We start from the raw sequence: 72,089 nt of genomic DNA, 5'->3' as shown, positions 1-72,089 counted from the left end.
AAGACTGATTCTCTGCTGACATGAAGCCAGATTGTCTGTTACGGGACCTTTCTCCTCTGCCTGGGTTCTGGGCCTAAATTTATGAAAATTGACTCTTACAGTGGTGGGTGACGTGAAGCCTGATTCTCTGCTATGATATGAAGACTGATTCTCTGCTGACATGAAGCCAGATTGTCTGTTACGGGACCTTTCTCCTCTGCCTGGGTTCTGGGCCTAAATTTATGAAAATTGACTCTTACAGTGGTGGGTGACGTGAAGCCTGATTCTCTGCTATGATATGAAGACTGATTCTCTGCTGACATGAAGCCAGATTGTCTGTTACGGGACCTTTCTCCTCTGCCTGGGTTCTGGGCCTAAATTTATGAAAATTGACTCTTACAGTGGTGGGTGACGTGAAGCCTGATTCTCTGCTATGATATGAAGACTGATTCTCTGCTGACATGAAGCCAGATTGTCTGTTACGGGACCTTTCTCCTCTGCCTGGGTTCTGGGCCTAAATTTATGAAAATTGACTCTTACAGTGGTGGGTGACGTGAAGCCTGATTCTCTGCTATGATATGAAGACTGATTCTCTGCTGACATGAAGCCAGATTGTCTGTTACGGGACCTTTCTCCTCTGCCTGGGTTCTGGGCCTAAATTTATGAAAATTGACTCTTACAGTGGTGGGTGACGTGAAGCCTGATTCTCTGCTATGATATGAAGACTGATTCTCTGCTGACATGAAGCCAGATTCTCTGTTACGGGACCTCTCTCCTCTGCCTGGGTGCTGGGCCTAAATTTATGACAATGGACTGTTGCAGTGGTGGCTGACGTGAAGCCTGATTCTCTGCTATGACATGCAGACTGATTCTCTGCTGACATGAAGCCAGATCCTCTGTTACGGGACCTCTCTCCTCTGCCTGTGTGTGTGCTGGGCCTAAATATATGCCAATGGACTGTTGCAGTGGTGGCTGACGTGAAGCCTCATTCTCTGCTATGACATGCAGACTAATTCTCTGCTGACATGAAGACAGATTCTCTGTTACGGGACCTCCCTCCTCTGCCTGGGTGCTGGGCCTAAATATATGCCAATGGACTGTTGCAGTGGTGGCTGACGTGAAGCCTGATTCTCTGCTATGACATGCAGACTAATTCTCTGCTGACATGAAGCCAGATTGTCTGTTACGGGACCTCTCTCCTCTGCCTGGGTGCTGGGCCTAAATTTATGACAATGGACTGTTGCAGTGGTGGCTGACGTGAAGCCTGATTCTCTGCTATGACATGCAGACTGATTCTCTGCTGACATGAAGCCAGATCCTCTGTTACGGGACCTCTCTCCTCTGCCTGTGTGTGTGCTGGGCCTAAATATATGCCAATGGACTGTTGCAGTGGTGGCTGACGTGAAGCCTGATTCTCTGCTATGACATGCAGACTGATTCTCTGCTGACATGAAGCCAGATCCTCTGTTACGGGACCTCTCTCCTCTGCCTGTGTGTGTGCTGGGCCTAAATATATGCCAATGGACTGTTGCAGTGGTGGCTGACGTGAAGCCTCATTCTCTGCTATGACATGCAGACTGATTCTCTGCTGACATGAAGCCAGATTCTCTGTTACGGGACCTCTCTCCTCTGCCTGTGTGTGTGCTGGGCCTAAATATATGCCAATGGACTGTTGCAGTGGTGGCTGACGTGAAGCCTCATTCTCTGCTATGACATGCAGACTAATTCTCTGCTGACATGAAGACAGATTCTCTGTTACGGGACCTCTCTCCTCTGCCTGTGTGTGTGCTGGGCCTAAATATATGCCAATGGACTGTTGCAGTGGTGGCTGACGTGAAGCCTAATTCTCTGCTATGACATGCAGACTAATTCTCTGCTGACATGAAGACAGATTCTCTGTTACGGGACCTCCCTCCTCTGCCTGGGTGCTGGGCCTAAATATATGCCAATGGACTGTTGCAGTGGTGGCTGACGTGAAGCCTCATTCTCTGCTATGACATGCAGACTAATTCTCTGCTGACATGAAGACAGATTCTCTGTTACGGGACCTCTCTCCTCTGCCTGGGTGCCGGGGCCTAAATATCTGAGAATGGACTGTTCCAGTGGTGGGTGACGGGAAGCCAGATTCTCTGCTATGGAACCTCTCTCCAATTGATTTTGGTTAATTTTTATTTATTTAATTTTTATTTTAATTCATTTCCCTATCCACATTTGTTTGCAGGGGATTTACCTACATGTTGCTGCCTTTTGCAGCCCTCTAGCTCTTTCCTGGGCTGTTTTACAGCCTTTTTAGTGCCGAAAAGTTCGGGTCCCCATTGACTTCAATGGGGTTCGGGTTCGGGACGAAGTTCGGATCGGGTTCGGATCCCGAACCCGAACATTTCCGGGATGTTCGGCCGAACTTCTCGAACCCGAACATCCAGGTGTTCGCTCAACTCTACTCCCTGCTGTAGATAAGTGTATTTCCCACGGTAATAGATACAGTAATTATAGCTCCCCTTTAGGATATACGTATAGACCACATCACAATACATACATGTAGCTCACTGTGCAGCAGACATTACATTCGTCAGTTGCTATCTAAGATATAAGATATCTTTATCTCTTTTATAAATATGAAAAAAGTAAAAAGGGCAAGTTTCTTTTGTTCAGTCTCTCAGATTTGGTCATATGTACCTTTAATGCTCTAATACAACGATGCTCACAGGATCACATTACTTGGTGTATTAGCCTACTCATTAGATGAACTTTGACTGAATCTCCCTGCACAGTGTCATGAATATCCACAATAGGATTACAATGGTATTGCGGAGGAATAAAAAAAAATGCAATACAACATAGCAAAGCCCCTTTGCTAACAAAAGATCCCATCCATCTTGCTGGTCCAGGCAGACTCGTGAATATTTCATACGGTTCTGTGTCTGAGTAAGAAGTGCTGAATGTGAGGTGTGAGGCTGGGGGCAGGGAGCGCATGGCACGATGCTGATGCAGCACTCCGTGTAGCCCGTGCTTTTCAGGGTCTAATTAATGTTACCTTATTCAGGCTGTAGGACTTTACACGGTGAAGGATGGGAGGGGGGTCTTGTTGAGGGACATGGTGTTGGGGAGGGGGTTCTTCTAGAAACCTCTACATTACAGCAGTGAGAGGCCTCCAGAGAATGAGGTCCTGCGAGACTCAGCTATACACCACTGCACCGTTACCTGCATGTGAAAAGATTGAGAAGATTCCTTGCTTTCAAATTACACAGAGACTCTATGATTTTCTGACATTTCTTCTATTTCAAAAATACTTCTTAAGCACATGTTGTTTCCGATGAGAAATGGATCTCTGCAGTGCAGAACATTCCAACCTGACTTGCGCTGCAGACTATTCTCTCAGCGATGGATCGATAGCTTTAAAGGGATGCCAACTATTACAACGCCATCATTCTTTTAGCTGCTAGAAACCTGCAGACTACAATTCCATCAAACCATTAGCTGCTAGGGAAACCTGACGATTATCTGGCTGTTAACCGTAAGGCTGCTTGAGAGCCTTTTTATGTGGGTCTAGCGGAAGAAATGTGTGAAATATGGTATTAAATAAGAAGGAATCCCCATTGGCCTTACTCAGCCTGAAACTATTTCCTGCAAGCTCACCAGGCCTGATACAAAAACATCTCAGAATCAGTTGATAATTGGTTAAAGGGGTATTCCAACCTAGAAATAAACAATAAAAGCTAATAGGAAATGTAGTTGCCCTCACTGTTTGTCAGTCTGCAGCATTTTCTGCCTGATTCTGACACTGTCAGGACTATGGAAGTCCTCCAGAGAAAACAGGGTTTAGTCTGATGGGTGGGCCTCAACCAAGAAGGTGGGACAAAATGTGCTGCTCAGCCTCGGCATGGACATTGCCAAGGAATTGTATAAAAAGAAAAAGAAATACCACATCATGTAAAAATATATCATTTATTTATTTAAGGACACACAGCCAAAATTATTAAAGGGAACCCGTGACCTCCAAAAAACATCCCAAGCCGGCAGCAGTACCTGAGAGTAGTCAGCAGCGTGTTTGTAGCAATCCTTTTCTTCCTGCAGGCAGATGAAGCAAAAGCTGTAAAAACGTTCTTTTATCCCCTGCCGGCGCGCTTCTCTAGTCAGGCTTAAAGTCACGGAGACAGCGGCCTTCTTGCTTCAAGTCACGGTAACCACGCCCCCTTCCCTGCCCCTTCGCTGTGACTGACAGCCGGTAGTTCAGCAAAGCCAGCCGAACTCACTGCATAAGCACTGTCAATCACAGCGAAGGGGGTGTGGTTACCGTGACTTGAAGCAAGGAGGCTGCTGTCTCCGTGACTTCAACCTGACTAGAGAAGCGCGTCCAAGACTTGATTGTCCAGTCCTGCCCTTGGATTGGCCAGCAGTGTTTATGTGAGTCAATCTGAGGGTAGCATTAATTGCCTTGGGCTACCACATGCATATGCAGTGAGCTGCAGGGGCGTGCGCGAGCATGTGGCAGGATACAGGGGTGGACACAGACAGCAGAGGGCCCCCGTGCAAAGAATGTGCCTGGGCCGCGCCCCCCCCCCCCCCCCTCCAAGCCAAATTCTCAATATAACCTATTCCGTCCTAACATTACTTATACCAATACAAAACATATAGGGTAAGGCTACTTTCACACCTGCAGCACTACGCTCCGGCCATCTAATTCGGCAGAGAATGCATGGAATTGGCCGAACACAAACTCAGGCATGCAGCGGTTTGTGTCCCGCTGATTCTCTGCATTTTTGCCGGATTGTGGCCGATCTCTGCCAGACCCCATTATAGTTAATGTGGCCGGAGGACATTCTGTCTGCATCCAGCAGTGCTGGAGTATTTCGGCAGGCTGTTCTCTGCCAGAATCACTAACTCAGATGGGAAGGTAGCCTAATACAGGTCCGCATACCTCTTACTTCCAGGGATGTCTTCATTGATGTAGATGTTCTCTGTCCTCATCTTCTTGTTTCAGACCAGACCGGCATGATGATTTCTTTCAGTTATCTCTTCTTTCTGCAGGGTTTGACAGACAAACATCTTAGTTTCCTAGTTTTCCATTATCCTCCTACCTAATCAACATCCCTCTAATACTGTGCATGCTGTGCTCCCTATACAAGTTACACACAGATGGTTCCCCTTAAATAATTACAGGCACACAGTGTCCTAAAAAATAACTGCGCCCAGGAAACAGTGTCCCTGACACTAATAGTGTAAACATAATGTTCCCCAAAAATAAGTGTGCTAAGCTGATACCGTGCCAGGGTGCCCCCACAGTAACAGTGCTCCCCAAAATCCCACCAATAGAAATAATTATCTACCAGGCAACACGTAGTAGTAATCATAATGTCCCCAGTGGTAATAATTCTCTTTATAATGTGTAACAGTAGAAAAATGCCCCCTTATATTGTGCACCAGTACATAAAAGTGCCCTGTTGTGTGGCAGTATAAAAAAATACCTTCTCTTAGTGCCCCCTGTAGAGTCAATGTCCCCATAATACCCTCATAATGTGTGCCAATGCCCCCTACTGTTTGCCCAAAAAACCCTCTTAGTGCCCCCAGTTAAGCCAAGGTCCCCATAGTGCCCTATAATTTGTGCCAGTATAAAATACTTCTATATTGTGTGCCTCCCCTTGTCCCCATGGTGCCTGACAATGTGCCAGTATAAAATGCCCCCATAATGAGTGCCAGTATATAAAATAGGGTCACCAGTAGATGCCCACATACTGCTCCCCCCTTCTCCATAGTGCCCATGTGTGCTAGCATATAAGATAGGGCCCCCATAGTGCTACGACCCCTCCATAGTGCCCCCCCCATGTCTGCCAATATATAAGATAGAGCCCCAAAAGATGCCCCCATAGTGCTCCTCTCCCCCCTTCTCCAATTTACACATTGTTAAACGTTACATTGCCCACATAGGCAACATACAGTGTGTATAGATAAACAGGTAGTCGTCATTGTTTAGTTGTAACTTACGGACGCAGGAACATGAGCTGTTCCCTAAACATATAGGGCCTTTTCATGGAAGGGTCCGACCCACTGCGGCCTTGATGAATCATCTCCTTCCTGAATTGGTCCCTGCAGGTCCGCCACCGGTTCTTAACTTCATCAACTTTGTAATAAAAACCCAAGAAAGGAACATTTATCAAACATTACAATACTACAGAGGACAGCGTATGACATGTGCTATGCTAGGGAGGACAACGTATGACATGTGCTATGCTAGGGAGGACAACATATGACATGTGCTATGCTAGGGAGGACAGCGTATGACATGTGCTATGCTAGGGAGGACAGGGTATGACATGTGCTATGCTAGGGAGGACAGCGTATGACATGTGCTATGCTAGAGAAGACAGCGTATGACGTGCTATGCTAGGGAGGACAACGTATGACATGTGCTATGCTAGGGAGGACAACGTATGACATGTGCTATGCTAGGGAGGACAGCGTATGACATGTGCTATGCTAGGGAGGACAGCGTATGACAAGTGCTATGCTAGGGAGGACAGCGTATGACATGTGCTATGCTAGGGAGGACAGCATATGACATGTGCTATGCTAGGGAAGACAGCGTATGACATGTGCTATGCTAGGGAGGACAACGTTTGACATGTGCTATGCTAGGGAGGACAGGGTATGACATGTGCTATGCTAGGGAGGACAGCGTAAGACATGTGCTATGCTAGAGAGGACAGTGTATGACATGCGCTATGCTAGGGAGGATAGCGTATGACATGTGCTGTGCTAGGGAGGACAGCTTATGACATGTGCTGTGCTAGGGAGGACAGCGTATGACATGTGCTGTGCTAGGGAGGACAGCGTATGACATGTGCTATGCTAGGGAGGACAGCTTATGACATGTGCTATGCTAGGGAGTACAGCTTATGACATGTGCTATGCTAGGGAGGACAGCGTATGACATGTGCTGTGCTAGGGAGGACAGCGTATGACATGTGCTGTGCTAGGGAGGACAGCGTATGACATGTGCTGTGCTAGGGAGGACAGCGTATGACATGTGCTATGTTAGGGAGGACAGCGTATGACATGTGCTGTGCTAGGGAGGACAGCGTATGACGTGTTGTGCTAGGGAGGACAGCGTATGACATGTGCTATGCTAGGGAGGACAGCTTATGACATGTGCTATGCTAGAGAGGACAGTGTATGACATGTGCTATGCTTGGGAGGACAGTGTATGACATGTGCTATGCTAGAGAGGACAGTGTATGACATGGGCTATGCTAGGGAGGACAATGTATGACATGTGCTATGCTAGGGAGGACAGCTAGGATCACACATGTATAGATTGGCCACTTAACCAACCTCTGACGTCTATGGCCGTTACTTTTCTCCCATGCAGCCAAAAATACCTCCTGGGCTACTTCATGTGGCAACCTTCTTAGAGTGGGTGTGATAGTCCCCCGACCTGCTGTCCCAAATGCAGGACCTCTCCTGCACGAGGACTACCAGCCTCTCCACATCCATTGATGAGTTTGTAGCTTTGGACATGTTTCAATTGCTCAAAGGGCTCTGCAAGGGCAGGAGACTCACCAAATACAACTTTCTCACTGCACTGACTGGAGACACATACTGTGAAACAAAACTTCCTGTCTTAAATCCCTTCACTGTTGCTAAGTTACTTGCGTTTAAAACGCAACGCAGTGCATCCGGATCCCCACACAGTCCCATTCACTTCTATGGGGCCTGCGTTGGTGAAAAACACAGAATATAGAACATGCTGCGATTTTCACGCAACGCAGAAGTGATGTGCGAAAAACAATGCTGTGTACACAGACCCATTGAAATGAATGGGTCAGGATTCGGTGCGGGTGCAATGCGTTCACGTCACGCATTGCACTCGCGTGGAAAACTTGCTCGTGTGAAAGGGGCCTTAGGCTCCAAGTTCCAGGTGCAACAACACCTCTATATCCTATAAACGTTCCCTGATGAAACCCTTCTAAACAATCAGGGCCATCTGAGACCAGCCATTTCCTCCAACACTCCTCGAAATGACTCACAACAGAGGGGTGTGCCAGGTTGAGGACTCCTATCTATTGCATCCATATGCCTTAGCATGACATATGTTAAGGGGTTGTCTACAGCACACACCTCCTTTAATTGAAGAAGTTCTAAATTAAAGGAGTATTCCCATCTCAGACAATGGGGGCATATCGCTAGGATATGCCCCCATTGTCTGATAGGTGCAGTTCCTACCTCTGTGACCTGCACCTACATCGAGAACGGAGCGGGGAAAGTGGTGGCTGGGGGATCAGGTTTTCCGGGGTCTGCCCACCGTCAAGCGCTCTTCCCATAGAAGTGAATGGGAGTGCATTGCGCAACCATTCATTTCTATGGGGTTGACGAAAATAACCGAGCCAGCACTCGGCTATTTTCGTCGGCCCATGGAAATGAATGAAGGGCGGCTGCAGATGCGCAGTACTTCCTCCACGACTTTCAGGGATCCGTTGTCGGTGTAGGTGAAGGTCCCAGAGGTGGGACCCACACCTATTAGACAATGGGGGCATATCCTAGCAATATGCCCACATTGTCTGAGATGGGAATACCCCTTTAAGACTCGCCCCTTTTTCAGCTCCTCATACTAGTACTTTAAAAAGACAACGGTTGTTGAAACCAGAGAAAATCTTTAGAGCTATCTGTATTGCTAGTTATAGAAATCTGCTGTATGCCATACCGTGTGTCGTGTGCAAAAATGACATAACCACAATGCAGTCAGCAAAGGAAATGCAGAATCATTTAATATATATATATTTTTTACTTTGCATATAAATTACCCTGAACGGTTCCAGGCTATTTAAAGCCTGAGTACAGCAATTGATTAAATAAAAACTCTAAATATAATATGCCGTTATAAACATACAAGTCTCATATGGAGATATAAAAAGCTTTTTCAATGTCAGCCAAAAAATGGTTTGTACAAACAGTTGGATCTTACAGGAAACAAAGGCTTTCACCTTAAAAATGTGCATATTTTCCTCAGTAGGCGACTATTGTTTTAAAGCACAAGCTACCTGAGAAGTTTAATTTCAGGTGTTTGATGCTTTTTAATATACATAAACAAGAATTTGCCAAACATTCAAATGTTTAGAAGTTTACAAATTGCTGGTATTAATGTATCCACAAATGTGTTTCCACTTTAGATGTGATGTACCTAGAAGAGAACCTGCTGCTTTAATTAGCAGAATAAAACGGAAAAAAAAAAAGTGGAAATTGCATTGTAAAAAGAGCAGATAGCTAGTAAAATACACATTTTAATAGAGCATTAAAATTTGATAATAGTTCTCCTTCATTAGCCAATTTCCCAGGAGAAAGGTTCCAGGTAATATTACTTACAACCGAAAGCTTTAGGAATGAGATAGAAGTCTTGGGTAAAGACTGAAACAAATCTTCACATGAGTAAGGCCTCATACACACAAACGTATTTTCTTTCCGTGTCCGTTCTGTTGTTTTTTTTTGCCGACCCTGCACGAAACCATTCATTTCAAGGGGTCCTCAAAAAAATCCGGAAGGTACCTCGTGTGCATTCCGTTTTCGTATGTCCGTATTTCCGTTAGGCAAAAAATTAGAACATGTCCTATTATTGTCCGCATTAAAGACAAGGATAGGACTGTTCTATTAGGGGCCACAAAATACCGAATGCACATGGATGTCATCCATATTTTTTGCGGATCTGTTTTTTACGGACCATAAAATACATTAGTCTAAGGCTAATGTTATACAAGCATTTACAGATCCGGCAGGCTGTTGCGTTCAGGAACAGCCTGCCCGATCCGTCACTGCTGGACAGAATGCCATCCAGCCCCATTACCTGTAATGCATCCGGTGAAGATCCAGACAAAATCTGGCAAATACTGTATGCCAGGATTCGGCTGAACATATACCTGTTGAAAACTCACCTTTCCGGGCTCCAGAGGCGCGATCTCCAACTTCAGTGCGGCAGCGCCAGGAAAAATGCGCTGCTGAGCCACACATGACATGACAGCAACATGTGCTGGAGGAGATTAGCAATGGGGTGATTGCTCAGCTGCTCTATACCGGTGTGCTAGTGTTTCTGACTAATGGAGCACCGAGTCCTGACCTATCAAGTTCTGATCCTGGAATTCGGTGCTGTATTTAAACCCCTTCCTGGCCATACACCAGTGCCAGCCTTTGACTCACTAGCCGTTTCCTGGCTCCTGTGCATATTGGATTGCCCGTTCCTCTGACCCCGGCTTGTCTTCTGACCACTCTCTGTCTCTCGTTTGCTACTGCACACAGTAATTAATTTGGTACAAGTGCAATGTCATCATGCCTATGTCAGTAAAAGTATGCCTTTTAAAAGTTGCACTTCATAAATGTAAAACAAAAGTTTTCAACTTTGAAATCCTGACCACATTTTGACTCCACATTTGTAGGTGTTGCTTTAAGACACAGTGCTCAAAAAGTTGCTAAACTTGTGAACAAGTGAGCCCATAAGGTGCTAAAGCCATAATTCTGGTGTGCTGGGCTTGTTAAACTCCCCACTGAATACTTACTTATGTCCCATAATACCGTAATACTTACTTATGTCCCATACCATATTTTTAATTTGTTTTGCTGAATACATCAGAGGTACCAGACACAAATGCCGCTAGATGGCAATGCTTCTTGTTAATTTAGTGCCACCTGTAGTCCAGTTTAAAATTAAGGTGTTGGTCATGGATCAATTTGCAGGATAACAGGCTGAACTGGATGGACTTATGTCTTTTTTCAGCCTCACAAACTATGTTACTAGGTGTTTCCTTTTCTATGAACATTGTAGCACCTGTGGAGACCTTGCCATTTGGAACTACCCATTAAAGGGGGTTTTAAATACGGATGACCTATCTTTAGAATAAGTCATCAATATCAGATTGGTGATATCTAACTCTGGGCACCCCTGGCAATCAGCTGTTGAAAGGGCTGCAGTGCTTGGGTGAACGCTGTATCCTGCTCTGCGGGTCTATGGCTTCATGGTCATTGTTCAAATGGCTGTTCTGCATTCAAGAGTATGACACGGAGCTGCAATACCAGGCACAGCCACTACACAATGTATGGCATTGTGCCTGTCATACAATGAAGAGGCCCCTGAGAGCGCACCCACCCCTTTACACATCTGATTAGTAGGGATACTGGGAATCAGACCCTTACCAATCTGACATTGATGACTAGAGATGAGCGAATCAAATCCCACAAAGTGGAATTCAATTCGAATTTCAGGATGAAATCTATTTGCCTCGAAACCGAATTTCCTCGTGTTTCGTGTAAGAAAAAATAGATTTAACCTAAAATAACAATTCTTACCTCCTCCATTTGCTCGTGACAGGTTGCCAGCCGCCATCTTGATTGAAGATCTCGGCCGAAAACCCGTGCGTGGTGATGTATGACGTCACCACGTCGCCCGGCGATCATGTATGAACGCAGCATCTGAGGGGTACAATGACGGGGGGCGGCGCTATGGCAGCTCCATGTCATTGCACCTCTACTTACAAAAAATGCACTTCATGACAAAGTAAAAAATGTTGGGGGTAAAATTTGGCGAATCAGCCAAATCTGACTTTTCTCATCTTTATTGATGACCAATCCTAAGGATGTGGAACCCCACTTAAAAGAAGGACATTGGTAGCTTGATATGCAAAGAAAAAAAAGGGGGTCAGTCAGTACATCCCAGTGCACAGGTGGACGTTGCCATGGCTGGAAACACAAAGTAAAAAATACAATGCAACAGCTCTCTGCAAGCAAAATAAAGTACACAAAAGTATTGTAATGCTAATGCTATGTGTATTATGTAAATTAGAGATGCTTGGCAAATACATTTTGTACAAAATGACTTGGGCCCGTCTGCCGCACGTGAAGGCGATCTCTGTAAGACGGGAACCTAACACTAAATACTACCTGTTATGTGCCATGACGGCTACCATACAATTCAGGGAGTGTAGGTTCCACATGCACGCTGGGCTCACCTTAATTTTTGTCATCTTTGGTGCCAAAATGGCCTCCATTATATCCAGGGAATGCAGGTACCAACATGCATGCCGAGCCCACTCCACACCTCTCCTAGTGCTAAATTGTCACCAAAGACTGCAATGAGAGTCCACCCTATACCTCTCCTGGTGCCAAATGGCTTCCAGTGAATGAGGGAGAGCAGGCCAAGCTATATACTCACACTAATTAAAATCAGCCTATGGGGCAGACGAGCTGGTCAGGAGAGCACGACTGAGGTGTCAGCCACACCTCCAATACAAACTGCAAAGAAAAAAAGGGGGTCAGTCAGCACATCCCAAAGCGCAAGTGCACGTTGTTATGGCTGAAAACACAATACAGAACAAAACATACAATGCAACAGCTCTCTGCAAGCCAAATAGCTTGATATGGTCTCCTCTGTCCATGGGATCCAGTCCATTTGGACAGTAGTGTCCTATTATGTGGCAGAGGGGCCTTTGGGCTACCTTAGCTACCAGAGCTGTGGTGCCACTCCAACATATGCTCCCCTGATAGAACACACCAAAAAGTAGAGGACACCCAATTATAGGAAGTTTTAAATTATGAACATTTGTAACGCTGAGATTTTTTTATTTAAAAAGAAAATGTTTTCAGAAGCATAAAAAGTCTTTTAAATACAGTTTGGAGATTCTATAGGGCAGCGTATGCCCTTACTCCTTTTTCTTTCTATAGGGAGGAAACAGGCTTTAAGTCCTATGGTAGAAAAATACAGTATGGCTACTTAAAGGGGTTGTCCAGGTTCAGAGCTGAACCTGGGCATACTCTAATTTTCACCCCGGCAGCCCCACTGAGGCTAGCATTGAAGCTTCTCATGCTCCGATGCGTTCCCTTGCCCTGCGCTAAATCGAGCAGAGCAATCGATCTTTTATTTACAATAACATACTGCCGGTTGGAAACTTCCACCCGGCAGTGTGTTTGGGGACGTCACCGACCGTTTTACTGGCTAGGGAAGCGTTAAATCCCGCCCATCAGTGCAGGCCCATGGCAGCCCCATGAAGAGGTATCGGATCTCCAAAAAATGCCTTTGCCCTGCACGATTTAGCGCAGGGCAAAGGGGAGCATCGGAGCATGAACTGCTCCGATTCTCCAGTCAGGGGGGCTACCGGGGTGAAAATGGAGGGATGTCCGGGTTCAGCTCTGAACCCGGACAACCCCTTTAAGTATGTTGATAGCATTTATTTGCCTTCATAAAAAAACTTATTAAAGATTTTATAAACTTTTGAAAGCCATCTAAACAAGTACACAAGACATGGAAAACCAGATCAACTTAGTAACAGTCTTAGAAATAGGTCATTAATAAGTTTAATGTTATTAATCATGCTAATTAAACCTTCCTGGCTCCAGTGCGGTCAGTGTGGACAGGCGAGCAGAGTATAATTAGCTCATCCGTAAATTGAGGGCTGTTGACTTCTATCTGACCTTGAGAGTTGTTTACCGTGGACCTTCCTGTCACTCTGACTGTGGCGCTGTCACTGCTCGTTCATGACATGACTGACAGCGTCCATCAAAACATAACTTCCATCAAAGCCGAATCGACTATTAGAGAGTGAAAGAAATGAAATCTTTGTCATAATCCTACAATTAGGAAACCAAGTTTACATATTTTATATGACCACATATATTGGGTTCTATAAAAATAAAATATTCTAATTCAATAAAAAAATAAAAATAAAATATGAGTTTGCTTTCTGCAGAAGATGTGTTGCAAGGCTTCCGGCTAGAAGTATGAGGCGGTGTATCAACACCATGGATCATTTAAGAAAATAAAATAATATATCCTGTATTAAACATTAGGAATGTTGAGATGAGGCTGTGACCTCATCTCATTACTGTTACAAACTGCTGCTGTAAATGCAGATCTAAGAGAACGGGATGTACTGCCGCATGAACCTGAGTTCAGTTTTTTTGCAGTTTTCTGAATTAAGCTTAAAATTCAGCTCTGGTTCTTATAATGTTATTTTGAAGAGACCAGTAATTCTTACTTTACATCTTATATGTGTCAATATAGTATTTTACTGAAGTGCTGGCTTATTTAATACCCGAGTCATGTCTCAAGGCTTCTTTAAAGGGTCGAACATTGACTTATAGGATAGCTGCCTTACATCTAATGGCATTAGAGGCAGAGTTTGTTAAGAGCTCATTTGCATCCCTTTCTTCCCAGAATTCCAGAGGAGCATGTATGGTCTATCAGTCTCCTAACGCTGATTAAGGCGCTCTCTCCCCAAGGAGAGATAATACCCCCCCCTAATCCTGACTTAGACCTCTCACCCAGCTAAGCCAGTGTTCTCCGGTCTGCACTGATGAGGGGCAAGCACCCTGAAACAGCTGTCTGCAGATGAGGTGCCTGCCTATTTAATATCCAAGTCATGTCTCAAGGTCTATTTATAGAATTTCTGCCTTACATCTGGTAGCATCAGAGGCAGAGCTTGTTAAGAGCTCATTTGCATCCCTTTCTTCCCATAATTTTCAGAGGAGCATGTATGGTCTCCTCAAGCCGATTAAGGCGCTCTCTCCTTAAGGAGAAATAGTACCACACAAATTCTTACTGGTAACATGGGATATTAAACTGGCAGATATTAGGACAGAATTGTTAAAGAAAATGGCCACCTTATAGCTAATGTCCAGGGGTTGTCCTACTCCCAAGCTAAAATGAGTTAGCTGGCCTCAGTTGTGACATGTTTGCAAGTGGCATGTGACCACTGATGCCAGTGCATGGCTTCAGCAGTGCATGTGATGATAACTAGACATCACACTTGGAGTTGACAGGGAACAAGAAGCAGTGGAATTAGTGCTGAGACAGACCACTGGTGAACACATAAGTGGCTTTCTCTTTTTATGTTAGTGATGAGCGGCAGGGGTCATGTTCGAATTTGCGATATTTCGCAAATATTTTGTAGAATATTCATTGAATATTTGCGAATTCGAATATTCGCTATAGTCTACTTTTTTTTTTACTTGAAAAATTGGCAAGGTAATGATCAATACAGCCGTGGGTCAAAAACTAATATATAGAACTATAGAATATAGTGTTATATATTCGTTTTTTTAAATATTCATAATTTTTTTCCAACTGAAGTTATGATTCCTCCCTGCTTAAGTTGCTTGTCAAGCAACTTAAGCAGGGAGAAATCATAATTTCAGACGGAAATTTTTTTATGAATATTCTAAAAAACAAATATACAGTATAGCACTATATATATTCGGCATGGGTCATATTCCAATTTGTGATATTTTGAGAATATTCTACATTCTTTTTTTTTACTTAAAAATCGGCAAGGTAATGATCGCGTAATATGTGAATATTGCGTCATTAACGTAATATACGTCATTGATAAATATTTGAAAAAACTAATATATAGCACTATATTCAATACATTCACTATATTCAATTCAAATTCTCGAAGTTGCGATATTCGAGATAAAAATGCGCTATTCGAATATTCGCGCTCAACACTATGGTAGCCCGTAATTCAATTTAGCTTAGGTATCACACAATACCTTTAATATACCCTTTTCTTAATGTTCCACACAGTTTTTGATATTCATTAAAGGGGTTGACCGCTAGGCATACATGTCTGATGAGCAAATGTGCCTAATTCATGTTTATCAGCAGATCCTCTTACCTGCTTGCTGGTGTGGCAGTCCTAAAATGGCTTCAGATGGAAGATCATGTGACCATTCCCATTCATCACCGGCCTCTTTTCTCCTAAACTGCAGAGAGACTATCTGTCCACAGTGTACAGTAAGTGAATGGAGGCTGCTGATTTGACCAAGATCATCTAATCCTTGAGATCTTTGGGAATTCCAGTGGTTAGACTTGGACTGCCAGTGATCACACATTCATCACCAGTCCTGCTGTATGTAAGCCGTTTTAAACTTTGCTGTGAGGCAAACAGTGCCGGTTCTAGGTGAAATGTGGTCCTGGGGTGAAAAACAATAAGCCCCCCCCCCCCCCCACACACATGACACTTGCTGACTTTAACGTCCCGTATTGTAAACAAATGCAAGTGGCAAAGCAACATGTACAAGTAACATTTTTATGTAATAGTGCCACCTAGTAATGTGCCAGTAAAAAGTGCCCCCAATAATGTGCCAGTAGTAAGTGCCCCAGTAGATGCCCCCCAATAATGTGCTAGTAGGAAATGCCCCCATAGTGCAACTTAACAATGTGCCAGTAAAAAGTACCCCCAATGATGCCCCTGGCCTCAATGTCACATTTCTCCCCCTCCATATCACGTCATCACCCCCTCCTTTTTTTACCACCCCCTTCACGTCACATTATTTCTCCCCCCCTCCATCATGGTAGCACACTTCCCCCCTCCATCCCCCCTCTATCCCCCCCCCCACCCCGAATGGCACATTTCTCCCCCTCCATGGGCCAGTGGCAGCAGCACATCTCTCCCCCCCATGGCACATTTCTCCCCCTCCATGGGACAGTGGCAGCAGCACATCTCTCCCCCCCATGGCACATTTCTCCCACTCCATGGGTCAGTGGCAGTAGCATATCTCTCCTTCCCCCCATGGCATATTTCTCCCACCCCATGGGCCAGTGGCAGCAGCACATCTCCCCCCCAGCCCCCCATTGCACATTTCTCCCCCTCCATGGGCCAGTGGCAGCAGCACATCTCTCCTTCCCTCCCCCCCATGGCACATTTCTCCCAGTCCCACACCATGGGCCAGTGGCAGCAGAACATCTCTCCTTCCCTCCCCCCCATGGCACATTTCTCCCAGTCCCACTCCATGGGCCAGTGGCAGCATCACATCTCTCCTTCCCTCCTCCCCATGGCACATTTCTCCCAGTCCCACTCCATGGGCCAGTGGCACCAGCACATCTCTCCTCCCCCCCATGGCATATTTCTCCAGCACATGCACATCTTTCATCAGTCATTCTAAGCAACCCCCCGCCAATAGCACATTTCTCCAGCAGTGCACATGCATTCTAACCCCTAATTTGCCACCCCCCTCCCCAAATGCACATTTCTCCAGACCAGAGACCAGGGCTAGTACATCTCTGCTCTCACTGGCACTGGGACGCGTGAGATCCAACTTATTTGTACCTGCTCTGATGCTGTTGGAACTTAGCTGTGTGTGTGCCTTCCCTTCCCTTTGGCTGGCGCTCGCTCCTTCTTATCTGGGGGCTGGCAGTGGCAACGTCAGACGCAAAGACGTGCCTGTATGGCAGCGGCGGAATGCTCCAGCAGCCACTGCTCTCTTAAAGAGGCAGGCAGCATAGCAGGGCTCAGAGCAGCCACGGGCCCCACCTCAGTCTTTCCATTAGTCCGGTCGGAGATGGACTCCATGCGCTTAGCGCTGTTAGCCAGCTGGAAGCCGCAGCAGCCAGCCACAGAATTATAGAATAGTTAGTTAGACTAGTTAGTTGCGGGCCGGCGCCAGGGACCCCTAAGGACTCGGGGGCCTGGGGCAATTGCCCCCCTTGCCTCTATGGAAGCGCCGGCCCTGGAGGCAAAGTACCTATATATGCCGGCTATCCTCTCTTGATTGACAGGGCCAAGTTACTACTTAGACATCTCACCTGGCCATGTAAACCAAGGAGGAGCAAGAGTGTGTAGAGTGGCATGGTTCACTTAACTGCTCTTTGCATATAGAGAAAAAATACTTTTCTCCAGAATTAAAAAATGAATCGTTAAGTGAAAGGTATCATTACATTCGGCTGAACTAGCCCTACAAGTCATTGTACCTGGTTGAACAGTGAATTTCCTGGTGAGAGATTCCCTTTAAGCTGGCCATACAAAATGCCAGTGTCCTATATGTAAAAAAATGGAAACTCATTGATTTTAGTGCTAATTAAACAGAACTGTCACAGAAGTATAGCAGTTAGCTTATGTTGGTTGTATTTTTCTTCCATTGAACCAGTACTGTACTGCGCTGGTTTTATGGGTGCAAATGTAATGCACAACTAGATGGCCACAAGAAAACCTTTTCTAAGCAAACGTAGTTATCAAATGATATAGTAAAGCTCCGTGGGGCTAATCCTTTTCCTTCCAGTGGATGCTATAGGGCAAAATATAGTATTGCACAAGGTCCTGCTGCTGTTCCTATTCTATTCTGATTTATGACTTATTTAAAGGGGTTGTCGGAGACAATTAAAAATCTCAGTCAAGCGCACCAATTACCTATACTAATGAATGATATTATACTCACCCCTTTCCCCAGTGCCATTTCCTGGGCTGCTAGTCCGGTCCTCCTTAAACTACTTGTTAACAAGTTGTAGCAGTGACATGCCAGTATACACCATGTGACTGCTGCAGCCAATCACTGACCTCAGAAGTCTTCTGACACTGGTGTGTACAGTGACATGCAGGTGTATGGCATGTCACCACTGCAGCCAATCACCGACCTCAGAGGTAGAACACAGGCACATTACCACTACAGTTAGGCTTTTCTCTGGTCGAGAAACACCAAAAGTCTGGTATATCGGGATATTTAGTACTGTAAATGTGCACAAATAAGGCTTTTATAAGGTCCCAGTCTTATGGTTACGTGTAGTGCAGTCACACATCTATCATTGACATTATGGTCTAATAGTATGGATATCACCAATATGCCTGTTAGCCTGTATGATGCACTACATGTAATCAGGCAACTGCACTGGTGCATCACCAGTGCACCAGTGCAACCTCCACCATTTGCCATTGAGGCCTGGCTGGGCCCTGCAGTGAACTGGTGTTTTAACCTTGTATGAGTAAGTATGCTCTTTGTTCAGTGATACATTGTAATATTTATGGCCCTTATCAGTGGATTGTGTAGGGACCGGCAAGATAAGGCTTCATGCACACAACCGTATGTAGAGTATTTTGCCGTCCGCAAATTGCAGATCTCTAGAATACGGATACTGCTGTGACGCATCCATTTTTTTGAGGATCCATTGACTCCAATTGGTTTGTGGTCATGTTTTATGTTTTTGCAAAAAGAGACATAGGGATGCAGAAAGTGCACAGATCATCCGTATGTTTTCCACATCCCTACATCTGTTCTGCAAAATGTGGACAACAGACCCATTGAGGTCAATGGTCCGCAACCGCAAAAAAATAAAAATTCTGATGGCACATGTTCTGCACTTGTATTTTGCTGATCTACAGTTTGTGGATCACAAAATGGACACGATTGTGTGCATAAGGCCTACAGAGAATTTTTGACATAGGTTACAAAACTTGGCCATTTTGAACCACATCATCAATTAATACTTCACCTTTATCATCCTCCTAGACCATGTGATGTAGGAGGAAAATATGTTGCCAGTACTTGGAGTGTTTTGTACTAAGCATCCACCCGCCCTCATGAATGATAGTTGTGTGAAGGGATATTCAGTATCTTGAACCCATGCAACCTCCATCATATACCATTGGTGCCTGGCTGTATCTTATAATGTACTGATGTTTTTACCTTGTATCAGTGAATGTGGTCTTTTTTAAGTGATATGCAGACCATCCAATGTTGAAACTCCAAACCCTAAGCCTCTTTCACACAGGCATCGCGTGTGAGGGCCGGATAGTAGTGGGTGCGTCGCGGGAAAATGTGTGATTTTTTTCCACACAAGTGCAAAGCGGTTTAATGCGTTTGGCACGTGCGTGAGAAAAATTGGCATGTTTGGTACCCAGACCTGAACCCGGACTTCTTCACAGAAGTTCGGGTTTGGGTTAGGTGTTCTGTAGATTTTATTATTTTTCCCTTATAACCTTTGGTGACTTCACTGTGCACATCACGTGGTCCATCACATGGTCCATCACCATTGTCCTTTTCCGGCCAGGTCATCAAAGAAGAAGACAGAAGAGAAGCCGGGCAGTGCAAACAAGTGGATGAGGTGAGTTTAATTTAATTTAATTTTTTTTAACCCCTCCATCCCTATTTTACTAAGCATTCTGTATTAAGAAAGCCATTATTTTCCCTTATAACCATGTTATAAGGGAAAATAATAAATATCGGGTCCCCATCCCGATCATCTCCAAGCAACCATGCGTGAAAATCACACCGCATCCGCAATTGCTTGCAGATGCTTGAAATTTTCACGCAGCCCCATTCACTTCTATGGGGCCTGCGTTGAGTAAAAATAAAGAGCATGCTGCGATTTTCACGCAACGCACAAGTGATGCGTGAAAAAGTTACCGCTCATGTGAACAGCCCCATAGAAATAAATGGGTTCGGATTCAGTGCGGGTGCAATGCGTTCACCTCACACTTTGCACCCGCGTGGAAAACTCACCGGTGTGAAAGAGCCCTTAGGCTATGATTCAAGTCTTGTTATGTCCACCTACTTCAGAGGCCCACCAAGTGCTTAATGGGGTTGTCTCACTTCAGCAAAAAGCATTTATTATGTAGAGAAAATAAATACAAGGCACTTATTAATGTATTGTGATTGTCCATATTGCTTCCTTTACTGGCTGTATTAATTTTTCCATCACATTATTCACTGCTTGTTTCCATGGTTATGACTACTCTGTAATCCAGCAGAGGTGGTCGTGCTGGCACCATATAGAAAAAAGCACCAGTCTATGTGAGCTCCCATGGTCCTCGCCACCAGAGAGGCCGGCAGTTTTTTGCTATAGTGTGCAAGCACGGGCACCGCTGATGAATTGCAGGGTGGTTATAACCATAGAAATGAGCAGTGCACAATGTAAAAAATGAACCAAAGGAAGCAATATGGATAATACCAATACATTAGTAAGTGGCTTGTATTAATGGGGTTGTCTGGGTTCAGAGCTGAAGCCGGACATTCCTCCATTATCACCCAGGCAGCTCCCCTGACTTGAGCATCGGAGCAGTTCATGCTCCGATGCTCTACTTTTCCCTGCGCTAAATTGCACAGGGCAAAAGCATTTTTTGGAGATCTGGTGACGTAGCGGGTTCTCCATGGGGCTGCCAGGAAGCCCGGCAACGTCACCGGCACTGATGGGTGGGATTTAGCGCTGCCCTAGCCAATAAAACGGCTAGGGCAGTGCTAAAGACCGCACATCAGAGCCGGTGATGTCACTGAACACACTACGTGTTATGAAAACACACAGTGTGTTATGATAAACAAAAGAGCCCGTGCCCTGCGCGATTTAGTGCAGGGCAAGGGAGCGCATCGGAGCATTTATCTAAATATTCCACAGAATTCAAGGTCTGAGAGTATTTTCCAACATTGATTGTTATAACGGTTGCATTGTTCTCTGAGGACAGGTGACCAGATAGAAATTTATTTTGGGGACCCCGTAAAAAAATAAATAAAAATAAATACAATATGTGCTTAACAGAAAATAAAGAAATGCTATTTATTTCTCCTCCAATAATAGTAATACTAAAAATAATGTATGCTATAGAACAGGTATTGTAATAAATTATTCCAGGATGTCGTTCATAAGCCACAAACACCCAGAGGTGTCTGGTTCCAGTGTTCACTCAATTTTCCAATCTTTTTATCATATCTTTGACCAAATTAGCACCACAGTGGTGATGTTCAGTTGTAATGGGTCAGTGGATTGATGGGGATATTGAGTCAGCAAGATATCAAGGTGGAGAAAAAAAGGGATAGATGTCCAGATGTTTCCATCATCTTTTCAAAGATAGTGGCTATAAGGTATATCTAGATAGTATCGTACACCCACCAACCTGAACAAGATGAACCCAGACTACTCAAAGTCTTGTTGGATGTGTAAAGAACAGGGAGGATCCTATTCCTATATGGTGGTCGTGTAGACATGTTATCAACCAAATATGTAGACCTAACCTACCTCTACAAATAGATATTTTCTTATTACAAGTTTTTCCTTTAGGAATTTACATAAACAAATTGTAATTACGTAGACCTCCCCCTTTCAAAGGCTAGACTCCAATTATCTCAAAATTAGAAAAATAGTTCCGCCCAATCCACTACTGACTGTAAGGTCAAGGTAGTCCATATGTTCTAACTAGAGGAACTAGCACACTTGGAAAATAGATAGGCAGATTCAGAATCATCTGGTCTCCATGGAATTAATATAGGAATATTTCACATCATACTTAGCCCAACACTCTAGCATATGGAGACCTTATTATTACAGGCTCTGCTTCACAGTCTCTAACAGATGAGAGTAAAGGATCAGGATAAGCAGCAATACAACCATGTCATCCCACTCCTTATCCTTTTTCTTGACCACGTAGGAGAGTGAGTTTTAACATCTAAGCACAGTCATATGCAGGTACCACAGTGATACTCACAAAGACTTCTATGACAAGTTTAGTGTTTTCTATGTTTTGACTGGCTGAGCATAATGCTCCATAGTATCTACCAAGTGTAGCGAGTAGCAGCTTCTATATCATAGCTAAATGATATGGTATTCCCTCGTGGTGGCTCCTTTATGTTACCTTAGCTCTATCATTGACAGGATGACCATGCTAAGCCTCCACACTTGTTACTTACATTATTATCTATGGAGAAAGTTCACGCTTCCAGAGGATTAGGAACAACCTGAGTTAGGTACCAGTGATAGGCCCTCAGAGCCGTCTCTCTGATTCTGTCTACATATATATGAAGTTGAATGCTAAAAGTGAAATTGCTGAATATGTCAACATATAAAAATGTGGCTAGATCATAATCTAAAAATACATGACATGCAATCATTGTATCAAACAATGGAGGGCCTGTTACCGACACATTGATAATAATTGTGCAGAATATTTGAAGAAACTAGCAGGACATTTCAAGACATATCAGGCAAATATGCAGGGAATTATACCCCTGGAGCTTTCTTAATACTGTTTAATGGATTCTGAATATTTTGGTCCTAATAATATTTTTTATAGACCATAAGATCTGCAGGGAGTATACAATAGACTGTAGAAAGCTGTAGGAATGTGGAGAAGCCATAAGGAGAATGGCATAATTGTTTTCAATAATAAAGAAATATATTGATACATTAACGAGGGCATAATCTAAACATTGATTACAGACAAAAATATTATACCGTACATTTCTGTTTTTAAAAGTAAACTTTATGGGTATTTACCTACAATCGTCATGTGCATTTGAGTGTAGCCAGGCTTCCCTTCATTCAATTATTATTCTAGATGACTTTTTTTAGATTGTTTTAAGGAAAAAGTAATATATCATTAAATACACTTTGTTCAGTGATATAGGCATTACCACATATTCTAATAGGTCTGGATTAAAGAAGAATGAACAGATGAGGAAATCAAGTGATCAGAGGAAACACCCAGTTGATCAGATTTTTCACTTATAGTGCCCCAACTCAAATTTTATATTTCATATATTGCAGCCACACTATGTTTCTTATCCTGAACAATCCCTTTAAGGTTGTTGGTTGAAAATAAAAAGACACTTAAAGGGGTTGCCCTATGAAAAAAATATTCTACATTAACCACTTCAGCCCCTCTAGCTAAAACCCCCTTCATGACCAGGCCACTTTTTACACTTCTGCACTACACTACTTTCACCGTTTATCGCTCGGTCATCTGGTATCGCCGTACTCAGAAGAAGTTGGGGAATGTGTTTTGGGGTGTCATTTTACATATACCCATGCTGGGTGAGAAAAATATCTTGGTCAAATGCCAACTTTGTATAAAAAAAATGGAAAAGTTGTCTTTTGCCAAGATATTTCTCTCACCCAGCATGGGTATATGTAAAATGACACCCCAAAACACATCCCCCAACTTCTTCTGAGTACGGCCATACCAGATGTGTGACACTTTTTTGCAGCCTAGATGCGCAAAGGTGCCCAAATTCTTTCTAGGAGGGCATTTTTAGACATTTGGATCCCAGACTTCTTCTCACACTTTCGGGCCCCTAAAAAGCCAGGGCAGTATAAATACCCCACATGTGACCCCACTTTGGAAAGAAGACACCCCGAGGTATTCAATGAGGGGCCTGGCGAGTTCATAGAATTATTTTTTTTTTGCATAAGTTAGCGGAAATTGATTTTTTTTTTTGTTTTCTTCTCACAAAGTCTCACTTTCCGCTAACTTAGGACAAAAATTTCAATCTTTCATGGACTCAATATGCCCCTCACGGAATACCTTGGGGTGTCTTCTTTCCGAAATGGGGTCACATGTGGGGTATTTATACTGCCCTGGCTTTTTAGGGGCCCTAAAGCGTGAGAAGAAGTCTGGAATATAAAATGTCTAAAAATGTTACGCATTTGGATTCCGTGAGGGGTATGGTGAGTTCATGTGAGATTTTATTTTTTGACACAAGTTAGTGGAATATGAGACTTTGTAAGAAAAAACAAACAAAATATATATATATTTCCGCTAACTTGGGCCAAAAAAATGTCTGAATGGAGCCTTACGGGGGGGGGGGGGGGTAATCAATGACAGGGGGGTGATCAATGACAGGGGGGTGATCACCCATATACACTCCCTGATCACCCCCCTGTCATTGATCACCCCCCTGGTAAGGCTCCATTCAGACGTCCGTATGATTTTTATGGATCCATGGATACATGGATCGGATCCATGGATACATGGATCGGATCCGCAAAACACATGCGGACGTCTGAATGGAGCCTTACAGGGGGGTGATCAATGACAGAGGGTGATCAGGGAGTGTATATGGGTGATCACCCCCTGTCATTGATCACCCCCCTGTAAGGCTCCATTCAGACGTCCGTATGATTTTTACGGACCCATGGATACATGGATCGGATCCGCAAAACACATGCGGATGTCTGAATGGAGCCTTACAGGGGGGTGATCAATGACAGGGGGGTGATCAATGACAGGGGGGTGATCAATGACAGGGGGTGATCAGGGAGTGTATATGGGATGATCACCCCCCTGTAAGGCTCTATTCAGACGTCCGCATGTGTTTTGCGGATCCGATCCATGTATCCATGTATCCGTAAAAATCATACGGACGTCTGAATGGAGCCTTACAGGGGGGTGATCAATGACAGGGGGGTGATCAATGACAGGGGGTGATCAGGGAATCTATATGGGTGATCACCCGCCTGTCATTGATCACCCCCCTGTAAGGCTCCATTCAGACGTCCGCATGTGTTTTGCGGATCCGATCCATGTATCCATGGATCCGTAAAAATCATACGGACGTCTGAATGGAGCCTTACAGGGGGGTGATCAATGACAGGGAGGTGATCAATGACAGGGGGTGATCAGGGAATCTATATGGGTGATCACCCGCCTGTCATTGATTACCCCCCTGTAAGGCTCCATTCAGACGTCCGCATGTGTTTTGCAGATCCGATCCATGTATCTGTGGATCCGTAAAAATCATACGGACGTCTGAACGGAGCCTGACAGGGGGGTGATCAATGACAGGGGGGGTGATCAGGGAGTTTATATGGGTTGATCAGGGGTTTATAAGGGGTTAATAAGTGACGGGGGGGGTGTAGTGTAGTGTGGTGTTTGGTGCGACTTTACTGACCTACCTGTGTCCTCTGGTGGTCGATCCTAACAAAAGGGACCACCAGAGGACCAGGTAGTAGGTATATTAGACGCTGTTATCAAAACAGCGTCTAATATACCTGTTAGGGGTTAAAAAAAATCACATCTCCAGCCTGCCAGCGAGCGATCGCCGCTGGCAGGCTGGAGATCCACTCGCTTACCTTCTGTTCCTGTGAGCGCGCGCGCCTGCGTGCGCGCGTTCACAGGAAATCTCGGGTATCGCGAGATGACGCGCCGATGCGTCCAGGAGGAGTAAATCAACCACCTCCCGGACGCATCGGCGCGTTAGGCGGTTGGGAGGTGGTTAATAAGAAATGTAGTATAGCCACTGAGTTATTCACTGAAATCTATCTGTATAGCGCCATCTGCAGTTTGCTCTTTTCAAGAGCACCCGATGACATGTGGTTCGGCCAGTCTTAGTCAGGAAGAGCTGTGCTGTAGAAGAAAGATAGTGAGGGAATTGAATTTTCTTTTTTTGTTAGGCAGGGTTGGTGATAGAGGCCCAAAAGTCCTTTTAAGGACTATTGCTATATCTGGCAGCAATATATATTTTTAGCACAACCTGCGCTAAATTGCGTGTAATTGTTTGGCCGCTATCGAGCACCCGAGCACTTTGGTGCTCGATCAACACTAGTTGTCATGTACTACCATATATGATATCTGATTTTCACTTTTCACATTACTCATGGGATAACCAGTTTAATGTACCAAGACAACTACAGGGCTAGATAGATAGATAGATAGATAGATAGATAGATAGAAGATAGATAGATAGATAGATAATGAGATAGCTAGATAGCTAGATAGATAGATAATGAGAGAGATAGATAGCTAGATAGATAGATAATGAGAGAGATAGATAGATAGATAGATAGATAGATAGATAGATAGATAGATAGATAGATAGATAGATAGATATGAGATAGATAGATATGAGATAGATAGATAGATAGATAGATAGATAGATAGATAATTAGATAGATAGATAGATAGATAGATAATAAGATAGAGAGAGAGAGAGAGAGAGAGAGAGAGAGAGAGAAGATATGAGCTTGTTCTATAACCTTATGGGAGATGTGTGTGTATATACCGAGAGAGAGAGATAGATAGATAGATAGATATGAGATAGATAGATAGATAATGAGATAGATAGATAATTAGATAGATAGATAGATAGATAGATAGATAGATAGATAGATAATTAGATAGATAGATAGATAGATAGATAGATAGATAGATAGATAGATAGATAAAATAAAATAAATTCCACAGCACATCCAAATAGTAAAAAGTAGAAAAACGGCTTTATTCACCAGACACGCGACGTTTCGATCCGCTCACTGGGATCTTTCTCAAGCAGTGACACAGTGGGCAGTGCATTGTGCATATTTATGCAGTTTGACATCATTAAATAATCAACAAGTCAAGTACATTCATCAAAGTTAATACATTCAAAATAATAACACAGACAGTACTATCAATGTATTTGTACAATCACATCCTATAACAAGTTTAAATGTGATAATATGGTATCATTCCTTCTTATGAAAATTCAACATAACCTTAAAAATAAAACATAATACGCTAATTGGGATATTAATAAACACAGGTGTAGGTCTTCTTAATAACCTAAAGTGTACAGGTGTACCTTCAGTGAGATGATGAGATGGGCCCCAGGCGTGTGCGATGGAGTCAATACACGTGGATCCCGGCGTATCAAACATTGCAGTGCGCATGTCAGAGGACCTTTCCAAACACTCCGGTCACATGATCGCATGTTGAACCGATCATTAAGGTGCGCATGTCCAAGGAGCTTGGGACATGTGATCGTAACATGTGATCGCACATCCGATCATGTGATTAGGTGTATCACATCACAGAGAGCAATACAAGATTCTAAGTATTCTGTAACCTTGCGAAGACATCAGGAGACATGATCGCATATCCGATCATGTAATCAGACGTATAATCGCCATCAGAGACATTGTAAGATTACAGAATGCTTCACAAGTGCTAAGTTACATAATCGCCAAAGTAACTCCTGTAACCCGGCACATGAAGTCGCTGATGTACACAAGCATACCATGGCTCTTAACAGAGTCCCATTGCGATCAGCAATATAATAGCTCCGATGTTAAGAATATATGGATGTGGGTCAGTGATCAGCCAGAGAGGTAGAGGGTGACTTAATAGACGGAAGTACCGTCACTATAAGGGAAGAAAAGGTACATAATGCGCGGTAGTACCGCCAATTACCAAAACGAGTATTTAACTCAAAATGGTTATTATTAAGATACCCCCTAGTCTTAACGAGGAGCCCAACCATTGTGGCTCGTGCTGTCACCACAAAACCACAGGCTGGCATATCCCCCCTGTCCGCGGGATACCGTTCCTGGAAATCCAACGTGACAGACCCGGGATCATCCTCTAGACTACGGGGGCAATCATATAAGAGCCCATTAGAAAACCCTTACTGTCACCTATCTCTCTGATATTACTAACTCCAAGAACATATCCACACATCCAACCAGAATATGCAGATCACAAAAATGGACATCGTAGATAACCCATAGTAATACTGTGCATGGTCATATTCATGTGCAAGGTACAGGAAAAAATAATAATGCACAAAGCTCATCCATTATTATGTCAACCAAAAAATTAGAGAAAAATTATACTGTATATTGAAAAAATATATAAGAACTTGTAATGCAATTAGCGATTATGTAACTTAGCACTTGTGAAGCATTCTGTAATCTTACAATGTCTCTGATGGCGATTATACGTCTGATTACATGATCGGATATGCGATCATGTCTCCTGATGTCTTCGCAAGGTTATAGAATACTTAGAATCTTGTATTGCTCTCTGTGACATGATACACCTAATCACATGATCGGATGTGCGATCACATGTTACAATCACATGTCCCAAGTTCCTTGGACATGCGCACCTTAAAGGGAACCTGTCACCAGGATTTTGTGTATAGAGCTGAGGACATGAGTTGCTAGATGGCCGCTAGCACATCCGCAACACCCAGTCCCCATAGCTCTGTGTGCTTTTATTGTGTAAAAAAACCCGATTTAATACATATGCAAATTACCTGAGATAAGTCCTGTACGTGAGATGAGTCAGGGACAGGACTCATCTCAGGTTAATTTGCATATGTATTAAATCGTTTTTTTTTTACACAATAAAAGCACACAGAGCTATGGGGACTGGGTATTGTGGTTGTGCTAGCGGCCATCTAGCAACCCATGTCCTCAGCTCTATACCCAAAATCCCGGTGACAGGTTCCCTTTAATGATCGGTTCAACATGCGATCATGTGACCAGAGTGTTTGGAAAGGTCCTCTGACATGCGCACTGCAATGTTTGATACGCCGGGATCCACGTGTATTGACTCCATCGCACACGCCTGGGGCCCATCTCATCATCTCACTGAGGGTACACCTGTACACTTTAGGTTATTAAGAAGACCTACACCTGTGTTTATTAATATCCCAATTAGCATATTATGTTTTATTTTTAAGGTTATGTTGAATTTTCATAAGAAGGAATGATACCATATTATCACATTTAAACTTGTTATAGGATGTGATTGTACAAATACATTGATAGTACTGTCTGTATTATTATTTTGAATGTATTAACTTTGATGAATGTACTTGACTTGATGATTATTTAATGATGTCAAGCTGCATAAATATGCACAATGCACTGCCCACTGTGTCACTGCTTGAGAAAGATCCCAGTGAGCGGATCGAAACGTCGCGTGTCTGGTGAATAAAGCCGTTTTTCTACTTTTTACTACTTGGATGTGCTGTGGAATTTTTTATTTTTATACATTGGAGGTGGATCGCCCCCACAGCCGCTGGCACTCCGACCGTACTCTACAGATAGTTGTGCTGCCCACATCCTTCTACCTAGATAGATAGATAGATAGATAATTTTCCGTGATAATATTCACAGTAGAGATGATTAGGGATGAGCGAACTCGAACTGTATAGTTCGGATTCGTACCGAATTTTGGGGTGTCCGTGACACGGACCCGAACCCGGACATTTTCGTAAAAGTCCGGGTTCGGGTTCGGTGTTCGTCGCTTTCTTGGCGCTTTTGTGACGCTTTCTTGGCGCTTTTTGAAAGGCTGCAAAGCAGCCAATCAACAAGCGTCATACTACTTGCCCCAAGAGGCCGTCACAGCCATGCCTACTATTGGCATGGCTGTGATTGGCCAGAGCACCATGTGAAACAGCCTCTATTTAAGCTGGAGTCACATAGCGCCGCCCGTCACTCTGCTCTGATTAGCGTAGGGAGAGGTTGCGGCTGCGACAGTAGGGCGAGATTAGGCAGATTAACTCCTCCAAAGGACTTGATTAATCGATCGATCTGCAGCTGTGCATCATTGAGCTGCTGATACTCAATTGCTCACTGTTTTTAGGCTGCCCAGACCGTTTGTCAGTCACATTTTTCTGGGGTGATCGGCGGCCATTTTGTGTCTTGTGCGGTGCTGCGACCAAGAGCATCCAAGCTGCGACCAAGTGCATTTAACCCTCAATGGTGTGGTTGTTTTTTGGCTAAAGCCTACATCAGGGTGAAGCTGTCACACCAAGTGCATTTAACCAGCAATAGTCTGTTTATTTTTTGGCCATATACTACATCAGGGGCAAGCTGCGCCTGTCACCAAGTGCATTTAACCCTCAATGGTGTGGTTGTTTTTTGGCTAAAGCCTACATCAGGGTGAAGCTGTCACACCAAGTGCATTTAACCAGCAATAGTCTGTTTATTTTTTGGCCATATACTAAATCAGGGGCAAGCTGCGCCCGTCACCAAGTGCATTTAACCAGCAATAGTCTGTTCATTTTTTGGCCATATACTACATCAGGGGCAAGCTGCACCCGTCACCAAGTGCATTTAACCCTCAGTAGTGTGGTTGGTCAAGCTGTCACACCAAGTGCATTTAACCAGCAATAGTCTGTTCATTTTTTGGCCATATACTACATCAGGGGCAAGCTGCGCCTGTCACCAAGTGCATTTAACCCTCAATGGTGTGGTTGTTTTTTGGCTAAAGCCTACATCAGGGTGAAACTGTCACACCAAGTGCATGGAACCAGCAATAGTCTGTTCAATTTTTGGCCATATACTACATCAGGGGCAAGCTGCGCCCGTCACCAAGTGCATTTAACCCTCAGTAGTGTGGTTAATCAAGCTGTCACACCAAGTGCATTTAACCAGCAATAGTGTGGTTATTTTTTGGCCATATCCCAGTCTAATTCTGTCACTAAATCCATACCGGTCACCCAGCGCCTAAATACTAGGCCTCAAATTTATATCCCGCTAAATCTGTCGTTACAGATTTAGCGGGATATACTGTTGTGGCTAGGCAAGTTATTTAGTGTCCGTTAAAGCACATTTTTTGTTCAGGGTTGAAATACAATTCCCAATTTAGCAATTTCATAATTTAGTGGTTTCTGCTATATCAGAGCTATTTGAAATCTATCCCTAAAAGGGAATATAATATTCATGGTGCACATAGGGTCATTCAGAATAACTTCACACACACGCTACTGTGCATTTCCAAGTCTAATTCTGTCACTAAATCCATACCGGTCACCCAGCGCCTAAATACTAGGCCTCAAATTTATATCCTGCTAAATCTGTCGTTACTGCTGTACTGTTGTGGCTGGGCAAGTTATTTAGTGTCCGACCAAGCACAGTTTTTGGTTGTCACCCATGCTCTGTGGAGACTGTACTGGCACAGGAGGAGGATAAGGAGGACGACATAAGTGCCCAGGAATTCTATATAGAACTAGGTGGTTTATCTGCCCAAGTGACAGGAGATGAGCAGGAGGAGCATGAGAAGCTAGAGATAGAAGACATATATGACCCCGACAGACTGTGGCAAAATGCTGTGGAGATGGAGGCAGAGAGTCCCTCCGAGTCCCTTGCGCAATTGACCAGAAGCAAGCTGAGTTGCTTGTGTAGTGACAGCTGCATTATCACCATTCAGCAGCGGGATGTCTACTGTCTCTCCACAATGTTAGACCCTCGCTACTGTCGTTACAGATTTAGCGGGATATACTGTTGTGGCTAGGCAAGTTATTTAGTGTCCGTTAAAGCACATTTTTTGTTCAGGGTTGAAATACAATTCCCAATTTAGCAATTTCATAATTTAGTGGTTTCTGCTATATCAGAGCTATTTGAAATCTATCCCTAAAAGGGAATATAATATTCATGGTGCACATAGGGTCATTCAGAATAACTTCACACACACGCTACTGTGCATTTCCAAGTCTAATTCTGTCACTAAATCCATACCGGTCACCCAGCGCCTAAATACTAGGCCTCAAATTTATATCCCGCTACATCTGTCGTTACCGCTGTACTGTTGTGGCTGGGCAAGTTATTTAGTGTCCGTTAAAGCACATTTTTTGTTCAGGGTTGAAATACAATTGCCAATTTAGCAATTTCATAATTTAGTGGTTTCTGATATATCAGAGCTATTTGAAATCTATCCCTAAAAGGGTATATAATATTCAAGGTGCACATAGGGTCATTCAGAATAACTTCACACACACGCTACTGTGCATTTCCAAGTCTAATTCTGTCACTAAATCCATACCGGTCACCCAGCGCCTAAATACTAGGCCTCAAATTTATATCCCGCTAAATCTGTCGTTACCGCTGTACTGTTGTGGATGGGCAAGTTATTTAGTGTCCGTCAAAGCACATTTTTTGTTCTGGGTTGAAATACAATTCCCAATTTAGCAATTTCATAATTTAGTGGTTTCTGCTATATCAGAGCTATTTGAAATCTATCCCTAAAAGGGTATATAATATTCAAGGTGCCCATAGGGTCATTCAGAATAACTTCACACACACGCTACTGTGCATTTCCAAGTCTAATTCTGTTAGTAAATCCATACCGGTCACCAAGCGCCTAAATACTAGGCCTCAAATTTATATCCCGCTAAATCTGTCGTTACCGCTGTACTGTTGTGGCTGGGCAAGTTATTTAGTGTCCGTTAAAGCACATTTTTTGTTCAGGGTTGAAATACAATTTCCAATTTAGCAATATCATAATTTAGTGGTTTCTGCTATATCAGAGCTATTTGAAATCTATCCCTAAAAGGGTATATAATATTCAAGGTGCACATAGGGTCATTCAGAATAACTTCACACACGCTACTGTGCATTTCCAAGTCCAATTCTGTCACAAAATCCATACCGGTCACCCAGCGCCTAAATACTAGGCCTCAAATTTATATCCCGCTAAATCTGTCGTTACCGCTGTACTGTTGTGGCTGGGCAAGTTATTTAGTGTCCGTTAAAGCACATTTTTTGTTCAGGGTTGAAATACAATTCCCAATTTAGCAATTTCATAATTTAGTGGTTTCTGCTATATCAGAGCTATTTGAAATCTATCCCTAAAAGGGTATATAATATTCAAGGTGCACATAGGGTCATTCAGAATAACTTCACACACACGCTACTGTGCATTTCCAAGTCTAATTCTGTCACTAAATCCATACCGGTCACCCAGCGCCTAAATACTAGGCCTCAAATTTTTATCCCGCTAAATCTGTCGTTACCGCTGTCCTGTTGTGGATGGGCAAGTTATTTAGTGTCCGTCAAAGCACATTTTTTGTTCTGGGTTGAAATACAATTCCCAATTTAGCAATTTCATAATTTAGTGGTTTCTGCTATATCAGAGCTATTTGAAATCTATCCCTAAAAGGGTATATAATATTCAAGGTGCACATAGGGTCATTTAGAATAACTTCACACACACGCTACTGTGCATTTCCAAGTCTAATTCTGTTACTAAATCCATACCGGTCACCCAGCGCCTAAATACTAGGCCTCAAATTTATATCCCGCTAAATCTGTCGTTACCGCTGTACTGTTGTGGCTGGGCAAGTTATTTAGTGTCCGTTAAAGCACATTTTTTGTTCAGGGTTGAAATACAATTCCCAATTTAGCAATTTCATAATTTAGTGGTTTCTGCTATATCAGAGCTATTTGAAATCTATCCCTAACAGGGTATATAATATTCAAGGTGCACATAGGGTCATTCAGAATAACTTCACACACACGCTACTGTGCATTTCCAAGTCTAATTCTGTCACTAAATCCATACCGGTCACCCAGCGCCTAAATACTAGGCCTCAAATTTATATCCCGCTAAATCTGTCGTTACCGCTGTACTGTTGTGGATGGGCAAGTTAATTAGTGTCCGTCAAAGCACATTTTTTGTTCTAGATTGAAATACAATTCCCAATTTAGCCTTTTCACAATTTAGTGGTTTCTGCTATATCAGAGCTATTTGAAATCTATCCCTAAATGGGTATATAATATTCAAGGTGCACATAGGGTCATTCAGAATAACTTCACACACACGCTACTGTGCATTTCCAAGTCTAATTCTGTCACTAAATCCATACCGGTCACCCAGCGCCTAAATACTAGGCCTCAAATTTATATCCCGCTGAATTTGAATACAATACATTGGGCCAAATAATATTTTTGTTGTTGTGGTGAACCATAACAATGAGGAAAACATCTAGTAAGGGACGCGGACGTGGACATGATCGTGGTGGTGTTAGTGGACCCTCTGGTGCTGGGAGAGGACGTGGCCGTTCTGCCACATCCACACGTCCTAGTGTACCAACTACCTCAGGTCCCAGTAGCCGCCAGAATTTACAGCGATATATGGTGGGGCCCAATGCCGTTCTAAGGATAGTAAGGCCTGGGCAGTTACAGGCATTAGTCAATTGGGTGGCCGACAGTGGATCCAGCACGTTCACATTATCTCCCACCCAGTCTTCTGCAGAAAGCGCACAGATGGCGCCTGAAAACCAACCCCATCAGTCTGTCACATCACCCCCATGCATACCAGGGAAACTGTCTCAGCCTCAAGTTATGCAGCAGTCTATTATGCTGTTTGAAGACTCCGCTGGCAGGGTTTCCCAAGGGCATCCACCTAGCCCTTCCCCAGCGGTGAAAGACATAGAATGCACTGACGCACAACCACTTATGTTTCCTGATACCATCTCAGCATGTCTCTGATGATGACGAAACACAGGTGCCAACTGCTGCGTCTTTCTGCAGTGTGCAGACTGAACAGGAGGTCAGGGATCAAGACTGGGTGGAAGACGATGCAGGGGACGATGAGGTCCTAGACCCCACATGGAATGAAGGTCGTGCCACTGACTTTCACAGTTCGGAGGAAGAGGCAGTGGTGAGACCGAGCCAACAGCGTAGCAAAAGAGGGAGCAGTGGTCAAAAGCAGAACACCCGCCGCCAAGAGACTCCGCCTGCTACTGACCGCCGCCATCTGGGACCGAGCACCCCAAAGGCAGCTTCAAGGAGTTCCCTGGCATGGCACTTCTTCAAACAATGTGCTGACGACAAGACCCGAGTGGTTTGCACGCTGTGCCATCAGAGCCTGAAGCGAGGCATTAACGTTCTGAACCTGAGCACAACCTGCATGACCAGGCACCTGCATGCAAAGCATGAACTGCAGTGGAGTAAACACCTTAAAACCAAGGAAGTCACTCAGGCTCCCCCTGCTACCTCTTCTGCTGCTGCCGCCTCGGCCTCTTCCTCTGCCTCTAGAGGAACGTTGGCACCTGCCGCCCAGCAAACAGGGGATGTACCACCAACACCACCACCACCTCCGTCACCAAGCGTCTCAACCATGTCACACGGCAGCGTTCAGCTCTCCATCTCACAAACATTTGAGAGAAAGCGTAAATTCCCACCTAGCCACCCTCGATCCCTGGCCCTGAATGCCAGCATTTCTAAACTACTGGCCTATGAAATGCTGTCATTTAGGCTGGTGGACACAGACAGCTTCAAACAGCTCATGTCGCTTGCTGTCCCACAGTATGTTGCTCCCAGCCGCCACTACTTCTCCAAGAGAGCCGTGCCTTCCCTGCACAACCAAGTATCCGATAAAATCAAGTGTGCACTGCGCAATGCCATCTGTAGCAAGGTCCACCTAACCACAGATACGTGGACCAGTAAGCACGGCCAGGGACGCTATATCTCCCTACCTTCACACTGGGTAAATGTAGTGGCAGCTGGGCCCCAGGCGGAGAGCTGTTTAGCGCACGTCCTTCCGCCGCCAAGGATCGCAGGGCAACATTCTTTGCCTCCTGTTGCCACCTCCTCCTTCTCGGCTTCCTCCTCCTCTTCTTCCACCTGCTCATCCAGTCAGCCACACACCTTCACCACCAACTTCAGCACAGCCCGGGGTAAACGTCAGCAGGCCATTCTGAAACTCATATGTTTGGGGGACAGGCCCCACACCGCACAGGAGTTGTGGCGGGGTATAGAACAACAGACCGACGAGTGGTTGCTGCCGGTGAGCCTCAAGCCCGGCCTGGTGGTGTGTGATAATGGGCGAAATCTCGTTGCAGCTCTGGGACTAGCCAATTTGACGCACATCCCTTGCTTGGCACATGTGCTGAATTTGGTGGTGCAGAAGTTCATTCACAACTACCCCGACATGTCAGAGCTGCTGCATAAAGTGCGGGCAGTCTGTTTGCGCTTCCGGCGTTCACATCCTGCTGCTGCTCGCCTGTCTGCGCTACAGCGTAACTTCGGCCTTCCCGCTCACCGCCTCATATGCGACGTGCCCACCAGGTGGAACTCCACCTTGCACATGCTGGACAGACTGTGCGAGCAGCAGCAGGCCATAGTGGAGTTTCAGCTGCAGCACGCACGGGTCAGTCGCACTACAGAACAGCACCACTTCACCACCAATGACTGGGCCTCCATGCGAGACCTGTGTGCCCTGTTGCGCTGTTTCGAGTACTCCACCAACATGGCCAGTGGCGATGACGCCGTTATCAGCGTTACAATACCACTTCTATGTCTCCTTGAGAAAACACTTAGGGCGATGATGGAAGAGGAGGTGGCCCAGGAGGAGGAGGAGGAGGAAGAGGGGTCATTTTTAGCACTTTCAGGCCAGTCTCTTCGAAGTGACTCAGAGGGAGGTTTTTGGCAACAGCAGAGGCCAGGTACAAATGTGGCCAGACAGGGCCCACTACTGGAGGACGAGGAGGACGAGGATGAGGAGGAGGTGGAGGAGGATGAGGATGAAGCATGGTCACAGCGGGGTGGCACCCAACGCAGCTCGGGTCCATCACTGGTGCGTGGCTGGGGGGAAAGGCAGGACGATGACGATACGCCTCCCACAGAGGACAGCTTGTCCTTACCCCTGGGCAGCCTGGCACACATGAGCGACTACATGCTGCAGTGCCTGCGCAACGACAGCAGAGTTGCCCACATTTTAACCTGTGCGGACTACTGGGTTGCCACCCTGCTGGATCCACGCTACAAAGACAATGTGCCCACCTTACTTCCTGCACTGGAGCGTGATAGGAAGATGCGCGAGTACAAGCGCACGTTGGTAGACGCGCTACTGATAGCATTCCCAAATGTCACAGGGGAACAAGTGGAAGCCCAAGGCCAAGGCAGAGGAGGAGCAAGAGGTCGCCAAGGCAGCTGTGTCACGGCCAGCTCCTCTGAGGGCAGGGTTAGCATGGCAGAGATGTGGAATACTTTTGTCAACACGCCACAGCTAACTGCACCACCACCTGATACGCAACGTGTTAGTAGGAGGCAACATTTCACTAACATGGTGGAACAGTACGTGTGCACACCCCTCCACGTACTGACTGATGGTTCGGCCCCATTCAACTTCTGGGTCTCTAAATTGTCCATGTGGCCAGAGCTAGCCTTTTATGCCTTGGAGGTGCTGGCCTGCCCGGCGGCCAGCGTTTTGTCTGAACGTGTATTCAGCACGGCAGGGGGCGTCATTACAGACAAATGCAGCCGCCTGTCTACAGCCAATGTGGACAAGCTGACGTTCATAAAAATGAACCAGGCATGGATCCCACAGGACCTGTCCGTCCCTTGTCCAGATTAGACATTAACTACCTCCCCTTAACCATATATTATTGGACTCCAGGGCACTTCCTCATTCAATCCTATTTTTATTTTCATTTTACCATTATATTGCGAGGCTACCCAAAGTTGAATGAACCTCTCCTCTGTCTAGGTGCCGGGGCCTAAATATATGCCAATGGACTGTTGCAGTGGTGGGTGACGTGAAGCCTGATTCTCTGCTATGACATGAAAACTGATTCTCTGCTGACATGAAGCCAGATTGTCTGTTACGGGGACCTCTCTCCTCTGCCTGGGTGCTGGGCCTAAATTTATGAAAATGGACTGTTGCAGTGGTGGGTGACGTGAAGCCTGATTCTCTGCTATGATATGAAGACTGATTCTCTGCTGACATGAAGCCAGATCCTCTGTTACGGGACCTCTCTCCTCTGCCTGGGTGCTGGGCCTAAATATCTGACAATGGACTGTTGCATTGGTGGCTGACGTGAAGCCTGATTCTCTGCTATGACATGCAGACTAATTCTCTGCTGACATGAAGCCAGATTGTCTGTTACGGGACCTCTCTCCTCTGCCAGGGTGCTGGGCCTAAATTTTTGAAAATGGACTGTTGCAGTGGTGGGTGACGTGAAGCCTGATTCTCTGCTATGACATGAAGACTGATTCTCTGCTGACATGAAGCCAGATTGTCTGTTACGGGACCTCTCTCCTCTGCCTGGGTGCTGGGCCTAAATTTATGAAAATGGACTGTTGCAGTGGTGGGTGACGTGAAGCCTGATTCTCTGCTATGATATGAAGACTGATTCGCTGCTAAAATGAAGCCAGATCCTCTGTTACGGGACCTCTCTCCTCTGCCTGGGTGCTGGGCCTAAATATCTGACAATGGACTGTTGCATTGGTGGCTGACGTGAAGCCTGATTCTCTGCTATGACATGCAGACTAATTCTCTGCTGACATGAAGCCAGATTGTCTGTTACGGGACCTCTCTCCTCTGCCTGGGTGCTGGGCCTAAATTTATGAAAATGGACTGTTGCAGTGGTGGGTGACGTGAAGCCTGATTCTCTGCTATGACATGAAGACTGATTCTCTGCTGACATGAAGCCAGATCCTCTGTTACGGGACCTCTCTCCTCTGCCTGGGTGCCGAGGCCTAAATATCTGAGAATGGACTGTTCCAGTGGTGGGTGACGGGAAGCCAGATTCTCTGCTATGGGACCTCTCTCCAATTGATTTTGGTTAATTTTTATTAATTTAATTTTTATTTTTATTCATTTCCCTATCCACATTTGTTTGCAGGGGATTTACCTACATGTTGCTGCCTTTTGCAGCCCTCTAGCCCTTTCCTGGGCTGTTTTACAGCCGTTTTAGTGCCGAAAAGTTCGGGTCCCCATTGACTTCAATGGGGTTCGGGTTCGGGACGAAGTTCGGATCGGGTTCGGATCCCGAACATTTTCGGGAAGTTCGGCCGAACTTCTCGAACCCGAACATCCAGGTGTTCGCTCAACTCTAGAGATGATCTAATAGATTCTAATTTCTAACAAATCGATTAGTCTCATTAGCAGGGCTTCTCCACCTGTGACGGACTGTCCCCATTGTCCCCACAGGTGAAGTAGCACCCACCTGCCGTAAGATTGACAAGGCTAGCCATTAGTAGAGCATGCGCCGTCACCTGTTCAGACGCTGCTCCAAAGCTGAAGCAGAGCCTGGCTCTTCTAATTGGAGCAGGCAGGAAATTGTCAGAGCCGGGCTAATTAAAATGAAGTACAACAGGGAAATGAAATTATCTGTAATCACTGGCCCAATGTTATGGATAAAAAATATGTCTAAAAAGTACTGGTTTCTTTAAGAATTCTAACCAAGATCACAGATCCTTCCTTCACTTTCTGATCTTAATGCACATTGCATGTAAACATGAGGCTGTATTCTGAGCAGAAGGTGAAAAGGTTCATTTATCAAGAAGGTGACAGCAGATGTGTCCCTGATACGACTATACTGCTTTATGTAGCTTGAATAAAGACAGGTGGCAGCCTTGGAGGTAGTATGTGGCCACCCATCTCTCTGCTATTGTTAGTCTTCTCTTCTAGTCTAGTAAGCACGTGAACTGGCCCGATAGTCTCCACATCAGTGCCTCAGAAGCCCGGGGAGACATACAATACTTGATTCTCTAGATCATTTTTGACCCGGACACACTTTTGGTGAACCAACATTTGTAAGATAATTCACTTCTAGTGCTTTGTATGGGGCTGTATATTTTTTATAGGAGTGACATTAATATCTTTTTAATAATTAACAGTAGCTCTGGATCATTGTAATATAGAGCATGAAGATTGTGATCATAGCTCAACTTCAAGCTGAATTTAACCCCTTCCCAACAAGTGACGTACTATTACGTTATTATGTTTCCTACACCGGCAGCTAATGATCGTGACTGGCGGTAATGCCGATCACTGACATTTAACCCCTCAGATGCCATGGTGAAAGCTGACCACAGCATCTCAGCACACTAAAAACTGCTCCGTGCGGCGATTGGAGGAGCCAGAGCTTGTGTGCAGCAGCCCCTGTCTTTATTTCCTATGGACCCCTTGCCCGTAATAGGGCTCCATAGGAAAGTAGTAAAATCATCATAGACTCCAGTGCAAGTGCATTGGAGTCTATGATAACAGCAAATGATTGATTGTTATAGGTCCCTATGAGAACTATAAAAACAAATATATATATATATATATATATATATATATATATACATAACAATTTTATAAATAAAAAAATATAAAAGTTCAAATCACCTCCCTTTCCCCAAAATGAGAATAAAAAATGTAAAAAAAATACACATCATGGGTAGTGCCATGTTCATAAATGTTAAATATTATTCCCATACGGAAAAAAATTTAAACAAAAAAAGGGTCAAAATGGGCAATTTTCCATTTTTGGTCGCTTCTCCTCCCATAAAAAATAAATAAAAAGTGATCAAAAAGCCGTATATGCCCCAGAATGGTATCAATGAAAAGTACACATCAACTCGCAAAAAATGAGCCCCCTAAAGCTCCGCACACATAACTACAAAAAAGTTATAGGGGTTAGAATATGACAGCAAAATAATTCAAGTAAAAAAAAAATTTGCAACATTTTTTTTTACACGTATAGGTGTACTACTGTGGTGGATGCAATCATCAAAATCTGAATAAACCCTCACACTGATGGTAAAATGAGACTTTAGCCAATATATCCTTATATGAAGGACATACCAGAGCCCACGCACCACGTCAAGGTATCTTAGGTGGCACGGGACCTAACGCTAAACTACCTGTGCCGTATGGTCAGTACCAGGGGCCGGTGGGCGAATTACAGGAGCATAAGATCCAACTCACAGCAAACAGTTCCCCATTAGCTCACATGTGAAACCACACATACAATGGTAGGAGGGAGGAGGCTGTGAGTCCCACCCAAGGCTGACTGATATGATGCAGGGCTTACAGGTGCACCAAATGTAGCCTATAGATGAAAATCAAGTCACATTCAAATTTGGAGTTTATACACCTTCAAGCATACATATACAAACTGCATGACAAACTAACGTGGTCTCAAAAAGCAGGAAATGCTCAACCTCGTATGCAGTAATGCATCTATACCCAGGGGAGCAAATTCTGCACATGTGGTCCGTTGCTAATGGTGATCCCCAGCAAAGAATGCATGCAATGGAGGATGCCCGCAGCGGACCACAAGTGCCACAAAAACATCCCACACCAGATAACAAAATGTGTGGATGTAATTGACTATATAAACTTTTGCACAAATAGGTGCACTACTGTGGTGGATGAAATCAACTAAATCTGACTAAACCCTCACACTGACGTTAAAATGAGACTTTAGCCAATATATCCTTTTATGAAGGACATACCGGAGCCCGCGCACCACAGCAAGGTATCTCAGGTGGCACGGGACCTAGCGCTAACCTACCTGTGCCGTATGGGCAGTACCAGGGGCCAGTGGGCAAATTACAGTCAGATTTTGTTGATTGCATCCACCACATAAAAATATATGTTTAACATAAAAATGTAATTTAAACAAAAGGTCATTTTCTGATGATATATTCACTTTAAGGGTGTTTTTCTACATACTCTCTCACTGTTCAATAAGGGACCAACACAAATGTACAGCAAAATACCAATATATGCGTAAGCAAAAAAAAATACTATATTTTCCGGCGTATAAGACGACTGGGCGCATAAGACGACCCCCAACTTTTCCATTTAAAATATAGGGTTTGGGCTATACTCGCTGTATAAGACTACCCCTGCCTGCCCAGCCCTCCCTGTCTCCAAGACGATCTTCTCCAGTCCAGGGAACTGCCCATGGCAGCCAGGGCTTCAGTAGCATCATGGCTGCCATGGTAACCTATCTTTTTCTTTTCACATTCCCAGTTTCCCATATAAGAATTACTAGGGGCTGGAAAAAGACAGTGGGTTCATTGCCATGGGGAGCTGTGGATGGCACTGTTATGGAGGGGATCTGTGGATGGCACTGTTATTGTTGGGAGGGGAATCTGTGGATGGCACTGTTATGGGGAGGGGGATCTGTGGATGGCACTGTTATGGGAAGGGGGAATCATTGGATGGCACTGTTATGGGGAGGGGGATCTGTGGATGACACTGCTATGGGGAGGGGGATCAGTGGATGGCACTGTTATGGGGAGGGGGATCTGTGGATGACACTGCTATGGGGAGGGGGATAAGTGGATGGCACTGTTATGGGGAGGGGGATCAGTGGATGACACTGCTATGGGAGGGGGATCAGTGGATGGCACTGCTATGAGAGGGGGATCAGTGGATGGCACTGAAATGGGAGGGGGACCAGTGGATGACACTGCTATGGGCGGATCTATGGTATATGTGTCATCCACAGATCTCCCCCATAACAGTGTCCCCCAATACACCGGCCCCGTCGCTCACAGCAGTATAATATCTAAAGACTATTCCTTAACCGTCAGTAATTTGAACTTTAAATCAGCACTATGATCTTTAGTACCTTTGGTAACAGGCAGAGCGCATGACAGCGTAACGTCACTCACTCACGTGACGCGACTGCTCCATTCATAAAGTGGACGGAGCAGGCGCGTCACATGAGTGAGTGACGTTACGCCGCCGCCCGCTCTGCCTGTTACCGGAGCTTCATTGTAAGGTAATAAAGATCATAGCGCTGATTTACAGTGCAGGATTTACAGAACCCGCAGGCATAGTGCCTGACCGCCCGCATAGCAACGAATCGGACAATTATTCGATAAAGGGATTCGTCGACAGCGAATCCCGTTATCTAATATTATACATAACGTCGATTAATCGTTGCAGCACTACAGTGAATAAATTAAGAGAGGGGCGGCGCTGGGATCCAGGATTCAGGGCGTGACAGCACAGTGGGGAGGGAGGGACTGCTTCCTTCTCGCCTGTGCTGATATCCGGCGTATAAGATGACCCCCGACTTTAGAAAATTATTTCTAGTGTTAGAAAGTTGTCTTATACGCCGGAAAATACGGTAATTACAAAATCTCAATTTTTCATGTAAATCTCTTCAGAACAAAAAAATTATTAAGATTTTCCTTCGTGGCCATGTTAAATGACTAGAAAAAGCTATGTTTTCCAGGGATAAAATATTTCATTCACAATTTCTGAAGTTTTGAGCCAATCTTCTCAGCATGTCTTTATAACAGTAAATGAATGCTAGATGTGTCAGGTTGAGTATCCTTTTCTGTTTCCAGACAGCATCACAGTGCTTCAGGGGAACTGTGACGATTTTAGTGTCATTTGCATGAGTGAGCAATAGAAGTGGAGGTTTAACAGCATAATAAGATAAGTTCGGGGTTAACTACGATGGTGCAGCCTCATTGACATTGATTTGAAAATGTTTGACTCTTGGTAAAATTAAAATAAAATTTTGTAAAGAAACATTTTATTACTAAAATATTAACCTAAATTACCATATTTCCCGCACCAGAAGACACACTTTTTCCCCCCCAAAAGTCTGAGAGGCAAAGACAGGCGCCAGCAGAAAACCAGGGAGAGGTGAGTACAGGAAGAGCATGTTAGATCAGTTGTGCCGTCTGGAGTAGGACAGGTAAGTTAATTTATTTATTTTATATCTCATCTGAGGTCTGGTGGGGTTTGATAAGGAAAGTGGGTCTGATGGGGGTCTGGTCCGAGGTCTGATGGAGGTATGATCTGAGACCTAAGTGGGGTCTGATCTGAGGTCTGATAGGGTTCTGATCTGAAGTCTTATTAACAATATGGGTCTGATGGGGGTCTGATCTGAGGCCTGATGGGGTCTGATCTGAGATCTAAATAGCAATGGGTATCTGATGGGTCTGATCTGAAGTTTGATAAGGAATGGAGGTCTGATAGGGGTCTGATCTGAGGTCTGATCAGGAATGGGGGTCTGATTTGGGGGGTCTCATCTAAAGTCACATGAGGAATGGGGGGCTCATTTGGGTGTCTGATCTGAGGTCTGATGAAAAATATTTTTTGTTTCATTTTTTTTTTTACCTCCTCTAAAATCCTTTTTTTTTTTTTTTTTAATAAAACTGAACAAATATGTGGTTTAAATAGAATCAATAGGGCCAGATTTGTCATAAACCGTCGGCATACGCTGGTCTATGATGACTAGGTGCGCTCCCGGACACTGTGCCTAATTTATGATGAAGTGTAACCCTCGTCATAAATTAGGCGCAGCATCTGGTAGTCCAAGAGCCTATATTGATATCTACACCAGCCACTGGCCAGCAGAGAATTTTTTTGTGCCATTAAACAGTGACATTAAAAAAGCTGCAGTTTGAGACTTTTTTATCCCAATATTTATTAATGATAAATCTGCCTCAAAGGTTCTGTTTATTAAAGTAGTTGTCTCCGCTACAGATATTAATGACCTATCCACAAAATAGGTCATCAATATTAGATCGGTGGGGTTCTGTCTCCCAGAACCTCCACCAATAAACAGTTTTGGGTTGCCACTGCACTGGAACCTATACAATGTACAGAGCAGGAAGCCAACAGTTCTGTACACTATGTAATGAAAGGGTGGGAATATGGTAACTCAACTTCTATTCAAGTAAGTTCTGAGCTACAGTACGCCAGTGCGGGAAACTACACAGTGTACAGATCCTTCTGCTTCCACTCTTTCTGGTGCTACATTAGTACAATGATAAATGACAAATATTTGTAATGCACTTTTTCTCGCATATTTCTCTGGCTCGGGAGACTCCCTGAGAAGTCAATGGCTGCCATATATAGGCACATAATTCCAACACATAAAATGTTCCTAATTGTATAATTTTGGAGTATGGGAGGAAACCAAAATGCCTGGATGAAACCCACACAAACAAAGGGAGAACATACAAAATTATCCTGAGGTATTTGCCTTATTGTCATATTGAATGAGACAACTGTTCTTGTTACTATATAGGCACTACCTCAATGCTTCTTCCTATAAATGTTGTGGATATGTCTAGTGCTGCCTACCTGTTTCTATACAATCAATGCTCAATCTGCACTCATTACCCAATAATGAGAAAGTAAAAGCAGATTTTTTTAATTTTTAGTGAATGTATTAAAAAGGAAAAACTAACATTTTGCATAGACATAAATATTCTGAATCTTAGCTATGACACTTGAAATATAGCTCTGGGGGCCTTTCATTTATCTTGATCATCTTTGAAATGTTTCTACACTTTTATTCTACCTGTGGTAAATTCAGTTGATTGGACAGGATTTGGAAAGGCTATAAGGAGGAAAGAACTGCCTTTAGAGCCCAGATACATGGTTATGTAACATAGTAACATGGTAACATAGTACATAAGGCCGAAAAAAGACATTTGTCCATCCAGTTCGGCCTGTTATCCCGCAAGTTGATCCAGAGGAAGACCCCTCTCTAGTAGCTATGGCCTGTAATATTATTAAGCTCCAGAAATACGTCCATGGCCCTCTTGAATTCCTTTATTGTACTCACCATCACCACCTCTTCAGGCAGAGAGTTCCATATTCTCACTGCTCTTACCGTAAAGAATCCTTTTCTATGTTTGTGTACAAACCTTCTTTCCTCCAGACGCAGAGGATGTCCCCTCGTCACAGTCACAGTCCTGGGGATAAATAGCTGATGGGATAGATCTCTGTACTGACCCTTGATATATTTATACATATTAATTAGATCTCCCCTCAGTCGTCTTTTTTCTAAAGTGAATAACCCTAATTTTGATAATCTTTCAGGGTACTGTAGTTGCCCCATTCCAGTTATTACTTTAGTTGCCCTCCTCTGGACCTTCTCCAGCTCTGCTATGTCTGCCTTGTTTACAGGAGCCCAGAACTGTACACAGTACTCCATGTGTGGTCTGACTAGCGATTTGTAAAGTGGTAGGACTATGTTCTTATCACGGGAATCTATGCCCCTTCTGATGCAACCCATTATCTTGTTGGCCTCGGCAGCAGCTGCCTGACACTGGTTTTTGCAGCTTAGTTTGCTGTTTATTAAAATTCCTAGATCCTTTTCCATGTCAGTGTTACCGAGTGTTTTACCATTTAGTATGTACGGTTGACTTGCATTTTTCCTTCCCATGTGCATAACTTTACATTTATCAGTGTTAAACCCCATCTGCCACTTATCTGCCCAAGCCTCCAGTCTATCCAGATCCCTCTGTAGTAGTATACTGTCCTCATCAGTGTAAATTACTTTACACAGTTTAGTGTCATCTGCGAAAATTGATGCTTTACTATGCAAGCCTTCTACAAGATCATTAATAAATATATTGAAGAGAATATGGCCCAATACTGACCCCTGAGGTACTCCACTAGTGACAGTGACCCAATCTGAGTGTGTACCGTTAATAACCACCCTCTGTTTTCTATCACTGAGCCAGTTACTTACCCACATACAGATGTTTTCTCCCAGTCCGAGCATTCTCATTTTATATACTAACCTTTTATGTGGTACAGTGTCAAATGCTTTGGAGAAGTCCAGATATACAACATCCATTGATTCGCCGCTGTCAAGTCTAGAACTTACCTCCTCATAGAAACTGATTAAATTAGTCTGACATGACCGATCCCTCACGAAGCCATGCTGATATGGCGTTATTTGCTTATTTCTGTTGAGATGCTCTAATATAGCATCTCTCAGAAAACCTTCAAACAGTTTACCCACAACAGATGTTAAACTTACCGGCCTATAGTTTCCAGGCTCTGTTTTTGGCCCCTTTTTGAATATTGGCACCACATATGCCATGCGCCAATCCTGTGGGACATTCCCTGTCAGTATAGAGTCTGCAAATATCAGAAATAAGGGTCTGGCTATGACATTACTTAATTCCTTTAGGATACGGGGGTGTATGTCATCCGGTCCTGGCGATTTGTCTATTTTAATCTTTTCAAGTCGCTGATGTACTTCTTCCTGGGTCAGACAGGACACTTTTAATGGGGAATTTATTTTTGCTTTCTGCATGTCATCTGACAATTTATTTTCCTCAGTGAATACATTGGAGAAAAAAATATTTAACAGCTTTGCTTTCTCCTCATCGCTCTCTGCGACTTCCCCCTCATTACTCTTTAACGGGCCGACACCTTCAGATTTATACTTTTTAACATTTATATAATTGAAGAACATTTTAGGGTTAGTTTTACTCTCTTTGGCAAATAATCTCTCGGTCTCTAGTTTGGCCGCTTTTATTTGTTTTTTACATGTTCTATTTTTTTCCTTATAGTTTTTCAGTGCTTCCGTGCTCCCCTCCTGTTTCAGTGAATTATATGCTTTTTTTTTTGTCATTTATTGCTTTCGTTACAGTTCTATTTATCCACATTGGTTTCTTTTTATTCCTTAACCTTTTATTACCATACGGTATGTACCTCTCACAATGAGATTTTAGGATGTTTTTAAAGATATCCCATTTTGTGGCTGTATTTTTATTTTTGAGGACTTTGTCCCAGTTAGTTTGGCCTATGGCCTCTCTTAGTTGGCTAAATTTAGCTTTTTTGAAGTTTGGTATTTTTGTTCCTCCCTGTAGAAACGCTCTTTTGAATGATAATTGGAAGGTTATTACTTTGTGGTCACTATTTCCCAGGTGTCCCCCAACCTGCACGTCTGTTGTTCTGTCCGGCCTATTGGTTAATACTAAGTCCAGTATGGCCGTCCCTCTAGTCGGGTCCTGAACCAGTTGGGAGAGGTAATTGTCTTTGGTTCTCCAGATTTGTGAAGACACAAATCTGGAGAAGGGTACAAAGAAATTCTGCTGTACTGAATGTTCCAAAGAACCAACAGCAAGGTCACTCTGGCTGTACTTCAAAGATCCTGAGTGCAGAAGGAAAAAACTTCCAGAAGGTCAACTATCACTGCAACATTCCACTAATTTGGTATTTTTTTTAGAAGAGTGGCCAGAAAAAGCTTCTGCTCAGTAAAAGACATACGAAAGCCCACCTGGAGATTGCAAAAAATGATCTAAAGGACTCTGATTGTGAGAAACCAGATTCTCTGGTCTGATGAAACCAAGACTGATCTTTTTTGCATCAATCCTAATAGTCATGTCAGGAAGAAACCAGACACTATTCATCAGCTGCTGAATACCATCCCTACAGTAAAGCATGACAGTGGCAGGATTATGAAATGGGGGTGTTTTTAAGGGGCTGGGAAAGGGAGCCTGGTAATGGTTGAAGGAAATCTGAATGGAGCAAAGCACAGAGGTATTCTTAATTAAAACCTGATCCAGAGTCCTCTGGACCTCAAACTGGGTTGAAGGTTTACCTTCCAACAAAAGAATGATCCTCAGCACACAGTAAAGACAACTCAGCCTGACTGTAACCTAATCGAACATTTCTAGAAGACCTGAAAATAACTGTCCACCGATGGTCCCCAGTTCCACCCGACAGACCTTGAAAGGATCTTCAGAGACAAATGGCAGAAAATCCACAAATCCAGGTGTGCAAACCTTGTGGCATCATGCCCCAGAATATTGGAGGCTGTAATTACTGCCAAAGGCTCTTCAACTAAGCACTGTTAGGACAGCTGCCCATGGACCTGCTGCACTGCTCTCCCCTGTGGGCACGGACACTACTCATCATGCTGTTGCCTCTATGTTTCGACCTATTACTCCAGCCTCTGTCCCATTAGGCTGTGCACAAGCTCTTCTGCTCCACCAGTGTGCAGTCCACATCTAGTAACCTAAATTTAAGCCTTAGTGACTGTTCAGACTGCTTCTGCGGTTTTGGTGAGTGTTCTATAGCTTGAGCTCCCAATGCCTGCACCTGAGTCTCTGATCTAAGTGGTTCAGTTGCCAACCACACCGGACTATCCCTGGAGGTAGCAGTCCAGTTGATTACCTGCAGCGAAGGCCAGATCCCTGTACAAGGGTTAAAGGGTAAATGCCAGGGGAGCATCGAGATAACGCCCTTAGGGTTAGCCCTACGCCAAAACGGTTAATTGACACAGTAGGTCCATACTGTAACAAGCACTGAGTAAAAGATCCAAATACTTATTTCAATGTAATCAATTAGCAAAACGTTTGAACATTCTTGGGGTCATTTATCAAACTGGTGTAAAGTAGAAATGGCTTAGTTGCCCATAGCAGCCAATCATATTCCACCTTTCATTTTGGACAGCTCCTTTGGAAAATTAAAGGTGGAATCTGATTGGATGTTATGGGCAACTAAGCCAGTTCTACTTTACACCAGTTTGATAAATGACCCCATCTATTTTTACCTTCTCATTATGGGGTATTGAGTGCAGAATGATGGGGGATTTTTTTATTTATTTTTTATTTTAGCACAAGGCCACAACAAAACAACATAACAAAAAGTGAAAAAAATGTAAAGGGTCTGAAGACTTCTCAAATACATTGTACTGTATGTCAATGATATTCTCATAAATAGTACTAGTCTCCCTTTTCCACATAGTAAATGGTGTATACATTACACTACCTCTCTGCTTCTTTCTGTTAAATAAGTCTCTTCTTGTGAATGAGGCATAGACATACACTGCTATTTTTCTGTCTCCCCCTGTAAATTACATAGCAAGAGTGCATCAATGGTTATTACTGGTGCCTTGCAGTGCTTGGGTCAAACCTCAGCAAGGCAACATCTACATGGAGTCTGTATATTCTCCCTTGGTTTGTATGGGTTTCCTCCAGGTAAATTGACCACCTACGAAATTGACCCCAGGGAGTGTTGTGTGTTGGGGATAAACATCTATATGGCAGCCACTGACTCCCCAAGGGAGTCTCTCCAGCTGCATAATGATCTCTTCTTTTTGAGTCCCCTGTGTGAGAAAAGTGTACTAGAAAATGTTTGTCATTGTCATTTGTCATTGTTTCCCTGTCCCTGTAATGATGTAGACAGATAGATAGATAGATAGATAGATAGATAGATAGATAGATAGATTAAACTTTGGGAAAAAATTATTTCACAGTATTCTGCCAGGAGATGTATATGCTACATGTGTCTAGGTGTGGCCACCGAGTGGTTGTGATATGCATTGCAACCTGTCAAAGGTTTACTAGCATGTCCCAATAATGTATTAGAACAGGGATGCTCAACCTGCGGCCCTCCAGCTGTTGTAAAACTACAACTCCCACCATGCCCTGCTGTAGGCTGATAGATGTAGGCTCTCCGGGAATGATGGGAGTTGTAGTTTTGCAACAGCTGGAGGGCCACAGGCTGAGCATGCCTGTATTAGAGCAATGTAAGGAGGACATAGCACATTATTAATGCCTTACTATATCTATCCGTGAATGATGTTATTACTGAATTGCTGTTTCTCCCTGTAAAGGGTCTAAGGACAGATATTATAGCCATCCTGTTTCTCCCTGTTAATATTATAGGCATAGATATTACTGCATCACTTCCCTCTTATAACACCTATACACAATGCACAACACTCCTTGTAAATGATACAGGTACAGATATTATTACCTCCTGGTGGATGACACAAGACACAGATAATATCGCTTTCCTGTGAATCAGCCAGTACAACCTACCTCACTCTCTCTGGATGGTGATGCTGAAGTCTTTCTCATCCATTTGCAAACCAATGAAAGCAGAAACATTAATACAGGGTACTGCATATCATCATATAATTGTACTTTGGCTTGACTTTTAGGGAAACTAGATTTTTTTTTTATTAGAAGAGGTTTTCCAAGTTAAAATTAAAAAGGGGGAAAGACAGCGGACATGTTATAGTAATAAAAGAAGTTATACTCACCAATTCAAATCCCATCTAAGAAATTCCAAATTGTCAATCCTACTTTGAGCTCTGCAGGTTACGGGTGTGGTGGGTCCTGTTCACACCTAGTTCACTCTTTACAATTTTGAAACCACGCTGCTCTCCAACAACTCCACTCAGGCCATTTTAGTGTGTGTTGATATTCATCAATACGCCAATCACTGTTTTCATGCCACACATCTATTCGCCTCTCCTGTATTGGTCAAACCAGATAGGCAAAGATAGTGAAGCACCGCAATAGATCTTTTTCTAAAACCAGCTTTTATTATACTCACAAACTTGAGAGGAATACAGGCATGTCAAACAATTTGACGGGTTTCCAGTCTGTCAAATTGTTTGACATGCCTGTTTTGAAGGCTGGCATCAGCACCCGGCAAAGCCAGGCCCACTGCTCCTAGGAGGCCTACTCAAGTCTACGCGGAAGATCGCAGTGCTACTGAAGATCGCTGTATGGGGAATCCCCCAGTGTTACTGAACAGTCAGAAATCTAGTTCCCTGCTGTGACTCCATATATGGCTATGTCCATATATGGAGTCAATGCTATGAACATGAAGGGGGTATCTCCAAGCATTATCTCCAAGCACTCACTGTATTCAAGACTAATTTAACCTCTATTTCTAGAATGTTTCTGCCAGGATTTGAACTCACAACCTTCTACGTTAGAGGCAAGAACCTTAACCGTCGAGCTATGAAACTCAATGCTAGAAAAACCTCATAGTAGTTTCTCATGTATTAGGTATTCCTATACAGAAGGAGTATAATTTTTTTTATTTTTTTTGTCATTGGAAAAAAAAATGTATGGCACAAAATAAATTTGTAATATATATATATATATATATATATATATATATAATCATACTTCTGATGTATATGAATGCTACTACTGAGGTTTTTAGCCATAATATATGAACAGTAGGTTAACATGAAGCTCTATAGCCCAGTGGTTAAGGTTCTTGACTTTAATGTAGAAGGCTGTGAGTTTGAATCTCAGCATAATCATTTTAAAAAATAGAGGCTAAATAAAACTTAAATAGACACACCAACAGTTTTCATTTGTGTAACTATATTTTTTTGTTGGGAAAGGTGGCAACCCTAACAGAACCCCTGCTGCCCGGTGACCCCCATAACATTTTTTTTATAGTTATGTCTACAGAGATGTGTGGGGGCTCATTTGAGGGAAATCTGTCTTTTTTTGACAAATGCCATTTTGGGGTGTGTATGACTTGATCACTTTTCATTTCTTGGGAGATAAAGTGATGAAAAAATTGCAAATCAGCCTTTTTTTTTATTTGTTTCTGTTACATCCTTCACCTTATGGGCTAACTTTTTTTATACTTTAATAGTATAGGTGCTTTTGCATGCAACAATGCCCATAATGTTATTTTTTTTGTTCATTTTTGGGGAAAGTGGGGTGATTTTAAGTTTTAAGCTTTATAAATATTTTCAAAACATTTTTTTTTTACTTTTTTTGATTACTTTTCATCAGATTGCAACTTATACAGAATAATGGTAATTGCTCTATTATTCTCTATAGAAATCACTATGTCACAGTTTATTGCTGCCACCTAGTGGCCTGAACTGGAATATACTAACAATGAGCCTGAAAGCCTAGTACAGGCTGCAGCTCATTTTTAGAACAGAGTGTTTTCATTGATCTCTGCTGGGGGAAGGCGCGTCTGAGCAGGAAGCCCGCACTTCAGCTTTTTAACACTCTCGGATGCATTTGACAAATGCCACAAGGGGGGGGGGGGGGCACTGGAGCTGGCCCTGCCTGTATTCCTCTCAAGTTTATAGGTATAATAAATGCTGGTTTTAGATAATGATCTATATTTGCCTATCTGGTTTGACCAATACAGGAGAGGCGAATATATGTGTGGCATGAAAACAGTGATTGGCGTATTGATGAATATCAACACACACTAAATTGGTCTGAGTGGAGTTGTTGGAGAGCAGCACAGTTTCAAAATTGTAAAGATCAAACCCCATCTGCAACAGCACAGCCACTCAAATCCTGCAAGCTTCTGCCATGATGTACCCATATATAGCATGTGACCATTGCAGCCAATTACTGGCCTCAAGGTTATGCACCACACAACTGCTGAGGCTGGTGATTGGCTGCTGATGTCACATTTGCTATATGGACATGTCACCACTGCAGTCGTGTAAACAAAACCTGCCTGGGAAGATCAGAGTAGCGGTGTTGGAGCAGTGGAGGCTTAAATCAGTGAGTACAAATCTTTTATATTTTTAAAGTGTAACTGCCATTGTATTTTTATTTTTGTAATGTGTAGAGGCAGTGATACTGACCATTTTTGTAATATATTTTAATTACTGAAATCATACATTTCTTTTAGAAAAATAGCTCTAAGGTGGCTCATTTTGAGCCTTAGCAATGCTCCTCTGTCTTCTGTTTATATAACTGTGGAGACCTGCTAACACTGACTGTGTTATGTAACCAAAAAACAGAGGAGCATTGCTAAGGCTCAAAATGGGCCACTTCAAAACTATTTTTCTAATAGAAATGTATGATTTCAGTAATTAAAGAATATTAAAAAAATGGACAGTATCACTGCCCCTACACATTACAAAAATAAAAATACAATGGCAGTTACACTTTAAAAACTTTTCTGCCTTTCATCCTTATTTTAACCCTTTTAAGATATAAAAATTCAAGTCTAGGTTTAGCTCCAAAACTGTTAAAAGTTACATTGAAAGCTCCATAACACAGTGACATGGAAACAATATGAGACTCTTTAGTACCATTTGTTCAATACATAAATGACATGCTTTAATAAAGCATATTTTCACAGGTTCTTATCTTGAGCCATCCATGCCTTGCTTGCTTTGAAAATAAGCAGTTTAAATGGATGCTTATGTTTGCGTCCTCCCTCCGCATTTACTTTTATACAGCTCCCCCTATGCACACAGCTGACCCGGTTCGTGGTGGGAATAACCTGACTTAATCCCATGCCTGTTTGAGTTTTTCTGACCTATTTGCATAATGTGCGTGCGGTTAAATGAGAAGTGAGTACCTAATTAAATCATGCACCACAGATAAAGGATTAAAAATATTCATCCTGCTTTTAAAAAAAAGTACTAATTATTTCCTTCATGTGGCTCCCTTCTCTGTAATTCCATGTTATTTAATCTTCTAAATGCTTTCTCTTCAGAGGCTTTATGTTTGTCTGTTGAAGTCAGAGTTGACATAGTGGGTTCAAAAAACATAGGAAAGTTCAAAGGGTTTATGGCTGACTTGGGACTTTTAGAAGACCGCACAGTGTAATGCGTTGGTTGATCAAACAAATAATGTATGTCTCTGAAAATGATCTGATCCAATGGCAAATGTGGGACATTTCAAGATTTTTAAAAAGACGTGTTTGATTTAAAGGGTATTTATAATTTTATTTTTTATAAAATGCACTATTTTAGTACATACATCACTTGAATATCCAGGGTCATATAACATTTAGGGTTATGTTTGCTTCAATTCCATTAGCCCATAGAAAGACTACATCGGTCACATCTACACTCCAATTTTCTTTGAGTCAAAACAACAATTTAGCGCCACTTAGTCTTGGCATCAAGATGTTTTATAGAGGTCAGACCCTTATGTTTTCACCTGTCTGTCTGATAGCTCATACACCAAAAATGGGGCAAAGAAAGTTGTGGGACAAGTCATAAAAAGCTCATTTTCAGTATCTAATATCATGGAGGAAAAGATGGAGGATTGAGCTTCTCCATTTCAGCTTCAGTTTGAGACTCTGAGAGGAAAAGGATAGCTGCAAGGTGGAGACATCTGAATGGACAGTATATAGAAAGGGGTGGGGAGAGATAGAAAGATTATAGAGAGCATTCCCTCATGAATACTCTTAAACAGGGTGGCATTGTAGGATGGCAGATCTGCTCTAACGGAGTTAAGCATTCAACATATCTGGCATAAATAGAACAAAGGCTAGAGATTAGCCCTCCTGCACCCTGACATGGCTGCTGGGTCATCTATACTGTAGGTACTTCGTTGAAGCTGTAGTGGCACTATGCAGTGCTGCATCAAATTAGTGTAAGGACCCAGTTGAAAGAGGCTGCCATCAAATTGACAAGTGGGCTTATACATTTTGATTCAAATGTACATTAATAATCTCATAGACATTGTTTTTACTCTTTCTTTCATTGGATACTTGAATTGACACAGAGTTAACAAGTAGCAGCACACTATATGTGCCCGGTCTACTCTCCTGAAGGAGATTCCTAATAGCATAGGGAGACGACTAGAGTGGATTCCTGGTTGACTTGGATCACCTTGCCATGGTAGGTGGGCACTGATGTATTTTGATCAAAATATATTGGCTGAGAATGTCAGATTATATCATATCGGAATTAGATTTTAGTTTATACTAGCAGAAGAACCGGCTTTGCAAGGGTATATTTCATTTAATGTTTGTGTGTGTTGTTAAAAGATATTGACAGTATCTCCCAGTGACCTCTACAGCACCCCGCCCCTTTAACAGTGGACTCCACAGTCCCCCACCCCATAACACTGACCCCCCCACAGTGCCCCGCCACTTTAAAATGGGACCTCCACAGCAGCCCATCTCCTTAACTTTGACCTTCACAGCAGCCCGCCTCTTTAACAGTGAGTTCTTTAACAGCACCCCACTCCCTTGACATTGACCTCCTCAGGCGCCTTTCCCCTTAACCCCTTAAGGACCGAGGACGTACCGGTACGCCCTATTTCCCGAGTCCTTAAGGACCGAGGACGTACCGGTACGTACTGACTTAAAATCTGCATTCCGGCGCCGCGGGGGTTAATCGGAACGGGAAATCATTCAGCCGGCATCCCGTAACAATGCAGGGGGGGGTCATTTGACCCCCCCGTGTCGGCGATCGCAGCAAACCGCAGGTCAATTCAGACCTGCGGTTTGCTGCGCTTTTTGCAGTTTCTGATCCCCGCGGTCCCTGACCGCGGGGATCAGAAACTTCAGAGTGCCTAAAATCAATATTGCGCACCCCCCCCTGCACCCCTGCATGATTTGATGGCGGCGGGTGGTGCAGGGGGGGTGTCGCAGGCAGTGGGGGCGTTGCGGGAGGCGGGCGGTGCGGCAGGCGGGATCGTGATCCCCCGCCCGCCTCCCATTGCATAATCGTTGGCGTCTAGTGGGTTATACCAGGGTGCCAGCACATTGCTGGCACCCTGGTATAAACGGCTGACATCGGTGATGCGATGTCAGCCGTTTAACCCTTTCCATGCAGCGGTCCGTACGGACCGCTGTATGGAAAAGGTTAACAGCGCAAGGAGCTCCCTCCCTCTCCGATCGGGGGGCTGCTGTGCCTTTGCAGCCCCCCGATGGGAGAGGGAGAGAGCCCCCAGAGAGCCCCCCGAAGCCCCGTCCTCACCCTTCCCCGTCTGCGAAGTTGTGACAGACGGGGAAGGTTCCCATGGCAACAGGACGCCTGCTCAGGCGTCCTGCTGTCCATGGTGCTGAACAGATCTGTGCTGAAAGCATAGATCTGTTCAGTGTAAGTAAAATACAGTGCAGAAACCTATATAGTTTCTGTACTGTATTTTACAGACATCAGACCCACTGGATCTTCAAGAACCAAGTGGGTCTGGGTCCAATTTTTTTTTAAAAAAGTGAAAAAAGTTAAGATAAAATAAAAAAACATTTATCACTGAATAAAAATAAAAATAAAAAAATACACTACACATATTAGGTATCGCCGAGTCCGTAACGACCTGATCTATAAAACGGTCATGTTACTTTCCCCGCACGGTGAACGCCATAAAAATAAAAAAATAAAAACTATGAGAAAATTGAAATTTTGCCCACCTTACTTCCCAAAAAAGGTAATAAAAGTGATCAAAAAAGTCGCATGTACGCCAAAATAGTACCAATAAAACCGTCATCTCATCCCGCAAAAAATGAGACCCTACTCAAGATAATCGCCCAAAAACTGAAAAAACTATGGCTCTTAGACTATGGAAACACTAAAACATGATTTTTTTTGTTTCAAAAATAAAATAATTGTGTAAAACTTTTATAAATAAAAATAAAGTATACATATTAGGTATCGCCGCGTCCGTATCGACTGGCTCTATAAAATTATCACATGACCTAACCCCTCAGGTGAGCACCGTAAAAAAAAAAAAAAGTGTAAAAAAAGCAATTTTTTGCCATCTTACGTCACAAAAAGTGTAATAGCAAGCGATCAAAAAGTCATATGCACCCCAAAATAGTGCCAATCAAACCGTCATCTCATCCCGCAAAAAATTAGACCCTACTCAAGATAATCGCCCAAAAACTGTAAAAACTATGGCTCTTAGACTATGGAGACACTAAACAATTTTTTGGTTTTAAAAATGAAGTTATTGTATAAAACTTACATAAAAAAAAAAAATTGTATACATATTAGGTATCGCCGCGTCCGTGACAACCTGCTCTATAAAATTACCACATGATCTAACCTGTCAGATGAATGTTGTAAATAACAAAAAAAAAAACGTGCCAAAAAAGCTATTTCTTGTTACCTTGCCGCACAAAAAGTGTAATATAGAGCAACCAAAAATCATATGTACCCTAAACTAGTACCAACAATACTGCCACCCTATTCCGTACTTTCTAAAATGGGGTCATTTTTTGGAGTTTCTACTCTAGGGGTGCATCAGGGGGGCTTCAAATGGGACATGGTGTCAAAAAAACTGTCCAGCAAAATCTGCCTTCCAAAAACCGTATGGCATTCCTTTCCTTCTGTGCCCTGCCGTGTGCCCGTACAGCAGTTTACGACCACATATGGGGTGTTTCTGTAAACTACAGAATCAGGGCCATAAATAATGTTTTGTTTGGCTGTTAACCCTTGCTTTGTAACTGGAAAAAAAATATTAAAATGGAAAATCTGCCAAAAAAGTGAAATTTTGAAATTGTATCTCTATTTTCCATTAAATCTTGTGCAACACCTAAAGGGTTGACAAAGTTTGTAAAATCAGTTTTGAATACCTTGAGGGGTGTAGTTTCTTAGATGGGGTCACTTTTTTGGAGTTTCTACTCTAGGGGTGCATCAGGGGGGCTTCAAATGGGACATGGTGTCAAAAAAACTGTCCAGCAAAATCTGCCTTCCAAAAACCGTATGGCATTCCTTTCCTTCTTCCCCCTATTGTGTGCCCGTACAGCAATTTACGACCACATATGGGGTGTTTCTGTAAACTACAGAATCAGGGCCATAAATAATGAGTTTTGTTTGGCTGTTAACCCTTGCTTTGTAACTGGAAAAAAAATATTAAAATGGAAAATCTGCCAAAAAAGTGAAATTTTGAAATTGTATCTCTATTTTCCATTAAATCTTGTGCAACACCTAAAGGGTTGACAAAGTTTGTAAAATCAGTTTTGAATACCTTGAGGGGTGTAGTTTCTTAGATGGGGTCACTTTTTTGGAGTTTCTACACTAGGGGTGCATCAGGGGGGCTTCAAATGGGACATGGTGTCAAAAAAACTGTCCAGCAAAATCTGGCTTCCAAAAACCATACGGCGCACCTTTCACTCTACGCCCCGCTGTGTGGCCGTACAGTAGTTTACGGCCACATTTGGGGTGTTTCTGTAAACAGCAGAGTCAGGGCAATAAAGATACAGTCTTGTTTGGCTGTTAACCCTTGCTTTGTTAGTGGAAAAAATGGGTTAAAATGGAAAATTAGGCAAAAAAATGAAATTCTCAAATTTCATCCCAATTTGCCAATAACTCTTGTGCAACACCTAAAGGGTTAACGAAGTTTGTAAAATCAGTTTTGAATACCTTGAGGGGTATAGTTTCTTAGATGGGGTCACTTTATGGAGTTTCTACTCTAGGGGTGCATCAGGGGGCTTCAAATGGGACATGGTGTCAAAAAAACTGTCCAGCAAAATCTGGCTTCCAAAAACCATACGGCGCACCTTTCACTCTACGCCCCGCTGTGTGGCCGTACAGTAGTTTACGGACACATATTGGGTGTTTCTGTAAACAGCAGAGTCAGGGCAATAAAGATACAGTCTTGTTTGGCTGTTAACCCTTGCTTTGTTAGTGGAAAAAATGGGTTAAAATGGAAAATTAGGCAAAAAAATGAAATTCTCAAATTTCATCCCAATTTGCCAATAACTCTTGTGCAACACCTAAAGGGTTAACGGAGTTTGTAAAATCAGTTTTGAATACCTTGAGGGGTGTAGTTTATAGAATGGGGTCATTTTTGGGCGGTTTCTATTACGTAAGCCTCGCAAAGTGACTTCAGAGCTGTAGTGGTCCCTAAAAATTGGGTTTTTGTAAATTTCTGAAAAATTTCAAGATTTGCTTCTAAACTTCTAAGCCTTGTAACATCCCCAAAAAATAAAATATCATTCCCAAAATAATTCAAACATGAAGTAGACATATGGGGAATGTTAAGTCATCACAATTTTTGGGGGTATTACTATGTATTACAGAAGTAGAGAAACTGAAACTTTGAAATTTGCTAATTTTTCAAAATTTTTGGTAAATTAGGTATTTTATTATGCAAAAAAATTATTTTTTTTTACTTTATTTTACCAGTGTCATGAAGTACAATATGTGACGAAAAAACAATCTCAGAATGGCCTGGATAAGTCAAAGCGTTTTAAAGTTATCAGCACTTAAAGTGACACTGGTCAGATTTGCAAAAAATGGCCTGGTCCTTAAGGTGAAAATGAGCCCGGTCCTTAAGGGGTTAACAGTGATCTCCACAGTACCCTGCTGCCTTACTAGTGATTTCCACAGCAGTTGCCCCTTTAATAGTGGCCCCTGCCCCCTTAACAGTGACCTCCACAGCTGCCTGCCCCCTTTGCAGTAACATCCACAGTGAACGCCTCTTTAACAGTGACCTCCACAGTGCCCGTCCATTCAACAGGGACCTCCACAGCTCCCTGCCCCTCGAATGCTAGGGCTACACAACGACATGTGTCATGTGACATTTTGTTTCAACAATTTTTATAATGATAGGCTATGGTGTCACGCTGTGACATGTGACATGCTGCGACCGTGACAGTTGCAAAAAATCCATCCAAGATGGATTTTTCTGCGACTGTCAGGTCGCAGTCACATCATGGCACATGTTGCAGTGCAACACTATAGACTATCATTATAAAAATTGTCGTGCGACATTGGTGTGACATCAATGTCGCATGACACATGTAGTAGTGCAGTTGTGCCCTATGTGTCGTGTGACTTATTCGTGCAACACATGTTGTCGTGTAGCCGTAGCCTAAAGCTGACCTACAGCAGTGAAGACTAAGGGCCTGCAAGCTTATTTTGGCTGATAAGGGACATGTGACCGTGTGTATTGCAGTTGGGATATGAAGAGAAAGACTTGCAGAGCTTAGACGTAGTCTAAAACCTTCCCGGACACCTGATGTACCTGTGTGCCAAATTTGGTGAAGATCACTCCAGTTGTCTGGTCACTCATAAAGAACAGACAGACAGACGTCAGGACAGACAGAAACTCATTTTTAATATGAGATAATATTTGTATCTATTATGTGAGTGCAATTGTACAGTGATTTTCTAGATATTGTGTGAATATTATTCACAAATATCGGCACTTCGAGAATTCACAAATATTTAGAATATAGTGATATATATTCGTAATTTCGAATATCCTAGATTTTTTTTCAACTGTAACCTCCCTTCTTTCTTGTGGGCCAATGAGAAGGCTGTAATGTCTTTGTCTGAGCTTACAACATCCCTATCATCCAATAGGAAAGTTTCCTACCCCTTACTATATAAGAACCTCCCCAGCAGCCCTTGTATGCAGTATTTTGCAGATCTGACAGAGAATGCAGTGTCATTGCTGTGCTCTGTGCTTTCCTGTGTCATTACATTAGAGAGTTAGTTAGTTATCTTATATATATAATACAGATAGTGGGAGATAGTCAGTGTAGGTTTGATAATAAAATAGTGTAGCTGATAGGTTCTGCTGTCCATACATACATGATACATACATAGTGCATTTATGTCACAAGTTCACAATACTTAGTGCACCAATCACTAATACAGTGGGATGCGAAAGTTTGGGCAACCTTGGTAATCGTCATGATTTTCCTGTTTAAATCGTTGGTTGTTACGATGAAAAATGTCAGGTAAATATATGATATAGGAGACACACACAGTGATATTTGAGAAGTGAAATGAAGTTTATTGGATTAACAGAAAGTGTGCTATAATTGTTTAAACAAAATTAGGCAGGTGCATAAATTTGGGCACTGTTGTCATTTTATTAATTCCAAAACCTTTAGAACTAATTATTGGAACTCAAATTGGCTTAGTAAGCTCAGTGACCCCTGACCTACATACACAGGTGAATCTAATTATGAGAGAGTATTTAAGGGGGTCAATTGTAAGTTTCCCTCCTCTTTTAATTTTCTCTGAAGAGTAGCAACATGGGGGTCTCAAAACAACTCTCAAATGACCTGAAGACAAAGATTGTTCACCATCATGGTTTAGGGGAAGGATACAGAAAGCTGTCTCAGAGATTTCAGCTGTCTGTTTCCACAGTTAGGAACATATTGAGGAAATGGAAGACCACAGGCTCAGTTCAAGTTAAGGCTCGAAGTGGCAGACCAAGAAAAATCTCGGATAGACAGAATCGACGAATGTTGAGAACAGTCAGAGTCAACCCACAGACCAGCACCAAAGACCTACAACATCATCTTGCTGCAGATAGAGTCACTGTGCATCGTTCAACCATTCGGCGCACTTTACACAAGGAGATGCTGTGTGCGAGAGTGATGCAGAGGAAGCCTTTTCTCCGCCCACAGCACAAAAAGTGCCGCTTGAGGTGGGCTAAAGCACATTTGGACAAGCCAGCTTCATTTTGGAATAAGGTGCTGTGGACTGATGAACCTAAAATTGAGTTATTTGGTCATAACAAGGGGCGTTATGCATGGAGGAAAAAGAACACAGCATTCCAATAAAAACACCTGCTACCTACAGTAAAATATAGTGGTGGTTCCATCATGCTGTGAGGCTGTGTGGCCCATGCAGGGACTGGGAATATTGTCAAAGTTGAGCGACACATGGATTCCACTAAGTATTAGCAGATTCTGGAGACCAATGTCCAGGAATCAGTGACAAAGCTGAAGCTGCGCCGGGGCTGGATCTTTCAACAAGACAACGATCCTAAACACTGCTCAAAATCCACTAAGGCATTTATGCAGAGGAACAAGTACAACGTTCTGGAATGGCCATCTCAGTCCCCAGACCTGAATATAATTGAAAATCTGTGGTGTGACTTAAAGAGAGCTGTCCATGCTCGGAAGCCATCAAACCTGAATGAACTAAAGATGTTTTGTAAAGAGAAATGGTCCAAAATGCCTTCAACCAGAATCCAGACTCTCATTGGAATCTACAGGAAGCATTTAGAGGCTGTAATTTCTGAAAAAGGAGGATCTACTAAATATTGATTTAATTTCTTTTTTGTGGTGCCCAAATTTATGCACCTGCCTAATTTTGTTTAAACAATTATAGCACACTTTCTGTAAATCCAATAAACTTCATTTCACTTCTCAAATATCACTGTGTGTGTCTCCTATATCATATATTTAACTGACAATTTTTTATCGTAACAATCAATGATTTATACAGGAAAATCATGACGAATAACAAGGTTGCCCAAACTTTCGCATCCCACTGTAAGTAGTCAGACCTGTTAAAATATGAAGTTGCACGTATGGCGCCAAAATATTCGCATCATTAGTGCCGATTTTGCAAACGCGAATATATTCGAGCACTCTATCTGCATATAAAGCTATTGTAATGTTCTGCTTTGCCAACAGGAAACTTCTAGCAGCTTGAAAAATGTAGCTATAGTGACCCACTCCTGTATTTTGTGTGCATTACGCAAATATTGCATTGGCGATTTTTTTAGATCAAGAAAATGATCTCAAATTCGCGAATATATGAAGAATATTCTACCAAATATTCGCAAAATATCGCAAATTCGAATAGTGCCCCTGCCACTCATCACTAATAGAGAACCTACAGGCGAAGAATGGAGAACAACTTAACGGCACGTAAGATTCATTAGCTAGTGTATTCATCTGTAATATTAGATAATTAAATGCACATAGCTTCCCTGTTCACTTCTACATACAGTAAAAGTGGAGCATCTTTGTAAGCACTTTCTTATCATGTACTAATGGATAGATTCATATCTTATACTCAATTTGCATTCAAGGAAGTATTGAGAATTCTGTTAGTTGCTTAGCTAACATCTCCTTGCAACCCATGCTGGTTGAGCATCTGCATGAAGCATGCACTGCTGATTTTAATTGTGGGAGATATTGTCTTATCAGACAAGCAAAGCATTGTAATTGCAAGGCAGGCAAATGAGGGTTTCAAGGAGATCTTATCTAAATCTAAACTTACAAATTATGGGGGAAATGTATCATTTGCGGTGGTTTTGGTGTCAGTTTTAAGTCCGTTGTACCTCATAAATGAAGTTTGAAGATGTTCTAATCTTTAAACCTGACAGGGTAATTTCACACTAGCGTTATACTTTTCTGGTATTGAAAACCGGTAAAGAGTCTCAATACCGAAAAAAAACAACACATCAGTCTTCTCCTAATGCATTCTGAATGGAAAGCAATCCGTTCAGTATGCATCAGGATGTCTTCCGTTCCGTTCCTTGTGCAGTATTTGACCTGCTGCTGCCGGAACAATACCGCACTTGCCGTATCCGGCTTTAATTTCCATAGAGATGTATTAATGCCGAATCAAGTACCAAGTGTTCTGGAAATTGCTGCATCGATAGATCCGGTTTTCCGGTCTGTGCATGCGCTGTGCTTCTGATCTTTGAAAGAATTTAATACCGAATCCGTTATTTCCGATGATACCAGATGAGCCGGATCCAGTATTTCACCGGATTCGTCTAACAGATCCAGAAAAAAAAAGCTTTCCATGTATACGGCTTGCCTACCACATTCTAATAACGCTAGTGTGAAAGTACCCTTACTTTTCACTTCACTTCTTAAAGTGGTGAGGCTCACCACATGTTGCAAAATTTGACCAAATGCAGGAAAAATGTGCACTAAATGTCGCACTTTATTACACCACAGAACTGGCAAAGCAGATTTGATAAATGACTCCCTATATCCCTAATTATTTAGGCTACGTTCACACCTACATGCAAGATTCCGGTATTCTGTTGTAGCAGAGGAGCAGAACGGCTGGGATCTGCAGAGTGGTGGTGAGGGAGCGAAGGAGCTGAGACCTGGCATCACGGAGCAAGTACGTATGCATCCCTCAGCAGGTTTGGCCATGCGTGAGGGTCTGTCAAAGACCGATGAACAACCCTGTCTAAATAAGCTATGCGCTGCCAGTTAAAACACTATAAAACATAGTATCATATTCAAATTGGAAAATTCTATCACAGTAAAGGAAGGAATACATATTTTATCATAATATACAGCAGGACTAGTAGTATGCCACAAATAATGAAAGAGTACAGTGAAAACTAGCATTGAGCAAAGCTATGCATTCGGAGCGGAATTTGGTCTGAAGTTTTGGAAAACTTGGATTCTAAGTAAATCTTAAATTCCTCACGCTTCGTGGTAATGATTCAGGTTTTCCTAAAATGGCAGCTGCATATGTTACAAATATGTTACAAAGCGAAACAAAGATCGCAAGATCACCGATAATGCTGTGCAGCCAGCCAATCTGCAGATAGTCTGACATGGAAAAGGATCTAGGAATTTTAATAAACAGCAAACTAAGCTGTAAAAAGCAGTGCCAGACAGCTGCTGCCAAGGCCAACAAGATAATGGGTTGCATCAAAAGGGGCATAGATGCCCGTGATGAGATTATAGTCCTACCACTTTACAAATCACTAGTCAGACCACACATGGAGTAATGTGTACAGTTCTGGGCTCCTGTGAACAAGACAGACATAGCAGAGCTGGAGAGGGTCCAGAGGAGGGCAACTAAAGTAATAACTGGAATGGGGCAACTACAGTACCCTGAAATATTATCAAAATTAGGGTTATTCACTTTAGAAAAAAGATGATTGAGGGATATCTAATTAATATGTATAAATACATCAGGGGGCAGTAAAGAGATCTATCCCATCATCTATTTATCCCCAGGACTGTGACGAGGGGACATCCTCTGCGTCTGGGGGAAAGAAGGTTTGTACACAAACATAGAAAATGATTCTGTACTGTAAGAGCAGTGAGACTATGGAACTCTCTGCCTGAGGAGGTGGTGATGGTGAGTACAATAAAATAATTCAAGAGGGGCCTGGATGTAATTCTCGAGTGCAATAATATTACAGGATATAGCTACTAGAGAGGGGTCGTTGATCCATGGAGTTATTCTGATTGCCTGATTGGAGTCGCGAAGGTGTTTTTTTCCCCTTAAGTGGGGAAATTGGCTTCTACCTCACAGTTTTTTTTTGCCTTCCTCTGGATCAACTTGCAGGATAACAGGCCGAACTGGATGGACAAAAGTTTTTGTTTTTTTTCCAGCCTTATATACTATGTTACTATGTAAGCAGATGGCAGAAGAAGAGCGCTGGGGTTGGAGAAGTGGGCATGCCAGAGCTGATTAATATTCTGAGTTTATTGTCAATTGACCTGTAGGACATTGCAGACCAGACGAGCAACAATATGCATATTGTGCCCCCACTAACCAGTGAAACCCCATACCAGCAACAGTCCCTGTTTAAAGATGCCACGCTGTCATTAATAATGAAGAGGGACTATACAGCGCGGTCTCCATTATTAAATGCTGCGGTGAAGAACTACATGGCCCCAGCCTGCCGGCAGCATGTCTGCTCCGTGCGACAATACCCTTAGGCAGAGTGGCCTGCTTATATCTGATTCATAGTAATTTGTTGTTATGCAAGTGGGTGTGGACCCACTGCGCCTCTGACTGGGTATACTCTGGAGGGGTGTAACTAAGCCACTACCTGGTCTTCACTAGAGCCACTGATGGTGAGGATAGGTTTGGGCTGTTATGGTAGTTGTCAGGGGCTACTCCAGAGCAGTCCCTGAGTCAGTGGCAGCTGACCAGCGGGTCAAAGTACTCAGTTCAAGCACCGAGGGGACTCGCGTAGCCAGGAGGTTCCGGGTCTGGACAGGCAGCAATCAATCAAAGTCAGTAAGCAAATTATGAGGTCAGAGGCAGGCAGTAAACAAACAAGGTCCATAAACGAGATCCGAGGTGAGGGTCTGGCATCAAACAGGAAAAGTACATAAACGCTGTCCAAAGTCAGAGGCAGGCAGCAAACAGGAAAAGTCCAGGAGTTCAATAAGCAAGGTTGGGTACACAGCAAAGCAGACAAGAGAGACACCTTAGCACTTGGAGATAAAACCATGAGGGTGCTCAGGCATCTTCCTGTGGTAGGAAGTGCCTTTAAATACCTGCTGCAATCCAGCCATAGGCTGGTGAGACAGAGGGCATGCATGTGTTGCCTCATAGGTGAAGAGAGACACACCTATGCAAGTTCAAACACCAGTACAAACCTCCAGCAGGAAACTCTGGCATGGAACACAGCTACCATAGTTAAGCTATCCCAGCGCCCCTTGCCAGAGGTTAGGGACAGCAGCGCCGGCTTGGACCGCTGGGCTCACATTTGTGACAAATTAATTAGGAACAAATCAAATTTCTTGGTGAACTTTGGCGAAGTTGCCAAATTGAGTTTTAAAAACTTTGCTCATCTCTAGTGAAAATCTAAACATATTACATTACTTCAATCACTAAAAGTTTCAAAAGTTTTCAAAAGCTTCAATAGTGTTAAGTGCTGTGACACAGTGAGAGGTTTGGTCTGGGAAAACAGGTATTTTCCTCCCAGCATGTGCAGTTTTGGCAGCAACTGGTTGTCCTTAAATCAGCATCTGGGCTCAGAAGCGAGGTCTCTGTGTTGGGATCTGGGAGCCTTTTGTCTGGATAAAGACTTGCTACCTGTTTAGCATGAAAACAGGTTGGTGCTGCTATGCTCAAGGACTCTTTGAGGCAGAATTGCTGCATGGTGTGAATTAACACCAACACCACTAGATGACTTTTTGCTTGTTTAGGACTGCTTGTTTTGTCACTTGCCTAAAGTGTGAATAAAACACTGAACTGTTTGATCCAAATAACTTGTTGTTGCCTCTATACTGCGTCCGCTAATCCTGTCTACCAGAGTGAAACCCCACAGTGCCTTTCCTCTAATTTCAAGCCCTCTATGATTCCCTCAAATTTTATTACTCCTATACTTTAGAAAAGTTCAATAATAAAAATCATAAAGCTATTCTCTTAGCAGGGTTGGTATGCCTGTCCATAAGAAGGTATGTAACTAAAAGGCGATGGATACCTTTGGGACATTTTATTATTATTGTTTTCTTCTTATCTTGGACTACAAATAACTTTTCTTCTGATTGGTTTCACAGAGAGGGAGAAACTAAAAGCTGCAGAAGACAGTCTTATAACTTAAAAATAAAAATAAAATAAAACCAATTGGAAGATGAGCCTTTAGCTTCTAATTTTATTCTAATAAATAATATTTTGGCATATGGGCAGTCCAGGCCATCTAGTACAAGAAATGGTGATGTCATAACTAGGGTTGAGCGGACCCGAACTGTAAAGTTCGGGTACGTACCGAACTTTAGGATTTTTGGACCCTGGACTGAACCTGAACATTTCAGTAAAACTTCGGGTTTGGGTTCGGTGTTCGGCGATTTCTTGGCGATTTTTGAAAGGCTGCATAGCAGCCAATCAAGAAGCGTTTAACTCTGTGCCCTTAGAAGCCATCATGTCTACTAATGGCATGGCTGTGATTGGCCAGTACAGTATGTGACCCAGCCTCTATATAAGCTGGAGTCATGTAGCGCTGCACGTTACTCTGCGGTTACTAGTGTAGGGAGAGCATGCTGCTGCTGTGAGGGAGAGAATAGGAAAGAAACTTTAATCAGAACAGCAATTGAACTCAGCTATCTACATAGATTTAGTTGTGTGCAGTGCACAATCTTTTTACCCTGCCCTGAGCCCAGTGACAGAGAAAAATAATTTTTATCCATCTGTTAGTTAGGTAGGCGGCGGCGGCCATTTTATGCAAACTCAGTGCACCAGCACTGTATATGTGCTTTTGTGACATTCAAATCCAAGCTTGAAATACTGCAATAATAATCTGGGTTTAAAAAAACACCAATTTTTGGCAATATCATACATCTGGTGCATTTGCAGCATTAGTCAGTGTGCAATTTAAGCTAGAAATACAGCTATAATTTTCTGGGTTTTAAAAAACACCCTTTATGGGCAAAATACTAAATTTTACAGCCCTTGCTGCATCTTTACGTGTGAAATTCAAGTGTTATATACTGCTGTCATATTCTGTTAGTAAAAAAACACCCTTTTTGGGCAAAGTACTTAATATTGCAGCCTTTGCTGCATCTGTTATTGTTAAAAGAGGCTTTAAATACTTCAATAATTTTCTGGGTTTTAAAAAACACCCATTTTTTGCAAGTACCGTCCATCTGGGGCCTATGCCGCATTAGTCAGTGTGAAATTTAAGCTACAAATACAGCTATAGTTTTATGGGTTTTAAAAAAACACCCTTTTGGACAAAATACTCAATTTTACAGCCCTTGTTGCATCTTTACGTGTGACATTTTTTGGCAAAATATTTAATTTTGCGGCCTTGTCTGCATCTGTAAGTGTGAGATTCAAGCGTTATTTACTGCTGTCATATTCTGGTTATTTAAAAAAAAAACATTTTGGGCAAAGTACTTAATATTGCAGCCTTTGCTGCATCTGTTATTGTTAAAACAAGTTTGAAATACTTCAATAATTTTATGGCTTTGAAAAAACACACATTTTTGGCAATACCCTCCATGTGGGGCCTCTGCCGCATTAGTCAGTGTGCAATTTAAGCTAAAAATATAGCTATAATTTTCTGGTATTAAAAAAATCACCCATTTAGTGCAAAATACTTAATTTGCGGCCTTGTCTGCATCTGTACGTGTGAAATTCAAGTGTTATATACTGTCCTATTCTGGTCTCGGATTATGACAAAACACAGGTGCCAACTGCTGGGCTTTCGAAAGTGTGTAGACCGACAAGGAAGGCAGGGGTGAAGACTGGGTGGAAGATGATGTGGAGGACGATGAGCTCAGAGCCACCAGCTCAGCAGAAGATGGAGCAGGGTGCAAAAGCAGGGCGGCGCCTGCTACTGCCCACTGCAGCAAGTGACCGAGCACACCAAAGCCAGCTCCAAGGAGTTCTCTGGCGTGGGAGTTCTTCAGAAAATATGCTGACGACAAGACACGAGCAATTGCTGTGCAATCAGAGCCTGAAGCGAGGCATAAACGTTCTCAACCTGAGCACAACCTGCATGACCAGGCATCTAAGTGCAAAGTACGAGCTGCAGTGGAGTAGACACTTCAAAAACCAATAAAGGTCTCTGGCTCCTCCTGCTTCCTCTTCTGCTGCAGTCTTGGTCTCTTCATCCACTTCTGGAGTGACAGTGCCACCTGCCACCCCGCAAACAGAGGATCTACCAGTAATACTACCACCATCTGGGTCACCAAGCATCTCTACAATGTCCCACGTTAGCATTCAGCTCTCCATTCTCCATCTCCCAAACACTGGAGTGGAAGAGAAAGTACCCCCCTATCCACCCACGATCCCTGGCCCTGAATACCAGCATTTCAAAATTTCTGGCCGGTGAATTGCTGTCATTCTGTCTGGTGGAGACAGAGAGTTTTAAAAGCATTATGGCGGTGGCTGTCCCACAGTACGTCGTGCCCAGCAGCCACTACTTTTCCAGGCATGCCATCCATTCCCTGCACAACCAAGTGGGGGACAAAATCAGGTGTGCACTGCGCAACGCCATCTGTGGCAAGGTGCACCTCACTACAGATATGTGGACCAGTAAGCACCGCCAGGGACATTATAACTCCTGAACAAAACACAGGGTAAATACAGTGACAGCTGGGCCTGAGGCAGATAGCAGTTTGGCGCAAGTCCTTCCACAACCAAGGATTGCAGGGCGCTTCAGTTTGCCTCCTGTTGCTTCCTCCTCCTACTCCGCTTCCTCTACTGGCTCTTCATCCGGTCAGCATAACACCTTCACCACCAACTTCAGCACAGCCAGGGGAAAACGACAGCAGTCAGTTTTAAAACTTATCTGTTTGGGGGACAAACCCCACACCGTGCAGGAGCTGTGGACAGGCCTTGAACAACAGACCGATGACTGTTTGGTGCCAGTGAGCCTCAAGCCCCGCCTGGTGGTATGCGATAATGGGCAAAATCTTGTAGCAGCTCTGGGACTAGCCGGTTTGACGCACATCCCTTGCCTGGCGCATTTGATGAATTTGGTGGTGCAGAGATTCCTTAAAAATTACCCCGATATGTCACAGCTGGATAAAGTGCGGGCCGTCTGTGCGCGCTTTTGGTGTTCTCACCCTGCTGCTGCTCGCATATCAGCGCTGCAGCGTAACTTCGGCCTTCCCGCTCACTGCCTCATATGCGACGTGCCCAAAAGGTGGAACTCCACCTTGCACATGCTGTACAGACTGTGAGCAGCAGCAGACGATAATAGAGTTTCAGCTGCACCACTTCACCACCAATGACTGGACCTCCATGCGAGACCTGTGTTCCATGTTGCGCTGTTTCAAGTGCTCCACCAACATGGCCAGTGCCGATAACGGCGTTTTCAGTGTTACTATCCCACTTCTATGCCTCCTTGAAAAAACGCTGCTGGCAATGATTGAAGAGGATGTGGCACAGGAGGAGGAGAAAGAGGGATCATTTTATAGGGTTTCCGGCCAGTCATTCACAAGTGGCTCCAGGATGGGTTCCTGCACCCACAAACGCCAGGTACACAATTGTCCAGCCAGGACACAGTTCTGGAGGATGACGAGATGGAGGAAGAGGACCCATGTTCACAGCAGGGTGGCACCCAGACCAGCTCATGGCCATCACTGGTGCGTGGCTGGGGGGATACAGAGGACATAGACGAAACACTTCCCACAGAGGACAGCTTTTCGTTTCCTCTGTAAAGCCTTTCACACACGAGCGATTACATGCTGCGGTGTCTCCGCAAGAGTTGCCCACATTCTAACTTGTGCTGATTATTGGGTGGCCACGCTGCTGGATCCCCATTACAAGGACAATGCATCTTTCTTAATTCCCTCAATGGAGTTTGATCGTAAGATGCACGAGTGCAATCGCACGCTAGTAGAGCGCTGCTGGTGGAATTCCCACCTGACAGCGGGGGAACAGTGGAAGCACAAGGCGAAGGCAGAGGAGGAAGAGGTCACCAGCTGGGGCACCGCCAGAACCTCATAAAGCAGGGTTAGCATGGCCGAAATGTTGAAAAGCTTTGTCAGCATGCAGCAACAACCAGCACCACCAGCTGATATGGAATGACTTAGCAGGAGGCAGCATTTCAGCAACATGGTGGAGCAATATGTGTGCACATGTCTACAAGTACTGAATGACGGATCTGCCCCCTTCAACTTCTGGGTCTCCAGATTGGGCACATGGCTTGAGCTTGCCCTTTACGCCTTGGAGGTGCTGGCCTGCCCTGCAGCCAGTGTATTTTCTGAACATGTGTTTAGTACGGCAGGGGGCGTTATCACAGACAAGCGCAGCCGCCTGTCCACAGCCAATGTGGATAAGCTCACGTTCATTAAAATGAACCAGGCATTGATCCCACAGGACTTGTCCGTACCTTGTGCAGAATAGACATGCATACCCGCCTTAACCAGCCATTGTTATACTACAGTGCAATTGCTTGTTCTTGTATTTTGGATATTTCACACTCTTTTGGAGTGTACCCTAATAAAAAAATTAAAGCCAAAAACCAATGTTGGCTACCTCGTCCTCCTCTATCGCTGCTTCCACCTACATCGCTACATCCACCACCTCCTGAAACTCCTACTCCATATGGACCTCCACCTCATAAATTTATTTTTATTTTATTTTTTATTTTTACGTATTTTATTTTATGTAATTTCACTAATTTCTCTGTTAAATTGTTTAAGTTTTTGGGTGTGATATACCACTGCTCTACCTTGTAGACAGGTAAAAAAAATCACTAATTTGTCTGTTATATTTTAGGGTGAAATTCACCAATTTTTGGGTGCAATATACCAATGCTATACCTAGTAGACAGGTTAAAAAAAAATCACAAATTTGTCTGTTACATTTTCGGGTGACATTCAACAATTGTTGGCTGTGATAGACCCCTGCTCTACCTAGTAAACAGGTAAATAAATTTCACAATTTTTTCTGTTACATTCTTGGTTTGACATTAAATTTTTTTTGCCGTGAATAAACCCCTGCTCTGCATAGGTGACAGGAACCGACATTTTTCCATTGGTGGGTGACATTAACCCCTTTCTGGCAATGAAAAACCCCTGCTCTGCACAGGTGACAGGGACTTAAATTTCTAAAATTTGTCTTTAATTGGCCCGTTCATTTGATCCTTCTGCTTTAATAACTTGTCCGACTTCCCATTGCAGCCATTGACCTTCCTTGCATAAGGTCTCCCTTTCTCACACTCCCTCTCCGGCGTGGAACCCTGATTCGCC

The sequence above is a fragment of the Bufo gargarizans genome, chromosome 2 (assembly GCF_014858855.1).
Source record: "Bufo gargarizans isolate SCDJY-AF-19 chromosome 2, ASM1485885v1, whole genome shotgun sequence".
NCBI classification, from domain to species: Eukaryota; Metazoa; Chordata; class Amphibia; order Anura; family Bufonidae; genus Bufo; species Bufo gargarizans.
Note: the sequence above shows the minus strand (reverse complement) of the source record.